The following is a 72,089-nucleotide window of genomic DNA, read 5'->3' on the forward strand; positions in this document are numbered from 1 at the left end:
AAAGTATTACCCGAGTAATTTATTTTAATTTCTTCATACAACTCAATTTTTTACTATCCTTATAACATCTTATGATGCTAACATAATTTTTAATTTTGATGTTGTTCTCGTACATGAGTATATGTGTGAATATGTGTATGCATGTATAACACAAAATATATAATAAACATATACTTTCTATTAAATTTTTTTTTAAAACTTAAATAAAATATTAAGGATCTTATTTTCTATTAAAAATAAAATATTTGTATAAAAATCTAAAAGAAAAACTAATTATAAAATAATTAATTTTCTTTTTAAAAGTCTAATTAAAATAAAATGTAAAAATAAACTTATTTTTCTTATAATTAACTAACTTTACTTTTTAATAATTTTGTCCTAAAAAATATAAACCAAAATTAACTCCAAAAAACTAAATAATATTTTAATAATTCTAGTTTATTATTTTAATGATTTTTGTTTTATGTTTTAATTTAATAAAAAATATAAAAGAAATATTTTATAGTTGTAAGATTAAAAATAAACATGAAAATTTTCCATAACTATTTGATCGAAATTTTATTTTTCTAAATCCTAGACAAAATGTAAAAAAAGATTATGTAATATTAATTTCCTTTTATTAAATCCAAAAAAATGTATAAGAATATTTGATAGTTTTTTTGTCTTTTTTAAAAATCCTAAACAAAACAAATTTGTATCATATTTTTAATTCCTGACCTAAAGAGAATTGTAAAACTTTATTTTATAATATTTTTCAAATATTATTTGATGATGAACATAATATTAAAAATTCTTTAATTAACAAAAAAATATAAAATTAGTACTAATACGAATTTGAAAATTATATATTAATAACTAAAAATAATTATTTCATGGTAATTTTTACTTTCCTGAAATTCTAAAGAGAAGATAATCGTAATAGGTTATATGACAGTGATTTTCCTTTTCTAAAATCTTCAACGAAATTGTAAAAGAGTATTTAATATTATTTTTATTTTATTTTATTGTAAATAAAAAAGAGATTTAAAAAATAGAATGTTTTCCTTTTTTAAAAAATCCTAGCAAAATTAAATTTTAAAGACTTAATTAATAAAACATTAAATTAGTACATAAAAACATGTATAATGTTGTCATTGACTCGATTGGTGTATTTGACTTTCATTTCTTTTTACTTTTCATTCAATTTTTTTTATTTCAGGTTGTGTTCAGTTTAAACGTTTAGGTATAGTATTTTCTCTAATCCTATGTAAAAAATATAAAATATAAGAAATATAAATATTATTCTAATTATATCATTAGAATAAGTAAATATAAAATATAAGAAAAATAAAAAATAGGTAAATATAAAATATAAGAATTAGACAAACTAAATTAAACATATATCATGAAAATGTATATTAAAAAATAATAAGTAAATATAAAATAAAAAAAATAGAAATATTACATTAAACATCTATAGTAATATTACAATTTGATATAAAAGAAAAAACAATTAGAATAAGTAAATATACAATTTAAGGTTTTTTGCAGAATTGACCTACAACTTAAAGTTAAACACAAAACTAACCTCCATTTTTTTTGGAAATTGGTTTTGCCCTATTCACCCCACAAGTTCATATAATTCACAAAAATGCCATCAACTTTTTTTTTTTTTTACGAAATGACATTTTTACTCTCTCACCCTCATCATCTTCAAGTAATTACAAGATTGCAATTGTCATCAATATCCTAACCACCATGAACAACCAATCTGAAGCTCTTAATGCTCCCAAAATCGAGTTACCCTTCTTCTTTTTTCATTCTTATGAACTAAACACAACATATCTCTCACTTTCTATCCACATTGAGCTAAAAAAACCCAAGATTTTGGTTTTACATTTTTTATGGTTCATAAAGTCATAGAAGCTAACGATTATGGGTGGATCACTTTCGTTTGAGATTCTGTGTGCTTGGAGAAACCTTATGTGTGCTAAGGAAGTTATCTCACCAATTTAAGGTATGAAATCGAATTTTTTTCCAGATCTGTTCGTCAGACGACTTACATGGAAAGTCGTCTGGCAGTAGACGACTTACCTGGAAGTCGTCTGGTCAACGCAGAGGTTATTTTTGCAATTGACTTTGAAATATATTTTTTGAGACGACTTAAAGTTAAGTCGTCTGATTTTGTTTGGTTACAAATAAATCTCCAAAGAACCTAGACGACTTACATTTCAGTGGTCATATGTTAGTTTTGCATTTGACTGGATTATTTCAGAAGTTTGACTTTCCCGGACGACTTACATTTCAGTCGTCTGGTGAAAATTGAAATATCAATATTTTATTAACGACTTACAATTAAGTCGCTATAGGTTAGTTTTGCAATTGAAAAAAAAACTTCAATATTTAGTTATACCCAAATGATTTTATTCCGAGATTCTGGTCAAACCTTGTAAATCCTGGACGACTTACAAGTAAGTCGTCTGACGGACGACTGAATTGTAAGTCGTCTATATATAATTAACTATTGAAGTTTTTTTTTTCAATTGCAAAACTAACCTATGACGACTTAATTGTAAGTCGTATAGTTTTAAAAAAATATTGATATTTTAATTTTCACGAGACGACTGAAATGTAAGTCGTCCAAGAAAATCAAACTTCTGAAATAATCCAGTCAAATGCAAAACTAACCTATGACGACTGAAATGTAAGTCGTCTAGCTTTTGTGGAGTTTTTTTTTAACCAAACAAAAGTAGACGACTTATTTTTCAGTCGTCTCAAATAACAGATTTCAAAGTCAATTGCAAAAATAACCTCTGCGTTGACCAGACGACTTATATTTTAGTCATTTGGAATACTTAAATTGAAGTCGTCCGCGTCGACCTAAATGGACGACTCTCTGGAAGTCTACTAGATGACCTCCGTAGATGTCGTCTGTGTCATTGTTTAATAAACTTGCATTTTCTCTAAAACTATAAAGACTTTTTAACATTTTCTTGTTAATTCATGTTTATTAATGAATATTTGGGCTACTGAATGAAATTTATAACTTAATTGGTGATATTTATGAGGTTACCAACATTCACGTAATTAAAGTTTCTAACTGAATAACTTGTTAGTTTTTAAGTCTTCTACGTTAGTTTTTAAATAACTTGTATTTTTAAGAGTGATAAGTAACTTCAAGATATATAAAACTCATATTTACAAAATATGTTCTCTTCTTTAGTTTTACTAAATTTGACTAAGTTTTTCAATGCAAACTTATAAGAAATATGATATGCTTTGACTAGTTACTATTGTTTGTTTCCATCTCTTAAGTATTATTGTTATAGACAATAATGATGATTAATGTTATGTGTTGGAAGAAGGGTTAAAATGCTTCTTAAAATGTTGTATCAATATAAATCTACCAACATTCTTGTTTATTAAGATAAGAAAAAGGCATTGGAGTTTATTATTGCATATGAGAGATCCAAAGATAAGAAAAAAGCTACTGAAGTCTATTATTTCATTGATGTGTAAATGTGTAAACACATTGTTAGCACATATATTATATTTTGGGAAACATTATTACTGATTTTACAAAAAAAATCACAACTAAAAGAGTAGACATGCAATTCACAAAACAGACCACAAACAAAACTATTATAGATCATTCCTCTACAAAGACAAGCTTGGACTCCAATTGATATGGAAGAAGACTTTGTCAGAAGACTTCCAGGAAATCTATACGACTTTTAGGAAGTCCAGACGACTTCCAGACGACTTTCAGGAAGTCTAGACGACTTTCAGGAAGTTTAGACGACTTTCAGGAAGTTTAGACGACTTTCAGGAAGTCCAGACGACTTTCAGGAAGTCCAGACGACTGAAGTGGAAGTAGTCTGGAAGACTTCCTGGAGAAGTCGTCTAGTGCATTATATTTTAGACGACTAACAGGTAAGTCATCCCATAAGTCTTCCAGATCTGAAAAACCTGCATATCAAATCCTGATCTGAAAAAACCTGCATATCCAAAAACGTTCAAATGGCTTAAAAACAGAAAAAATGAGTGGAAGATTAGATAAATCTACCTTTATAGAACACACAAAATATATATTTAAAATTAATAGATCTACCTTTAAATGAGTGGAAGATGAGTAGCATCTGATTAAAAACCTGCAAAAAAGATAGATTAGTAAGAAAGACATGAGACAAAACTGAAAAATTCATATAAAGTTTGGTGTTTTTAAGTCAAAGAGATTAGAGTGGGTTTGGAGAGTTTTAGTTTGGGAAAAAGTAAGAACTTTATACAACAAGAAGTTACCAAATGAAGAAAAATCAGACATAAAAACTTACCTAAACCCTCAGATCTATTATGAAAGGGAGACTTCGTCAGAAGACTTCCATGAAGTCCATACGACTTCATGGAAGTCATCTGGACTTCAAATCCGGATCTGAAAAACCTGCATATCCAAAAACATTGAAATGGCTTAAAAATAGAGAAAATGAGTGGAAGATTAGATAAATCTACCTTTATAGAACATACAAAAATACATATATAAAATTAATAGATATACCTTTAAATTAGTGGAAGATGAGTACCATCTGATTAAAAACCTGCAAAAGAGATAGATTAGTAAGAAATACATGAGACAAAACTGAAAAATTCATATAAAGTTTGGTGTTTTCAAGTCAAAAAGATTAGAGAGAGGTTGAAGAGTTTTAGAATGATGAACATTAAATTTTTGTTGCAGCCATTTGAGAGGAGGAGAGAGAATGTGTAAATTTTTCTTTATATAGGGAGAAAAAAAAATCTAATTAGGTTAAATATTTTTGATTCAGACGACTTCCTAGACGACTTACTTGTAAGTCGTCCAAAAGAGTTTAATATTTTTAGCGGGAAATTAAAATAGTTTTAGCGGAAAACTAAAATAGAAGACTTTCCAGACGCCTTACAAGTAAGTCGTCTGGTTTCAATTATTTAAGCGGGAAAATAATTTTTTTTTAAATTTTAGGCGGGAATATTTGGACGACTTACATGTAAGTCGTCTGTTTTAATTTCTTCACCAGACGACTGAAATGTAAGTCGTCTAAACCCTAAACATAACCCCTAAACTTAATTAACTAACTAAACACTTCATAAAATCAAATTAAATTTCAAAAGTGTTTACTATACACAAAAATAAACACGTATAGGTAAAAAATTAATTTTTTCAAAAAAACATTCAAGCTTTCCAAAATCTAACCCTAAGAATACATACAATACTACAACATTTGTTGCCAAACCCTAGACCAAAGAATACCATGATTCACTACCTACACTCATCTATGTTGAAAACAATTCAATTTTGTTATATTTTAATTTATATCACTTAAAACTTTTTATAATTACATGATTTTAATTTTTCGCTTATCAAAATATTTTTTAAAAAATTTATAAATTATTTTTAAGATCAGCTACACCAGAAAACTTACTTTGAAGTTGCCCAGACGACTTCCAACATCTCAGACGACTTACTAGGGCTATATTCGTAAAAATAATTTCTGTTTTTTTGTTTGTTCACAAGGGGCTGGACTGTAATTTCACAAGACTTTTAGGTTAAATTTACATTTGACTCAAGTTTGGGTATAGGTTTGGGATTAAAGTCAAGTTGTGGATTAGTTTTGGCAAATTTCCCTAAAATTTAAGAGAAAAATAAATAAGGACTTTTTGCAAAATTGACCTACAACTTAAAGTCAAACACAAAACTAACCTCCCTTTTTTTTGAAAATTAGTTTTGCCCTATTCACCCCACAAGTTCATATAATTTACGAAAATGCCATCAATTTTTTTTTTTTTTCGAAAATGACATCTTTACTCTCTCACCCTCATCATCTTCAAGTAATTACAAGATTGCCATTGTCATCAATACCACAACCACCATAAACAGCCAATTTGAAGCTCTTAATGCTCCCAAAATCGATTTACCCTTCTTCTTTTTCCATTCTTGTGAACTAAACACAACATATCTCTCACTTTCTCTCCACAATGAGCTAAAAAAACTCAAGATTTTGATTCTAAAAATTTTATGGTTCATAGAGTCATAGAAGCTAACGATTCTGGGTGGGTGACTTTCGTTTGTGATTCTGTGTGCTTGGAGAAGCCTTATGTATGCTAAGGAACTTATCTCACCAATTTAAGGTATGACATCGAGTTTTTTTCCAGATCTGTTTGTTAGACGACTTACTTGGGAAGTTGTCTGGCTGTAGACGACTTACCTGGAAGTCGTCTGGCTGTAGACGACTTACCTGGAAGTCGTCTGGTCAACGCAGAAGTTATTTTTGCAATTGACTTTGAAATCTGTAACCTAAGACGACTGAAAGTTAAGTCGTCTACTATTGTTTGGTTTCAAAAAAATTTCCAAAGAACCTAGACGACTTACATTTCAGTCGTCATAGGTTATTTTGCATTTGACTGGATAATTTCAGAAGTTTGACTTCCCCAGACGACTTACATTTCAGTAGTCTGTCGAAAATTAAAATAATAATATTTTTTAAAAGTAAACGACTTACAATTAAGTAGTCATAGGTTAGTTTTGCTATTGAAAAAAAAAACTTCAAGATGTAATTATACACAGACGACTTATAATTCAGTCGTCCACCTGACGACTTACTTGTAAGTCGTCCACCAGACGACTTACTTGTAAGTCGTCCAGGATATTTTTCCGAGATTCTGGTCAAACCTCGTAAATCATGGACGACTTACATTTCAGTCGTCTCGTGGACGACTGAATTATAAGTCGTCTGTATATAATTAAATGGTGAAGTTTTTTTTTTCAATTGCAAAACTAACCTATGACGACTTAACTGTAAGTCGTCTACTTTTAAAAAAATATTATTATTTTAATTTTTACTAGACGACTGAAATGTAAGTCGTCCAGAAAAGTCAAACTTCTGAAATAATCCAGTCAAATGCAAAACTAACCTATGACGACTGAAATGTAAGTCGTCTAGCTTTTTTGGAGTTTTTTAACCAAAAAATAGTAGACGATTTATTTTTCAGTCGTCCGAAATAACAGATTTCAAATTCAATTGCAAAAATAACCTCTGCGTTGACCAGACGACGTATAGTTTAGTCGTCTGGACAACTTAGATTGAAGTCGTCCGCGTCTTCTCTGCTAGTTTTTAAGTCTTCTACGTTCGTTTTTGAATAACTTGTATTTTTAAGAGTTATAAGTGATATTACGTGTATACGCACACCAAATAACCTAATGTGCACACTACCACAATCGAATGGTATGTCGATGTAGCACTTTAGGATCGAATCCACAAAGACCAACTATTACACTTTATCTTTATGGGATCAATATCAAGCTAAAACAATATGGGGGTTTTAAAGTTGAGGAATCGTAACAAGCAAGTAATAGATTGAATTAAAGTTTTCAGATGATTAAAAATGCTAGCCTAGGGTGGTTTGATCGGGTGTTAAACAAGTGTGAGCCAAACAATTATTCAAGTTTAATTAAGAGCAAGTCTAGAACTCGGATCACTCAAGTAGAACAGCCCATTGTCGTGGAACTGCCCCCTATGCTGATCGATCTTGATACCTAAACTCTCGTTTGGATCAAGATGCGACAGCAAGCAATAGAGATCAAGTCCGATAGGTTCACCAAACACCCTAATATCTACTTTCGCTGATTAGGGATGCTAAGCTCATTCATAACAGATCTAGCAACCTATTACACGGTTAATGAACAGGTTAAACCTAGGATCTAACATTAAGCGGCCAGATTAATGCAAGCATTAAGAACAGTTATGAATGAAGACAGTCAATGGTTTCACTTATCTATGTTTAACTCACGGATCTAACACCCGAACACCCTAGACTAAGCAAGTTGACTACTCAGCCATGAACATAGAAAACACAGAGATCAATTCTGAATAAGACTTCATGTAAATAAAAGAGATAGAAAGAGGGTTCAGGATAATCTTCTCTATGGTGAGAGAGATGGAGCCTTCTCCCTTTACAATCCAAAAGCACAAAAGTCTCCAATGGTTTTTCTTCTGTCTAGAATAGCGTAGAATGATAAAGAGAAACAGAAAATATGATATATCAAAGCCACAGGCGGCTGGGAGAGAAAATAGGGATAATTAGGGCAAATCCCGTAATGATTGTAGTTTCCTAAAAAATCTCTGCCGCTGGAACACTCACTCGGAACAGTTACTCGGGTTGCTCCGCTATCCGGAACAGTCATCAAGACTGTTCTGCGTGAAAACCACCAAATTGCATTGTTTTCTGCCTCTTTTGTTCCAGCTGATCCATCTCCCATCCAATGCAACTCCAGACCTGTAATGACTCCAAAAGGACTAGGAAGACTCGATAAAGACTTGAAAACCAATTTAAAAGCATATATACAAGATGTATAAAACACCATATATCAATTCCCCCAGACTTAGATCCTTGTTTGTCCTCAAACAATGTCAAGTATCAAGAACAGGGAGAAAAGTTTGAAAGTGTGGGAACTCTCCTATTTTCAGCAACCATACTTTAACCACGAATCTCTGAACCATACAAGCAGTAAAACTAGGACAACACACCCTTACCGGAACCCCACTGACTGCTGTTCAAAAATCGGCTCCATACTCTTCATCTCAAACCTGAAAAAGCAACACTATCGAGACAGAACTCCCTACATTCATTTAAGAGTAGCGTGAGCTTCTCATCACAGGCATCATTCAGGGTAGACGGTTTAGGTGTGGAACAGGCTATTTAATGGTGGAGTTAAGAGTGTTTAGGGGCTACCATTTCATTGAAGAGGATGCAGGATATCACACAAAATGGCAAGAGAGGATAGATCCATTGATGTCCACAGCCTCTACTCGTTTTTGCTCTATCTGGTGCGACTGTTCTGATGACGGAACAGGCAACTGATTGTTCTGCTTTCCACTTTCCTCTACACACTCTTCAATACTTGGTACCAACTTCTTGCTCGACCTTTCTAGTGGCTCCATGTTTCTTTTCTTTCTTCCCCTTCTCCATCACATTAATCTTGTTTTTTTTTTCTTATTCTTTTTTTTTAAGACTGATATGGTGATGTGACGAAGAAGGAGGTAATACATGATCGTTCTGAGTGCCACTGGTGGTTCTGATTTCACGACCTTTCTGGTTCTCCACCCCTGCTCTTGCGCAGTTCATTGGTTATGTAGCGGTTGCTCCCTTAATCTGCTTGTTCTCCCTTCTGACATAATTTTTGCAGCAGTAACGAGTAGGAGGCTGCGTTGATCATTTCCTCTCCAACCTTTTTGCACATATCTGCACATATGACACTGAAAAACAAATGCATGAAGGTGGAATAAAGGCTAAGGTGCAGGGTGGGAACTAGCTAAAGATGAGCTAGCCACTCAGGATCAGAAAGATGGATAAAAAGGATAAAAAGTCCTGAGTGTGTTCTCGTTTCCCTGATCTAATGCCCATAACAAGAAGAATTTCAGTTAAGATTAGGTTCAAGTAAGGTGGAGTTAAGTCTACCCAGTGTAACCTGATCGGCTGAGAACTTCTGGAGAATCAAGTGAGATATGTCAGGTTGTTCCAGGTCCACATGTGTGTCTTTCACCACTGCTAAGGTCACTGAATAAGATAACTAACGCACGAGGTGGTTAGTGATCAACACGGAATAAGGTCCTAATTCCCACAAATTTTTGACTGACTCAATAAAAACTGACTCAAATTGACCCAAAAGAAAAACAAAAGAAAGAAACGAGTTAGTAAACGATGAAAACCCTCCCTCAGACTTACTTCACAACGTCCCTGGTGTGAAAATAAATCAGAGAGAAGGTGAAATCAAGAATAAACAATTTTTTTTTGTTCGAGATACTTACCTGGCGCGGAGCAGCCTGACAGAGCAAGACGCGATTGCTCCAACAAAGGATGCTCTGGAATGAGAGCAGCCAGCTGCTTGCTCCAGTCAAGGGTCTCGGATTTTCTGATTTATGACCTGAGACTCAACAAACTAAAAACAAAAATAAGTGAAAAAGAAAATCCCAATGTTAATGACACTCACCAGTGGGTTGCCTCCCACCAAGCGCTTGGTTTAAGTCTCTAGCTTGACTTGGTGACTGGGATCAGTCGGATTGAGCAGGAGGGCCTGTTCCAAAACAAGCTCCACAATCAGACATGTTCAGCTTCAGAACTCTGCTCAGCAACCCTTTCACAGCAGCGTCTCCTTTCTCCTTCAGCTCATGTGTGAGAATGGCTCTGACTTTAGAGAACGGTTTGGAGGTACCCTTGCACTTTACCTCATACTCAATGGAGTTCTCATCACACTTGAGAGGTATCAAAGTCATTGTAGGATCTCCCTTGACCCTTTTCTTCTGGACTTTTTGTTTCACCCTTGAATTCCCTCTGAATTTAGTAGGATCAGTGCTAGGATCTTCATCAGAAAACAGCCTGCTCTCACCCTTATCACCATGCTCTTTCTCTGGAACAACCTTCAGCTTTTCTACATCAAACACTGAGATGCAAGAGGCGTGTGATGAGGAAGATCTGGTGGGTACAGCCTTGTAGAAAACTTTCTTGTTGATGTTGGAGAAGCAGACTCTCTTGTTGGGCATATCGATGGTTGCTCCAACAGTAGCCATGAATGTCCTTCCAAATATCAAAGGCATCTCATGATCCTTGTTCATCTCAACAACTTGAAACTCAGCAGGAACAACGCATTCCCCTACTTGAACATTAAGGCTGCGGATGGTTCCATATGGGACTGCTCTGGAAGAGTTTGCAAAAGTCAGGGCCAGCTGAGAACGCTCAACATTAGCAATACCCAAATCGTCTACAATAGCCTTTGAGATGAGATTCACACAAGAACCAGAGTCACAAAGAGCGTCCTTGAAGGTTGTTCCTGCGATGGAACATGGGAAAACAAACTTTCCAGGATCATCAACCTTAGGCAATACCTTCAGTGCTGGTGTAGACAGTGCTTTGGTATAGAGGACCTTGATCTCCTCTTGAGTCTCTCTACAAATGTTTAAAGAACTGGAGCAATGGACGAATCTGCAGAGCATCTTCGAATGCAAGTTCTTTAGGAAGCCTTCTCACCATCTTGCTAAAACCTATCAGCTGCTCTTCACTAATGGGATCCATCAGATGTCTAGGTGGAATTGGATAGGGAACTTTGGGAACATAGACTCGAGATGGTGGAGTCTCAGCAGGTTCGCTAGGAGCAATCACTCCAGAGCTAGCAGACTGCTCTGTGTTCTCTTCTGCGACTAGAATAGTCTCAGCAAACGGCTGCTCTACCGGATTACAGTGCTCAGTCCTAAGATTTTTATCAGTTCTTCCAGGGAGCGTCTCTTGTTGCCTCTTGACACTCTCAGCTGTTTGAGCAAGCTGAACATCGATCTTTCTTATATGGATCGCAAGATTGTCATACTTGTTATTCAACTCAGTGAACATGTTGCCCATCCTGGTATCCATTTCTATGGTTACCTGATTCAACGCCTTGGCCTGAACCTGCTGACCCTGCAACAATTGTTGCATCATCATACCCAGACCCTTCAGCTCATCTGGTTGACTGTTCCCGTTAGCTGGAACAGCTTGCTGATTGCTCTGCGATTGTCGCTTGTTCTGGTTCTGAATATGCCCAGCCGTAGCTTGCTCCATGCTGAAGACGTGCCCTTGGTTGTTTTTCAGTAGCTGATCAACCTTGGGAGTCAGCTCATCTATTTTCTGGGCGTCAGAACTGTTCCCTTTCATGGAGCAATCACTCTCCTCTTTCTTATTAGCTGAGCTAGCAGCCATGTTCTCAATCAGCTTAAATGCTCCAGCAGTGGTTTGAGTCATGAAATCTCCATTGCTCGCATAGTTTAGAGCACCTTGGTATTTCCAGTCCATTCCATCATAGAAAATGTCCAGGAGATAATCATCATCAAATCCATGGTGAGGACATTCTCTGCGATAGTCATTAAAGCGCTCCCATGCGTCGCAGAAAGGCTCATCAGTGAGCTGTTTGAAGGAAGTGATCTTGTTCCTCAATGCAGCTGTTCTCGCCTTAGAGTAGAAATAACTGAGGAACGCTGATCGGACCTGTTCCCATGAAGTGAGAGAGCCGGTAGGGAGAGAGTTCAACCATCGTGCAGCTTTTCCATCAAGAGAGAATGGGAATAACATGCACCTGATGTAATCTGGTGGAACACCATTAGCGCGAGTGAAACTACAGACTTTTTCGAAGCTCTCAATATGCTCCATTGGAATTTCTGTAGAGAGACCAGAGAACATTTTTCTCTGTACTAGACCGATCAAAGCAGGCTTGATCTCGAAGTCCTGCCTGGTACAGGGTGGAGGAACAATGGCAGAGCGCGTAGTAGGGATGTTGCAAGGAAGGTTTCTCTGCCCGATTGGAACAGTCTGCACCTGTTGTTCCTGCCGCGCAAGAGCAGCCTGTTCAGCAGCATCCTGCTGAGCTTGGATGGTCTGCTGCATTTGTTGCATCTGCTGCTGCATGAGTGCCATAGCCGCAGCGAGATCATCCTGATTGGCGTGATCATCCATAGTGGTGTCAGTTTGCCTTGGATGTTGACGATTTGTTCTTTCTAACCTTGCTAGCTCCTGGTTGGTAAATGTAACTAACTCTCCTTGTGCGTTTCTCCGAGTATGTCTACTGGTCATGCACCTGGAAAATTAGCTGCAACAAAAAGGATAAAGCAAGTTAGAGGTCTTAGACTAAATAAATAACCGAAAAATAAAGGTAAAAAGATGGTCCCCGGCAACGGCGCCAATTTGATATTACGTGTATACGCACACCAAATAACCTAATGTGCACACTACCACAATCGAATGGTATGTCGATGTAGCACTTTAGGATCGAATCCACAGAGACCAACTATTACACTTTATCTTTATGGGATCAATATCAAGCTAAAACAATATGGGGGTTTTAAAGTTGAGGAATCGTAACAAACAAGTAATAGATTGAATTAAAGTTTTCAGATGATTAAAAATGCTAGCCTAGGGTAGTTTGATCGGGTGTTAAACAAGTGTGAGCCAAACAATTATTCAAGTTTAATTAAGAGCAAGTCTAGAACTCGGATCACTCAAGTAGAACAGCCCATTGTCGTGGAACTGCCCCATATGCTGATCGATCTTGATACCTAAACTCTCGTTTGGATCAAGATGCGACAGCAAGCAATAGAGATCAAGTCCGATAGGTTCACCAAACACCCTAATATCTACTTTCGCTGATTAGGGATGCTAGGCTCATTCATAACAGATCTAGCAACCTATTACACGGTTAATGAACAGGTTAAACCTAGGATCTAACATTAAGCGGCCAGATTAATGCAAGCATTAAGAACAGTTATGAATGAAGACAATCAATGGTTTCACTTATCTATGTTTAACTCACGGATCTAACACCCGAACACCCTAGACTAAGCAAATTGACTACTCAGCCATGAACAGAGAAAACATAGAGATCAATTCTGAATAAGACTTCATGTAAATAAAAGAGATAGAAAGAGGGTTCAGGATAATCTTCTCTATGGTGAGAGAGATGGAGCATTCTCCCTTTACAATCCAAAAGCACAAAAGTCTCCAATGGTTTTTCTTCTGTCTAGAATAGCGTAGAATGATAAAGAGAAACAGAAAATATGATATATCAAAGCCACAGGCGGCTGGGAGAGAAAATAGGGATAATTAGGGCAAATCCCGTAATGATTGTAGTTTCCTAAAAAATCTCTGCCGCTGGAACACTCACTCGGAACAGTCACTCGGGTTGCTCCGCTATCCGGAACAGTCATCAAGACTGTTCTGCGTGAAAATCACCAAATTGCATTGTTTCCTGCCTCTTTTGTTCCAGCTGATCCATCTCCCATCCAATGCAACTCCAGACCTGTAATGACTCCAAAAGGACTAGGAAGACTCGATAAAGACTTGAAAACCAATTTAAAAGCATATATACAAGATGTATAAAACACCATATATCAATAAGTAACTTCAAGATATGTAAAACTCATATTTAAAAAATATGTTCTCTCCCTTAGTTTTACTAAATTTGACTAAGTTTTTCAACGCAAACTTATAAAAAATATGATATGCTTTGACTAGTTACTATTGTTTGTTTCCATCTCTTAAGTATTATTGTTATAGACAATAATGATGACTATTGTTATGAGTTGGAAGAAGGGTTAAATGCTTCTTAAAATGTTGTATCAATATGAAGCTACCAACATTCTTGTTTATTAAGATGAAAAAAAGGACATTGGAGTTTATTATTGCATATGAGAGATCCAAAGATAAGAAAAAGGCTACTGAAGTCTATTATTTCATTGATTTGTAAATGTGTAAGCACATTGTTAGCACATTTAATACATCTTGGAAAACATTATTACTGATTTTACAAAAAATTCACAACTAAAAGAGTATACATGCAATTCACAAAACATACCACAAACAAAACTATTATAGATCATTCATCTACAAAGACAAGCTTGGATTCCACTTTGAGTAGACAAGACCAAACGACTTTTAAGAAGTCCAGACGACTTCCAGACGACTTCCAGGAAGTTCAGACGACTTTGTCAGAAGACTTTTAGGAAGTTCAGATGACTTCCAGACGACTTTACAGGAAGTCCAGACGACTTTTAGGAAGTCCAGACGACTTCCAGACAACTTCCAAACGACTAACAGATAAGTCGTCCCAGAAGTCTTCCAGATCTGAAAAACCTGCATATTAAATCCAGATATGAAAAACCTGCATATTCAAAAACGTTCAAATGGCTTAAAAACAGGAAAAAAAAATGAGTGGAAGATTAGATAAATCTACCTTTACAGAACACACAAAAATACATATCTAAAAATAATAGATCTACCTTTAAATTAGTGGAAGATGAGTACCATCTAATTAAAAACCTGCAAAAAAATAGATTAGTAAGAAAGACATGAGACAAAATTAAAAAATTCATATAAAGTTTGGTGTTTTCAAGTCAAAGAGATTAGAGTGGGTTTGGAGAGTTTTGGTTTGGGAAAAAAGTAAGAACTTTATACAACAAGAAGTTACCAAATGAAGAAAAATCAGACATAAGAACTTACCAAAACGCTCAGAAAAATCCAGACGACTTCCTAGAAGTCCAGTCGACTTCCTAGAAGTCCAGACGACTTTGTCAGAAGACTTCCAAGAAGTCCAGACGACTTCCAGACGACTAATAGGTAAGTCGTCCCAGAAGTCTTCCAGATCTGAAAAACCTGCATATCAAATCCAGATCTGAAAAACCTGCATATCCAAAAACGTTCAAATGACTTAAAAATAGAGAAAATGGGTGGAAGATTAGATAAATCTACATTTATAGAACACACAAAAATTCATATCTAAAATTAATAGATCTACCTCTAAATTAGTGGAAGATGAGTACCATTTGATTAAAAACCTGCAAAAGAGATAGATTAGTAAGAAATACATGAGACAAAACTGAAAAATTCATATAAAGTTTGGTGTTTTCAAGTCAAAGAGATTAGAGAGAGGTTGGAGAATTTTAGAATGATGAACATTACATTTTTGTTGCAGCCATTTGAGAGGAGGAGAGAGAATGTGTAAATTTTTCTTTATATAGGGAGACAAAAATCCAATTAGGTTAAATATTTTTTTGACTCAATAGACTTCCTGGACGACTTACATTTCAGTCGTCTGGTGAAGAAATTTAAGCAGACGACTTACATGTAAGTCGTCCAGAAGAGTTTAATATTTTTAGCGGGAAATTAAATATTTTTAGCGGGAAACTAAAATAGAAGACTTTCCAGACGACTTACAAGTAAGTCGTCTGGTTTAAATCATTTAAGCGGAAAAATAATTTTTTAAAAAAATTTTAGGCGGGAATATTTGGACGACTTACATGTAAGTCGTCTGTTTTAATTTCTTCACCAGACGACTGAAATGTAAGTCGTCCGAGTAAAATGATCCGGTTAGGTTAAAACGTACATTGGTAAAATATAAGGTTTGATACGATGTGGACGACTGAAATATACGTCGTCCGGGTAATTTATTCAACAGACGACTGAAATATAAGTCGTCCACACCCTAAACATAACCCTAAACTTAATTATCTAATTAAACACTTTATAAAACCAAATCAAACTTGAAAAGTGTTTACTATACACAAAAATAAACAAATATAGGTGAAAACTAATTTTTGAAAAAAACATTTTAGTTTTCCAAAATCTAACCCTAACAATACATACAATACTACAACATATGTTTGCCAAACTCCTAAACCAAAGTATTTCATGATTCTCTACTTCCACTCATCTATTTTCAAAACAAATCAATTTTATCATATCTTAATTTATATCAGTTAAAACTGTTTATAATTACTTGATTATTATTTTTTACGCATCAAAATATTTTTTTTACAAGATTTATAAATTATTTTTAAAATAAACTGGTACCAGACGACTTACACTTCAGTCGTCCAGACGACATCCAACATCTCAGACGACTCAGACGATTTACTGGGGCTATATTCGTAAAAATGGCTTCTGTTTTTTTGTTTGGTCACAAGGGGCTGAGCTGTATTTTCACTAGGCTTTTAGGTTAATTTTACATTTGATTCAAATTTGGGTATAGGTTTGGGATAAAAAAATCAAGTTGTGGGGTAGTTTTGGCAAAAACCCCAATAAATAATAAGTAAATATGCAATTTAAGAAAAAATAAATAATAAGTATATATACAATTTAAGAAAAATAAATAATAAGTAAATATGCAATATAAGAAATGGAAATACTGCATTAAACATCTATATGAAGAATATATAGTTTTATGTTTTTATTATTTTCAAATATTTTTATAAGTAGATATACAATATAAGAAAAACAAGCATACAATATAAGAAATAGAAACATTACAATAAGCATCTATCATAATATTATCACTAGATTTTGAGCCGAGCTTTAAAAGCACGGGATAGTATGCATTATCGTATTCTAATAAAAATTTGTCAAATTCTTTGTTAAGAATGATAAAATGGTAGATCCACCTTATTTAGATCTGTTTCATTTTTGGCGAACACATTTATTTCTTGACCGTTTGAACGTATTTACTTTTAAGTTCTTAATAGTTTTATCCATTTAGATTCATGTAATTGTATTGATCATCTATTTAAACCGGTTTGAGTTAATTTTGAGTGACCAAAATCATTTAGTTTTTAGAAAAATAGATTTGTATTGTATTTTTCTTAAGAAATGTTTAATTCATTTCTAAGAAATTGAAAAAAGTATTTAGATTTTTATTTTGAAAAATAGAAAATTAAATCAATGTAATTCATGTATAAAAAATTTAGTATCTACAGTTGTCATGCTTAGCAGGTTCAAAATAATGTAAATTTAGTTAAAAAACAATAAAATAAAGTTAGTAAGAAATTGATACACGTAGAAAATTTACATCGTGAAAGTGAACCAGCCTCCACATAGATCAAACGAAATCATAATTATTCACAATAACTTCTAACCAAGATTTGAGAATATTAAATAAATTTAAAATTAGATATGATTGTATATATATATATATATATATATGATATTTATAAAATCGTTTTGTTAAGTATTAAATGATTGAAAGATTGCAATCTTTTCAATTAGCTAAATATTAGGTAATTTAATGTAATACCTACGATTTATAAGAAAACTCATATTTATCATCTTTTTTGTAAATTCATTTATTAAAATTAATTATATTTATGAGTAAAAAAGAAATGAAAGTAGATGTGTTTAAAGGTTATTTCAATTTTAATTCATATAGGTACTTCAATTTTAATAATATAGATAGGAAAACACGTTAAGCTATTTTAATATTTAGGTTTTTAGTATTTTTAGGGAATACCTTGGAGCGTATAAGGATTTTCAAAATTAAAATATTGTTAATATTTTGACTTTTTAAAATGATGAGACAAATTTGGTTACCATAATTTGGAAAATCGTTTTAAATATATTTATATTTTCCAAAACCTATTAAAATAATAATGATTGTTGATATGCCATATATATAGTTTTCCATATATATATAAAATCTGTTACATTTCTTGCCAATTTTAGTTCAAAATTCTAAAAATAAAGAGTAGTATTGTCTTGTAAATATGATAAAAACTCAAGGGCATAATCCAAAATTTTAAAATAGGATCCTGCATTAATAGTATAGATTTGATCAGTGTCAGAGGCACGCTCCAGTTTCCAAACTCCCTCCAGAAAACCTCAAATCCATAAGCTCATCGTGGCTCTTCAGAAAGTGGAGCATGGATATAGTGGAGAAATTCCCTATGTCGCCGGGGCAGAAGGTCTTCCTTCTGGTAGTTACTGACTTCTTCTCAAAATAGGTCGAAGCAGAAGCACTCAGCCGGATAACAGACATTCAGATCCGCAAATTCCTATTGACAAACGTAATCGCTCGATTCGGGTCCCCCAAGAGATCGTCACCGAGAACGGCAATTCACAAGCCACAACTTCAATGAGTTCTTCAAGGACTGAGGCATAAAGCTTACCTTCGCCACACTTTGAGACCTCCAGTCTAACGGACAAGCCGAATCCATGATCAAGACCATGGTCAATATTCTTAAAAAGCGACTGGAAGGTTCTCACGGGAAATGGGCAGAAGAACTGCACGGAGTCCTCTCGGCTTACCGGACCACTCTGAAGACAGCAACGCATGAAACTCCTTACTCGCTAGTCTACGGCTGTGAGGCCATAATACCCACATAGATGCATGTGAGAACAACGGTCTCAAGGTCTACCTCTCAAGAAGATAATGATGAACTGATGATGTTGAGCCTCGACCTACTCCCCGAAAAGAGAGAGGCCGCTCGACTAAGAAACTGGTCGCTACGTAGCGACCGAGCTCTCCCCGAAGCTCGGTGCTACGTAGTGACCGAGCACGTTCACGGCTCGGTCGCTATGTTGCGACCGAGCGCTCACCGAAGCTCGGTCGCTACGTAGCGACCGAGCTCTCCCCGAATCTCAGTCGCTACGTACCGACCGTGCTTTCTTAAAAAATCGATACGACACGAATCCATGCATTCTCGTCTACTCTTTAATGCTATCTCCCGAAGACCATAGCCAACCCATTTCATGTTTCTCATCATTTGAAGTCATCAATCGAACTTTATGATAAAAACCGCGGAAAGTTCATTTTTATCGAAAGAAGCCGTAATAAACGTTTCGAGTCAAACAACGGCCGAAAGAGACCTAAGACGTGACTCGAAACCCACTTACGAGTTCTTAACCAAAAGCCCATAAACCGTTGGACGGTTTATGCTTGGTTCGCAAGGAAAGATAAATGTCAAGTTTCCGCGGATAAATACAAAGTTTTCGAAGATAATTACAAAAATCAGGAAAAACGGAATATCTCTATTTTTAAGCTATGACGGCTTAAGGACAGAAGAGGAAAAAAGCGTAAACCGACCTAGGAGTGATTATATAAGGAGTCCTAGGCGAGAGTCACAGAGACGAGTTTCTAAACTCAGAATTCTCTGCATTTAGAAATTTTAGGCTTTATTCTCGACAAGTTCGGTTTCTATGACTGGCACTCAATTACTAGACAAACTCGTCCAGCCAGTTCGATTTCTTGTCCAGCTCTATCAATTGAACTACCTTCGGCTTGATCCTCGAAAGGGGTACGTAGGCAGCCTTTAACAAGGTTCAGTCCGAAATCAACTAGGTTTGAGCTTTTAGGCCGCTAGAACTAAATAACTCGCTGACAGCCTTTGCGGTCAAAGCTTTTATGTTCTCTTGTAATGATCGCAATGCTCTTACGCGGACTCGAAATAAGATTTACTATTTTCTCTAAGCTCGTTTGTTATCTTTTCATGATTTCCGCATATATTTGGTCACTTGTCGTTGGCTCTCGCAGAGATCCGGGACCTCTGGGAAATTAGGGTTTTCCTAGTTTCCTAATTTAATCGTAAATCTACAGTGCGAATTTCGGTTCCCACAGTTTGGCGCTAGAAGGAGGGGGGGGGTACGGATTACTCTAACTCATAGCCGCAAAACGCTTGATCAAGATAATGTCTGGAAATACGAAAGACAAAATCGCAGTTCGCAACAACGCTGGTAAGAAAACTCCAGCAGCCACTGCGCCTATGGTCAACGCTTACGCAAACGCCACAGTTCTTGAGAAAATCAAAAACATTGCCGCGACTTTTCGCCACAGGAAGTGCAATGAAACGAGCTCGCGATTTCTCTTTCTAAGCACAAAGGAAAACAATAAATCTTATCAAACCTCGTAAGTTTGGCCCATTACCGAACAAAAGAAATTTCAATGCGTAAGGATCTTACTAAAATACGTTTTCCGAAAACTTTTCGGAAGGGTAAAACTTGTTCTCCCAAAAAACCGCAGAAAACCCCTAGTTAAATCGTGGAAACAGGAAGCACAGTAAATTGACCGAGCGTGCACAAGGGTCGGTCGCTACGTAGCGACCGAGCACGCACACAGCTCGGTCGCTACGTAGCAACCGAGCACGCACACAGCTCGGTCCCTACGTATCGACTGAGCATGCACCCAGCTCGGTCGCTACGTAGCGACCGAGCACGCACACAGCTCGGTCGCTACGGCTCGGTCGCTACGTAGCGACCGAGCTCAAGCCAACTCTCCACTCGCTACGTTCCGACCTGTAAGGCCTCAGAAAGGTCCTCATTTGCGTTCGCTTTTGAATCCTCATCGAAACGCTTTTCGTTTCGTCTGAATCGGAGTTTCCGTTGAGATTTTACGACGAAAACAAGTAGGACTCTTCTTGGCTTGCTTCTACTCGCTATGTAGCGACCTGTCAGACCTCCACTCGCTACATAGCGACCTGTCAGGCCTCAGAAAGGTCCTCCTTTGCGTTCTATTTTGAATCCTCATTGAAACGCTTTTCGTTTCGTCTCAATCAGAGTTTCCGTTGAGATTTTACGACGAAAATAAGTAGGACTCTTCTTGGTTTACTTCTACTCGCTACATAGCGACCTGTCAGACCTCCCGCTCGCTACATTGCGACCTGTCAGGCCTAAGAAAGCTCCTCCTTTGTGTTCTCTTTTGAATCCCCATCGAAACGCTTTTCGTTTCGTCTCAATCGGAGTTTCCTTTGAGATTTTACGACGAAAACAAGTAAGACTCATTTAAACTCCTTTGCTTGCTCCTACTCGCCCTTACCTCCATCTTTGTGTTCTCCTTCAAATCTCGATCGAAACGTCTCTTGTTTCGTCTCGATTGGAGTTACCATTGAAACTTTGCGATAAAAAAAAACCCGCAAAGACTTGTTTTCTTGCATGGATTCAGAATAATCGTATAAAATGGCAACGGTTAACTTAACACCTTAGCTGCCTCAATTATATGATTACGTTGAACCTTTTTATAAAAATTGACGTTGTATCTAAGGAGAAGAAAACAGTCAAGTTCGGAAGATAAATGTCAAGTTTCAGAGGATAAACACCAATATAAAAAAAGGCGAACATACACGAGAAGAAGAAGGGGAAATGAGCAAGCAAAATTGAGAAGAGACAAAACTGCATCTTCGAGAGAACTAAGGTATTTCCGACTTGAAATTTTTGAAATCAGACTTGGAATTTTCGTAGGAAATTACTAAGAAATAAAAACGCCTTTGAGACTGCCATAGACTTTAGGGAACGTAAAACCTAGGTGGATAGTCTAGCGAACTAAGTCTTAGGTGATTTTTCCTGTCTCGATATATTGTCCCATAACTGTTCATCCAGATCTTGCAAACCGATCTAAACTCTCCAAAAATCGAGAAACAATCGACAAGCATATCAAGCTCGCTTCCTAAGGAGAGAAAAAACTAGAGACATGAACGTCGTCTTAAAACTGATTCATTTCTGGCAATTTTCTCGGAACCGACATATTCCAAGTCGTCAACGTGGAAACAACCAAATCACAGTCCAAGCGTGGTTTTCAAACCGACCCGGACTGTCGATCATTCTATTCCTCGAGAAAAAGGGACGGAGTAGGTGCGTATATTATACTCGTATACTCCCATACTTCAAAAACATATTCAAACAATGCGATGTCTCATCAAGATCATCCTAAAAGCAAACAACAATCTGAGATTCGTCTAAACGCTAGGAACTGGTCCAAACCATCTTGGAAAATTTCTCAAAGACTATACAGCATCTATCGTCGCAATCATTCGTTTAGAAAACCTCTGCCAAACTTTAGAATGAAAGTCGATGGTTTGCTGAAGTCATAAAGATCTTTTCCGATTTGATAAAATGAGTTTCGTATAAGAGTCATTATACGAGAAATCTTCAGGCATCAAAGCATCGCTCTCATTTTCCGTTGAACCAACCAACTCACGGAAAACCATCAAAAACATTTGCGACAACGCAAAATCAAGAATAAAAGTAACAGAAAATACGACAAAGAGAACACGTCCTCCCCGCTCGTCGACTAAGTCTATCGCTGTTTTAACTGATTCATTTCGCTCAAGAAACCTGCAAAAACGTTTCGCAACTAGATCTCGGTGAATTAACCTTTGGTAAAACTCCATGAGTGACTCGAAGAAACTTTCACCGAAGAATAAAAACAAAAGCGGAAACGTTTCTCAAAAATCTGCGGAAACATCGTTATTTTGACATCTCCATACGTCGTGTCAATTTCCTAAATTCGTAAAAACCGGTCACCCGTTACTTCCCGCCTCCACAGCCGGCGGTGCGCACTCGATGGCAGCGCGACTGAGACCCTCAATTTCCGAAGTCAGATCTAGAGAAAGATCTGAAGAATCCATCAATTCACGAGGCTCGACTCCAACTCTATTCTTTGATCGAACCCTATCGCCTATCGAGGAGGAACCAAGGGCAGAATCCGATCTGCCTCTCATTTCTAAAGATTCGAAATAAGGATAAGGAAAAGGAAAGAAAATATTACCTGGAAGAAATGAAGATCTGAGCTTGAGTCTCTAAAGATCTTTAGGAAGGAGAGACGAAGAAAAGTGGAGAGTCTCTCTAGAAGCCCAATGTCGTAAACCCTAGGTGAGATCTCCACGCACCATAAAAGAATGTCACGGGGGGGGGGAACAAATTTAACATGCCATCTCCTCTCATGTTGCATACTGGGACCTGAAAGCTCCACCAGGTCCTATTCATGAGTCCGGAACTCCAGTACGGATGAGAATGTAACATGCCCATCAAATGCTCAGGCCTCCTCTTCGGAAATATTGGCGATGTTAAATTTGTAAAGAGGTAGCACAGATATCAATCTAACTTTTAGGTCACTTTTATCATGTTAGTATTTTATATTAATAATTTTTATTTTGACAAATATGAATTCTTAGAAGATTTATGTCATTCTAAGACATCATCTTCTCTTTTAATTGATTTTTAAAAACAATTCTTAAATATTTTATATTTAATGGCAGTTTATTATATCTTAATATTTAATTAAAATAATATATATTAATTTTTCAGATAATTAGCCTTGATATTAATTTGATTTCTTGTAGGAACTTTTTGTTAGTTATTTTATACTGATTTTAACTTACCTTTTTGAGAATTAATTTTAACTTTATTGTGAATAATAAATTTTTGAAAGTCTTACATTTATAACATATGTTTATGTTAGTTAAACTTTGATGTTTAGTTTCCAAAAATTAGTATAAATATCAAAATTTAAATGTATTTAGTTTATTCTTATGTTGATTTTCATTTTGTTTTGAAAGATATGGAAGCTCTAATGTTATAAAATACAATTACAATGTTGACTAAACATATCTAATTGGTTATTTATAACTCTATGTTGATAACTTTGAATGATAATTGCTTTTAATTTTTATTTGTATAGAATCAGGTCACTGAGTTTTAAGATTTTTTTTGGGGATAATTTATTTGGATTATGTGTGTGAGATGTTTCAAAGTCTAGAAAAATATTGTTTGCATAAATATGTAAAGATTTTAGAGAGGGATAGCCATAAAACCAAAAGAGGAAATATTTATCTAATCGAAGAACATGTAATGAACTAAAATTGAAGAACATGTAATGAACTAAAACATGTACCAAATCATCAATCCATCAGTTGTTTACTCCCAACTCAGAGAAAGTGAACAGAAACCGTCATGTTTTGATCATAATCATATAAAAGTTGTTTTACTGATTTTAGCATTAGGACAAACAATATGAAGAACATATGTATAAGCCTAAAGGTTTTTTTTTTGCCTGTGATAATAATCGAACATTGTCGTACTAATTAGGGGAGGCGTTCAAATTAAGTTGAATTTCTGTACATGGATTTGAAAATCATAGACCAAAATGATATACTAAAACAAAATAAAAGATAACATCTCATTTGTTACAAAAAAAAGAAGTAAAAAAGATAACATCTCAATTTACAATTTGGCGCCTCTGCAAACCCTTGATTTGAGCTCTTACAATCTCTTCAGTTCTTCGCCTAGTTCTCCTCAATAGAAGCACAAGAAATGTGAGATTTAATTCCACAATATTTTTGAGAACTGGCGTAGGTTTAGGAGAGCTGGCATAACCGCGTTAAGCCAAGATTTCCAAGTATCATCCTCCCCGGTAATGAGAGACTGAAGTATCTACATTAACAATTATTCAACTGAAAAGGAAGTTATATTTTTTTTAACATATAAATGATAACACACACATATTCCTGGAACCGCAAATCCGCATGAGATGCAAAAAAACCCCGAGGGTTTATCCCTTCTTCTGCGCCAGACCTGGATGAAAAAAATCCAAACAAAACTCAGGTCTGTTGTCTACTTATCAGCAGTATGTAAGTAGTATGTATGTGTAAGACTTTCAGAATTTCTCAACAACAAAAAAAAAGAGAAGGGAGCCAAAAAAAAAAGACATAGCTTCATCTTATATATGAAACTTAAAACCCAAAACTCAAACGGTAAGAAGCGTCAGGTAGAAGAAAATCTTAATAGTTTAAATCGATACATACTCTAGTAAAAGATATCGAACCTTGTTATAATATGGAAGTTCCAAGTGATCGGTAACAGTTTCTGGACTCTCAGCACAGGCCAATTATCTCCATTCCAGTATACAGGAAACAATGCCTCCTCACCAAGTCCACCAACAGTATTATGGTTCCTCGGTCAGAAACATAAGCTAGATATAAGGAATCTAAAGGTTCAACATGTTATCATTTAAATGAAAATTCTACAATTCCTTGGTCAGAAACATAAGCTGGATATAAGGACTCTTAACGGTTCAACATGGTACCTCATATAGCGGATGCTTAACAGGTACACCAACTATCTCCTCTTCAACTTCATATAGAGTATAAGACACATAATTTCTAAAGGAGTTTCAGTTACCTGCTTATTCGATTTATTTTTAGGAACAACTTGTGGTATAGGGCCTTGGCTGCAATCTGCATATTCTTTCCACCAGTGACGAAAACTCGTATTCTCTCTGTAGCACAAACTTCCCAGGAAACATCAGCTCATAATTTAAATATACCGGCACACATTTACACTTGTATAAAAATGACAGTAACTGAAACCGTCTCTTGTAAACAAACTATATGAATCATATAAATCCTAAATTTATGGACATATATTAATTCGAGTTTGATGCATTGGATCCATGCAATGAGATAAGGTTCTATGGACTCGGGTATGTTGCAGTGTTATAGAAAACTCTAAGACAGAAACAATTATTATTTTTATATCTATTTGAAATAGGAAAGCTAACAGCAGATAATTATCCAAGCTAATATAGGAGGAATCCTAACAGATGATCAAGTAAATCTACTATTTTTCTACCATGATCGCTTATGTCTACCTGGGGAGAACTGTTAGCTTCAGGGTGTTGGTGGCCTTCCATGGCTTTCGTAAGAAAAAAGCATCATCTGAGTTTCCATACATAACTTGCAACGAATCCAGGGGCTTACATCAACAGGTTCACAAAGTTATAAGTTAGTTTTGCAAGTAAAAGTTTTAACTAAGCCTTAATCTGCCTAGCAACTGCAGTTTCTGCTCTAGCTTTGATCTCCACGTTGACAATTCTTCTCGGAGTCACAATTTGATGATTTAGGTGATAGGTGGTCTTTTCCATACCGCATTCATGGTCGCTCGTGTCTTCTTCTCAACCTCAAGAGAATCCATGTTTCAAAACCAACTCCAAGAATCTCATTATTCGTCTAAAATAGTCAACTACACAACAGAGGGATATTCAGTTTTCACTTTCCTTTACTAACTTCTTCTGAAAGAGTCCGCCTTGCTCTCCATGGCTCAGTCTGATTTAGGTTTAGCCTTAGATATCTCGCAGTTAAGCACGGTTGTCGCCGCTAAGTGAAAATAAGAAGAAGAGATGAGAAATGAATCAACCAAGAGAGAACTAAGAAGATTTATAACCTCGGGAGTGGAGGGCCTTGCTTCAGTCTAAGCAGCCTTGGTGAGAATGAGGATGAAGAGAATGACCACATTCCCAGAGAGCACCTCTAGACCACACAGTAGATCCGCCCCTCTCCTCCTCATACTAAGAAGTGTTTGGCTAAAAAAAGTTTTAAATCACTTCTAATTATATGATTTCTTATAATATATTTCACCTTAAGTACCTCAAGCCACCTTCTTTTAATTTTTGTGAAACACATGTCTCAGTTGAATAAAAGACAATCTAACTTACGAAAACAAAAAGAAGAATTGGGTAAGTTGAATATACATATATGATCACAAAACAATGCATATGAGAATATGTAATGAAATTGAAGTTTAATCAGCCTTGGCAAAGAGGAAGAAATCCATTACCATGTCATTCTACCAGTCAGAGTAGGGAACACCTAATTAGACAATTCTCTGCTAAACTGACAGGGTAAGTTCAACATCACCTAGCAAATAATTTCACTCATTGTATGCACATCAGAACAAAAAAATAGAAGATAGATAACAAAACAATTTGAAGAATTACAAAGCCTAGCACAAACCTCCAAGATACTTGTTGTTCTCAATAGAGAGCTTCAGTGCATCACAAGCACTAACAAAGCACAAAATAGAAAGTTAGAGAATAATATCAAAAGAGAAGGATATTACAAATAAAGAAAAAAACGAGAATCATCTCATAAGCAGGATTTTGATTCTCTGGTACGGTCTCTGTACTTTTTCTTCTGATTTTCTCCTCCCTTCAAAAAAATAAAGCAGTAAGATGTGAAGCCATAGATTGATGAAGAAAGACAGGGAAGAAGTTTACTGACTTCCTATTCCTAAGAGAAGGAACGATCTTCTCCCTGTAATGAGATTTCTAGGTAGTCATTAGATTTGATGACCACATGTTCATTGAAATCCTAAATCCGCCATAGCTAGGGAATATCTCAAACCATAAACGTCGTACTGCAGTTGAATGGTTGATTAATGGCGAGTTTTTTAAATTTTGATGTAGGAGCCGAGCAGCCACCTTTCTCTTTCATTGTCTGAGACTTTTTTTATTGCTAAAATAAAGAGAATTGTGAGTAGAACTGAAGAGTAGATAGAGAGACTGCAATTGGGTGATACCATCTCCAATGTATTCCTCTGTTTCTTCCTATTATTCTCTATAATAGATAAATTCTATAATACATGTGAGTTTTTCTCCGATGTATTTATTTGTTTCTTCCTCTATAAAAGAATATTTCTAAAAGATTCTTTATTTTATAAATAACACATTTAACTTGTAAATGTTCCAAATTAACCCATTTATTATAACTTTTGAATTTCTTTCATAAAATTGCAATATTATTTAAATTAAACATTTTATTACAAATGAAATTAGAAAATAATAATAAAACAAAATAGAGATTATCTAAACATCATCATTACTATATTTTTTCCATAAATGGTCAATTAATGCATTCCGAAGTGAGAAATGAACTTCTTTATCCTTGATTTTTCTGAATCAACTTAGAAACTCTTGGAAACAGTTATCTTTGTCATCTGGTATTTGGACTTCTGATGGTGGAGCTTTTCTTCCAATACACTAGAAGAAGGAAATAAACATTTATTAGAGAACCTAAAGAAGTCAAGTGAACAAAGACAACATCAGTTGGAAATTCAAAGACAATCTGACATGAAGTGCATGTCCAGTGGCTCGCCATTGATGATGGTGAAGAACGGAAACGTAAATATGATGACATGGTGGCTCTGTCTCTTCTCCACGTCTACACCTCTTGTTTCCATTACATACCGTAGACAGATCACCACGATGACTTCTAAAGGCATGACTGCTCCTCCGGTAATGGTGTATATGATCTTCTGTGGCTTGGTACAGCTTGGACGGTGGCGACGTGGATCTCTGGTGACTCACAGATCACGGCCGTGCAATATGTGGCTGGTCGAGATGGAATTCGACGGCTCAGATTACACTTTCTCATCTCGTCTTAGTCATGTTCCCAATAACATGAATCACAACAACGATGGCTTCTCCGGTGATGGAAGACACTTCGATTTGATGAGTAGAGGTGGCTGGTGATGGAGAAGAAATTGGCTTAAAGAAGGTTGAATCTCCAGTGACGGCGCATAGCTTTTTTTTTTTTTTTTTTTTCTTCAAACGGCTATTCTATTACTCAAGCTTGAGGTGGTCTGAGGAACCAGACCGGAACAGAACAACCAATGTAATACAACTCCCTATGGAAGGATCTCGCTATCTTAGCTAATGAATAAGACAATACATTTTCTTGACGAGGTACAAAAACAATCGAGAAATCCGTGAATCTTGCTTTCAGCTTCATAAACTCCTCCAGCTCGGTAGAGAAGCTCGGCCATGCTCCCGGCTCTTTGGTCATCGCGATTAATTCCTTGCAGTCAGTCCCAAATGATTGGCATGTCGATACCTGTAGCATACACTCCATTGCCCACGATAGTGCTTCCAGTTCAGAATGCAATGGAGAAATTCGCCGTCGTTGATTTCTTGCTCCCAATAGTTGCAACGCTCCACTTGAACTTACCCATGTCCACCCATAACCACTAAAGAGTGTGTCATGTGTCCATGACCCATCTATCATGCATCGCTCGGAGGTTGGGATCTCTACCGTGATTTGTTCTCCCACGATTTCGTCTGGTCTTTGGTTTGCGTCAAACCAAGCTTGGCATTCAGATTCAGCATGTCTGACAGTTTCCAAAGGGTCCCTTTCGATGCCTCTAAAGAGTTTGTCATTCCTCGCTTTCCAAATATACCATATGATCCAAGGATACGGGTCCCTGTCCAGTTCCGGTTCTGCAATATCATTCTTCCTCCAGAATAGGTAATCAATATTCGAAAACTGACTTCCACTTGGGAATAGATTCGGCGACGTTGGAGTCAATGCATGCGCCCAAGTCTGGACTGCAGGAGGGCACTCAAAAATGGCATGATTTACAGTTTCGTCATCTGCACCACAACGAGGGCAGTAGTTGTCACATCGCATATGACGATGGTTCAGGTTACTCGTTACTGCTAGTTGGCCCGATATCACCTGCCAAACAAGATGTTTCATTTTTGTCGGAGCTTTAATCTTCCAAGCGTAGGCCTGAAGCTTTGTAATACTAGGCTCCTGTGTCTCCGGTGACTGATCCTTAAGTATATTTTTTGCCACCCAGTAACCTGATTTGACAGTGTACATCCCATGCTTTGTATAGCTCCAGCAATATCCATCCCGTCGATAGTCCTGGCTTATGGCCAGTGACTGAATCAATGAGATGTCCTCTTGATGTACATAATTCTGTAGCATTTCAGTATTCCATCTCTTTGGATTTCCGATCATCAAACTTCTTACTGGCATCATCGGGTGAAGCACTGGTGCAATTGGTCTAGCTGGTCTCGCTGGTATCGTTGGGATCCACAGATCTTCCCATATCCTGATTTCATTTCCAGAGTGCACCTTTTGTCTAATTCCCAGTGTTATCAATGGCTTTGCAGCCATTATACTCCTCCACCCATACGAGGGGTTGTTAGCTTCATTTAGTCGCAATGGCGAGCTATATCTAAAGTATCGTCCTCTCAAGACTCGTGCCAGTAGAGAGTCCGGAAATTGCACTAATCTCCACAATTGCTTGCCAAGTAAAGCGAGGTTAAATTCATGGATCATCCTGAAACCTATTCCTCCTTCCTCCCTTGATTTCGGCGCATAGCTTTAGGTTTTTAGGAAGGTACATATTAACTTATATATGCATACACGATTTATAATAAACCACTAAAGACAAACTTTTGGGTTGGTTTGGTTTAATTATAATTCTATTTAAACAAACCAAAATCGGTTAGCATAACCGGGTCGTTACAATCTTCTCCCGAGCTCTCTCGTATTTATCTCCTATCATTCTGTAACGACCTGAATTTCGGTTCTGGAATTTGTTAGCCTGCTAAGGCCCAAGCATTCCCGCAGGCCCATTGTTTTGGCTATAAATACCCAGCTCCAACCTTGTTTTCTCCACTTGCATGTAAAACAAAAATCAGAAATTTTATAAAGAGAGAAAGTTCATGAAAGAGGAGTGTGATCTCTTGCAAAGCTGAGCCATCGCCGGAGCTCATTACGACCACCGCACGCCGAGACATTAACAAGCTCTTCATCACCGTTCACTGCAGCTGAGAATCGCCGGAAACCGCCATACTTGAGCTTTGTTTTCGTCCGTTCAGTACACCGGTTATATCTTCCAAACCGTTGAGAATTTCGCGCATACAAACCCATAATCGTGCTCCTCTCGTCGAGACGAAGCCGTAGACACCGACCACGCCGCAATCAGAGCCCAGACGAAGCCGCTAGAGTCTCCGGGAGATTCGCCTCCGCACGCGCTGCCATGAATCATTCTCACCCCATCGCCGCCGGACCACCGCCTCGCCGTTGCCGGATCGCCGCCGTTGTCCGCCGACGTCCGCCGTCACCGCCGGTAAGCCACCGCCGTCACCACCGGTGACTGTCGCCGGTGACACGGTCAACCCAGCCGAGTCAACTCGGTTGACTCAGTTAACCGTTGGTTTGACTGGTTTGACAGGCTTAAATTGATTTCGGTTCGGTTAGGGTAAACCAGTCGGTTAAGTCAAATTGATTTAGGTTAAGGGTTGACAGGATTTGACCTTTGACCAGCGAGTTGAATTTTTTTCAGACTTTGACCAGCCACGTTTCAAACCGTTCGAAAGGCGTTCTGACTCTATTTTTCGCCATGGTTTCAGATTTGGAGTCTACTTGAGCATTATGAGTTCAGAGATTCCACTTCTCTTCATCGCTAGGGTGAGGGCTATGTGGGAACCGAAATTCGCACTGTAGATTTACGTTTAAATTAGGAAACTAGGAAAACCCTAATTTCCCAGAGGTCCCGGATGTGGGAACCGAAATTCGCACTGTCGATTTCCGTTTAAATAAGGAAATTAGGAAAACCCTAATTTCCCAGAGGACCCGGATCTCTGCGAGAGCCAACGACAAGTAACCAAACAAATGCGGAAAATATGAGAAAACATGATAAAACGAATTTACAAAGAAAGTAGATCTTATTTCGAATTCGCGTAAGAGCGTTGCAATCATTACAAGAGAATACAAAGGCTTTGGCCGCAGGGGCCGTCAGCGAGTTACCTAGTTCTAGCAACATAAAACCCTAATCCTAGTTGAGTCGCAGCTCGATAACAAAGGACGAAATAGATAAAGAAAAGGTTTTTGATTGATTTCGGACTGAACCTTGTTAAAGGCTGCCTACGTACCCCTTTCGAGGATCAAGCCGAACGTAGTTCAATTGATAGAGCTGGACAAGAGATCAAACTGCCTGGGCGAGTTCGTCTAGTAATTGAGTGCCAGTCATAGAAACCGAACTTGTCGAGAATAAGCCTAAAGTTTCTAAGTGCTGAGAATTCCGAATCTAAAAAGTTCCCCCCCCCTTGCTCGTCGCCTAGGACTCCTTATATACTAGCTCCAAGGTCGGTTTACGCTTTTACTCTTCTGCCCTTAAGCCGTCATAGCATAAAAATGGAGATATTCCATTTTTTCCGATCTTCACAATTATCTTCAAAACTTCCGTATTTATCCGCGGAAACTTGACATTTATCCTTCCTTGTGGACCAAGCGTAAACCAGGCTGTGGTTTATGGGCTTTTGGTTAGGAAAATCATAGGATGGGCCTCGAGTCGTGTTTTAGGTCCCTTTGGGCCGTCTTCCGACTCGACACGTTTACTACGAGTTTTCCGCGGTTTCTAATCCGCGAAGTTTGATCGATGAATTAGAATGGCGGGAAACATGGACTGAGCTTGCTACGGTCTTCGGGAGATAGCATTCGAAGGTTTTGACGAGAATGCAAGAACTGGTGTCGTATTGACGTTCGGAAAGGTTCAATCGCTACACAGCGACCAAACTTTGGCTCGAGCCCGGTCGCTTCGTAGCGATCGAGCGGGACGAGCGCTCGGTCGCTACGTAGCGACCGAGCGGGACGATCGCTCGGTCGCTACGTAGCGACCGAGCTTTGGCTCGAGCTCGGTCGCTACGTAGCGACCGAGCGGGACGATCGCCTCGGTCGCTACGTAGCGACCGAGCTTGGCTGAGCTCGGTCGCTACGTAGCGACCGAGCGGGACGATCGCTCGGTCGCTACGTAGCGACCGAGCGGGACGATCGCTCGGTCGCTACGTAGCGACCGAGCTTTGGCTTGAGCTCGGTCGCTACGTAGCGACCGAGCTGGACGATCGCTCGGTCGCTACGTAGCGACCGAGCGGGACGATCGCTCGGTCGCTACGTAGCGACCGAGCTTGGCTGAGCTCGGTCGCTACGTAGCGACCGAGCGGGACGATCGCTCGGTCGCTACGTAGCGACCGAGCTTTGGCTCGGGCTCGGTCGCTACGTAGCGACCGAGCGGGACGATCGCTCGGTCGCTACGTAGCGACCGAGCTTTGGCTTGAGCTCGGTCGCTACGTAGCGACCGAGCGGGACGATCGCTCGGTCGCTACGTAGCGACCGAGCTGTGTGCATGCTTAGTCGCCGCGTATCGATCGAGCTTGGCTTGTCCGCGGTCTGATTTCCATACTCGAGCTTGTCCGCAGCCGATTTGGATACATGTCCGTTGCCTTCGGACAATCGGTATTTAGTGGTTCGATTGAGATTTGGACGATATTTTACTGCAAGGCTGTTCGTAAAGATATCTTTACGAAGATTACTTTTCGTAAAAACGGTTATGCTGATTTTTACGGACTTTCAGACATTGATTTCGTCGTGACCGATTTTGACCCCAACAGTTAGCCCCCCAGCTCGTTAGAACCATGAGCTTCTAGCGTGAGGTTCTGGCGAGTGGCTTTAGGCAAGTTAGGTGAGTTAGGCGGAATTAATGGTCGAAAAGGTCTGTGGTAAGTGATCTTCTCGCTCTCCTAAAAGTAGAAAACGCGATAAGATTGGGGCTGCGCCTTATGACGGCTGCCTACGTACCCTTGTTGAAGGATCAAGCCTTTCGTAGTTCATCTTGGAGTTAAGGTTCTTATGACTAGTTTTCCAGTAGGACCTTTATGGTCTAGTTTTTATGTAGCGGTTATAAGGCGTGTTGCTGCCGATGGCGTTTTGTATGGGTGTAGAGGGAAGACTACGAGTTGTCGTCTCGTAATCTAACTCTGTGTGAATTGCCATATCCATAATCTGTTTCGAGAGTTTTCCGCAGTGTGTAAACTTGCGGGATTTTCTGAAGACGTTCGAATATTGGCAAAGAGACAAATTTTGGGATCTCGTATCAGGGTGTTTGATACTATGCCTAGAGATGTTAGAGACCAGTGCGCTGGGTTTAGGGCAAGACCTAGGTTTACTCCTGGTTTTAGAGGGTGCGATGACTAATTCGACTTACGTATCCCGTTTCAGTTTCATCCTGATTCCATACCGATTTAAAATCCGCGATAGGTTTTCGGCTTATACGACTTGTATGGTTGGAATCGAGCATCTCTCCGGAGACCGGAAGTGCTGGACCAAAATTTCGGATTTCTTTTATAGCGCTATTATCCTTGTGTCGGATGTAAGAGAGTCATCTTCTACGAGATGGCTAAGTCTGTTTAGGACGTTAAGAGTTTGTTGTGATCAGCAACAAACTTAATGGTAAAAATTACTATTTTGAGTCTTCGCGAAGAATATGTTTTGAGAAGATGTTAGTGCGTATGACTGTCTGGTCTTCCATGAAGGTGTTTTTATCGAGGAAGGAAATTTCGTCGAAGAACTAATCTTCAGGCGTCCGCGACGTCTCGCGATGCTGAAGATTTGTTATTCTTTCGTATGCCACGTTTCGTGCTTGAAATGTTCGCGGGCTTTGAAGATATTTCGCGATGTTGCAAGGGTTTAGTAGCCCTGTGTTTGAGAAACATTCTGGTTTGACTATGAATGTTCGCAGCCAAAAATTGTTGTTCCTGCTCGGATGCTAATAGTTTTATTTGCGATCGAGGAATTATGACTGAGGTGTCGTGTAAATTTGTCCATGGGAACAAGCGTTTTCCTTCATGGTGCTTTGTGAAGAGTTGGCCTTCCGAGATGTATTTCGTGCATTTTTTAGGATGTTTCGTATAGCTCTAGAAGCTTTGTTACGAATTTTCCCTTACATGCCGCGTATTATGGTTAAAACGTTGCGGGCTTAAAGTGAATTGTGGAGCGTATTGAACTTGGTCAATTTTCGAAAAGTTTAGATTTTCCGTTAACCGTTTGGTTGTTAGGACTTAGTTTCATTACGAAGAATTTATCATATGATTTCCGACTGTGGGCTATACGATAATTTATCATATCATATAACCGATTTTACGAAGGTCGTAAATCAGTGATATGTATACATATGTCAAAGTAGCATTGTTTCTGCGGGTTCTACGAGAAACGTTCCCGCTGTGATTTTGATCTTAGGTGAAAGTTGCTTGGAGTTACCCATGGAGTATTACCGAAGTTTATTTCAATACGATCTAGTCGCGGAACGTTTTTCATAGGTTTTTCGAGAGGATTCTCATGACACATTCGTTTCTTGAACGAATTGGTCAACCAGAAGTGGATCCAGCTAACCATCGGGAGGAAAGTGCTCCTTTTAATGTGCACGATGCTACATATATTCTCGAGTTTTCTTCGTCGCAAATGTTTTCGATGTTTTTCCGTGACTTACTTGGTACAACGGAAACTGAAAGAAATGCTTTGGTGATTGAAGATTTCTCGTAGAAAATTTTAAAACGAAACTGGCTTTCTGAAGCCGGAAAAGGCTTCAATACTTTGGCTAATCGTCGAGTTTCAGTTTGATATTGGTACAAGATTTCTGTACGCATGATTGCGACAAGAAATGATGTGTAGTTTTTGAGATTATGTTCATGATCGTCTGGATATGTTGCTAGCGTTTAGACGAATATTAAGATTGTCGTTTGCCTATTCTTGACGATTTGCAGAAGTTTTTTGAAGTTTGGGAGTATACGAGTATAGTATACGTACCTACTCCCCCCCTTTTTTTTTTTTTACGAAAGAAAACGGTTGAACCGATACTTTGAAGGGTTGTGCACGTTTCCTCTTCTGATGTTTGGAATGATCGATAATTCGGGACGATTTATAGACGATGCTTGGACTCTGATTTGGTTGTTTTCCACGTTGACGACTTGGGATATGTCGGTCCCGAGAAAATTGCCAGAAACGAATCGGTTTTAAGACGACGTTCATGTCTCTAACTTTTTCTCTCTTTAGGAAGCGAGCTTGATATGCGTGGCGATCGTTTCTCGACTTTTGGAGAGTTAGACCGGTTTGCAAGATCTGGATGAACAATTATGGAACAATATATCGAGACAGGAAAAATCGCTTAAAACTTAGTTCGCTAGACTATCCGCCTAGGTTTTACATTCCCTAAAGTTCTATGGCAGCCTCAAAGTAATTTCCTACGAAAATTCCAAGTCTGATTTCAAAAATTTCAAGTCGGAAATACCTTAGTTCTCTCGAAGATGCAGTTTTGTCCCTTCTCAGTTTTGCGTGCTCATTTCCGTTTCCTATTCTCGTGCATGTTCGCCATTTCCGATATTGGTGTTTATCCTTTGAAACTTGACATTTATCTTCCGAACTTGACTGTTATCTTCTCCTTAGATAAGACGTCGATTTTTGTAAAAAGGTTCAGCGTAATCGTATAGTTAAGGCGGCTAAGATGTTAAGTTAACCGTTGCCGTTTTATACGATTAATCTGAATCCATGCGAGAAAATAGGTCTTTGCGGTTTTTTTTTTTTATATCATAAAGTCTCAATGGTAACTTCAATCGAGGCGAAACAAGCGACGTTTCGATCGAGATTCGAAAGTGAACGCAAAGATGGAGGTAGGGTGAGCAGAAACAAGCCAATGAGTTTAAGATGAGTTTTACTTGTTTTTGTCGTAAAATCTCAACGGAAACTCCGATTGAGACGAAACGAAAAGCGTTTCGATGAGAATTCAAAGGAGAACGCAAAGGAGGACTCCTTTGAGGCCTGAAAGGTCGCTATAACGAGTGAGGATCTCATCTCGGTCGCTATAGCGAGTGGAAGGGAGCCGAGATGAGTCCAACTTGTTTTTGTCGTAAATTCTCGACGGAAACTCCGATCGAGACGAAACGAAAAGCATTTCGAAGAGGATTCAAAGGAGAACGCAAAGGAAGAACCCTTTGAGGACTTACAGGTCGCTACGTAGCGACTGACAGTCTGACAGGTCGCTACGTAGCGAGTGGAAGCAAGCCGAGAAGCGTTCTACTTGTTTTCGTCGTAAAATCTCAACGGAAACTCCGATTGAGACGAAACGAAAAGCGTTTCGACGAGGATTCAAAAGAGAACGCAAAGGAAGAACCCTTTGAGAACTTACAGGTCGCTACGTAGCGACTGACAGTCTGACAGGTCGCTACGTAGCGAGTGGAAGCAAGCCGAGAAGCGTTCTACTTGTTTTCGTCGTAAAATCTCAACGGAAACTCCGATTGAGACGAAACGAAAAGCGTTTCGACGAGGATTCAAAAGAGAACCCAAAGGAGGACCTTTCTGAGGCCTTACAGGTCGCTACGTAGCGACTGACAGTCTGACAGGTCGCTACGTAGCGAGTGGAAGCAAGCCGAGACGAGTCCCACTTGTTTTCGTCGTAAAATCTCAACGGAAACTCCGATTGAGACGAAACGAAAAGCGTTTCGACGAGGATTCAAAAGAGAACCCAAAGGAGGACCTTTCTGAGGCCTTACAGGTCGCTACGTAGCGACTGACAGTCTGACAGGTCGCTACGTAGCGAGTGGAAGCAAGCCGAGACGAGTCCCACTTGTTTTCGTCGTAAAATCTCAACGGAAACTCCGATTGAGACGAAACGAAAAGCATTTCGACGAGGATTCAAAAGAGAACCCAAAGGAGGACCTGACTGAGGCCTTACAGGTCGCTACGTAGCGACTGACAGTCTGACAGGTCGCTACGTAGCGAGTGGAAGCAAGCCGAGACGAGTCCCACTTGTTTTCGTCGTAAAATCTCAACGGAAACTCCGATTGAGACGAAACGAAAAGCGTTTCGACGAGGATTCAAAAGAGAACCCAAAGGAGGACCTGTCTGAGGCCTTACAGGTCGCTACGTAGCGACTGACAGTCTGACAGGTCGCTACGTAGCGAGTGGAGAGTTGGCTTGAGCTCGGTCACTACGTAGCGACCGAGCAGTGTGTGTGCTCGGTCGCTACGTAGCGACCGAGCAGTGTGCGTGCTCGGTCGCTACGTAGCGACCGAGCAGCGTGTGCGTGCTCGGTCGCTACGTAGCGACCGAGCAGCGTGTGTGCTCGGTCGCTACGTAGCGACCGAGCAGTGTGCGTGCTCGGTCGCTACGTAGCGACCGAGCAGCGTGTTCGTGCTCGGTCGCTACGTAGCGACCGAGCAGCGTGCGTGTTCGGTCGCTACGTAGCGACCGAGCAGCGTGTGTGCTCGGTCGCTACGTAGCGACCGAGCAGCGTGTGTGCTCGGTCGCTACGTAGCGACCGAGCAGCGTGTGTGCTCGGTCGCTACGTAGCGACCGAGCAGCGTGTTCGTGCTCGGTCGCTAAGTAGCGACCGAGCAGCGTGCGTGTTCGGTCGCTACGTAGCGACCAAGCAGCGTGTGTGCTCGGTCGCTACGTAGCGACCGAGCAGCATGTGTGCTCGGTCGCTACGTAGCGACCGAGCAGCGTGCGTGCTCGGTCGCTACGTAGCGACCGAGCAGCGTGTGTGCTTGGTCGCTATGTAGCGACCGAGCAGCGTGTGTGCTCGGTCGCTACGTAGCGACCGAGCAGCGTGTGCGTGCTCGGTCGCTACGTAGCGACCGAGCAGTGTGCGTGCTCGGTCGCTACGTAGCGACCGAGCTGTGTAATCGTTTTGTTGTGTTTCCTTTTTCCGCGATTAACGTAGGGGTTTTTCAGCGGTTTTTTTGGGAGAACAAGTTTTATCCTTCCGAAATGTTTTCGGAAAACGTGTTTTGGTAAAACCCTCACGCATCGAGATTTGTTGACGGGGTTTTGATAAGATTTATCGTTTCCCTTCTTGTTTACATGGAGAAATCGCGAGCTTGTTTTAGTGCTCTTCCTGTGGCGGAAGGTCGCGACTAAGTTTTCGATTTTGTTGAAAACTACGGCGTTTGCGTAAGCGTTGGCCATAGGAGCAGTCAGTGCTGCGAGTTTGTTTTTCATATATCCAAACATCGTTTCGATCAAGCGTTTTGTGGCCATGAGTAAGAGTAATCCGTAACCCCCCCTCCTTCTAGCGCCAAACTGTGGGAACCGAAATTCGCACTGTCGATTTCCGTTTAAATAAGGAAATTAGGAAAACCCTAATTTCCCAGAGGACCCGGATCTCTGCGAGAGCCAACGACAAGTAACCAAACAAATGCGGAAAATATGAGAAAACATGATAAAACGAATTTACAAAGAAAGTAGATCTTATTTCGAATTCGCGTAAGAGCGTTGCGATCATTACAAGAGAATACAAAGGCTTTGGCCGCAGGGGCCGTCAGCGAGTTACCTAGTTCTAGCAACATAAAACCCTAATCCTAGTTGAGTCGCAGCTCGATAACAAAGGACGAAATAGATAAAGAAAAGGTTTTTGATTGATTTCGGACTGAACCTTGTTAAAGGCTGCCTACGTACCCCTTTCGAGGATCAAGCCGAACGTAGTTCAATTGATAGAGCTGGACAAGAGATCGAACTGCCTGGGCGAGTTCGTCTAGTAATTGAGTGCCAGTCATAGAAACCGAACTTGTCGAGAATAAGCCTAAAGTTTCTAAGTGCTGAGAATTCCGAATCTAAAAAGTTCCCCCCCCTTGCTCGTCGCCGAGGACTCCTTATATACTAGCTCCAAGGTCGGTTTACGCTTTTACTCTTCTGCCCTTAAGCCGTCATAGCATAAAAATGGAGATATTCCATTTTTTCCGATCTTCACAATTATCTTCAAAACTTCCGTATTTATCCGCGGAAACTTGACATTTATCCTTCCTTGTGGACCAAGCGTAAACCAGGCTGTGGTTTATGGGCTTTTGGTTAGGAAAATCATAGGATGGGCCTCGAGTCGTGTTTTAGGTCCCTTTGGGCCGTCTTCCGACTCGACACGTTTACTACGAGTTTTCCGCGGTTTCTAATCCGCGAAGTTTGATCGATGAATTAGAATGGCGGGAAACATGGACTGAGCTTGCTACGGTCTTCGGGAGATAGCATTCGAAGGTTTTGACGAGAATGCAAGAACTGGTGTCGTATTGACGTTCGGAAAGGTTCAATCGCTACACAGCGACCAAACTTTGGCTCGAGCCCGGTCGCTTCGTAGCGATCGAGCGGGACGAGCGCTCGGTCGCTACGTAGCGACCGAGCGGGACGATCGCTCGGTCGCTACGTCGCGACCGAGCTTTGGCTCGAGCTCGGTCGCTACGTAGCGACCGAGCGGGACGATCGCTCGGTCGCTACGTAGCGACCGAGCTTTGGCTCGAGCTCGGTCGCTACGTAGCGACCGAGCGGGACGATCGCCTCGGTCGCTACGTAGCGACCGAGCTTGGCTGAGCTCGGTCGCTACGTAGCGACCGAGAGGGACGATCGCTCGGTCGCTACGTAGCGACCGAGCGGGACGATCGCTCGGTCGCTACGTAGCGACCGAGCTTTGGCTTGAGCTCGGTCGCTACGTAGCGACCGAGCTGGACGATCGCTCGGTCGCTACGTAGCGACCGAGCGGGACGATCGCTCGGTCGCTACGTAGCGACCGAGCTTGGCTGAGCTCGGTCGCTACGTAGCGACCGAGCGGGACGATCGCTCGGTCGCTACGTAGCGACCGAGCTTTGGCTCGGGCTCGGTCGCTACGTAGCGACCGAGCGGGACGATCGCTCGGTCGCTACGTAGCGACCGAGCTTTGGCTTGAGCTCGGTCGCTACGTAGCGACCGAGCGGGACGATCGCTCGGTCGCTACGTAGCGACCGAGCTGTGTGCATGCTTAGTCGCCGCGTATCGATCGAGCTTGGCTTGTCCGCGGTCTGATTTCCATACTCGAGCTTGTCCGCAGCCGATTTGGATACATGTCCGTTGCCTTCGGACAATCGGTATTTAGTGGTTCGATTGAGATTTGGACGATATTTTACTGCAAGGCTGTTCGTAAAGATATCTTTACGAAGATTACTTTTCGTAAAAACGGTTATGCTGATTTTTACGGACTTTTAGACATTGATTCCGTCGTGACCGATTTTGACCCCAACACCGGATCTCTGCGAGAGCCAACGACAAGTGACCAAATATATGCGAAAATCATGAAAAGATAACAAACGAGTTTAGAGAAAACAGTAGATCTTATTTCGAGTCCGCGTAAGAGCGTTGCGATCATTACAAGAGATCATAAAAGCTTTGGCCGCAAAGGCTGTCAGCGAGTTACTTAGTTCTAGCGGCCTAAAACCTCAAACCTAGTTGAGTCGCAGCTCGATAACAAAAGACGAAAAAGATACATAAAAGGTTTTTGATGAATTTTGGACTGAACCTTGTTAAAGGCTGCCTACGTACCCGTTTCGAGGATCAAGCCAAACGTAGTTCAATTGATAGAGCTGGACAAGAGATCGAACTGCCTGGGCGAGTTTGTCTAGTAATTGAGTGCCAGTCATAGAAACCTAACTTGTCGAGAATAAAACCTAAAGTTTCTAAGTGCAGAGAATTCTAAGTCTAAAAGAGTTCCCCCCCCTCCATGCCTCTCGCCTTGGACTCCTTATAAACTCCTCCAAGGTCGGTTTAAGATTTTCCCCTTCTGCCCTTAAGCCGTCTTAAGGGAAAATTGGAGATATTCCATTTTTTCCGATCTTCAAGTTTATCTTCGGAAATTTGACATTTATCCGCGGAAACTTGACATTTATCTTGCCTTACGAACCAAACATAAACCGTCATAGGGTTTACAGGCTTTTGGTTAAAAAGTCGTAAGTGAGCTTCGAGCAGCATTTTAGGTCTCTTTGGACAGTCTTTCGAGTCGAAACGTTTATTACGGTTTCTTCGATAAAAACAAACTTTCCGCGGTTTTTATCGTAAAATTTTACTGATGACTCTGATCGATAAGGAACAAGGAATGGTTAAGCCGTGGCTTACGGGAGATATCATTTGAAGAGAGTGCATGGATTTGCGTCGTATCGACGTTTGGTAGAGTCCGGTCGCTATGTAGCGACCGAGCCGTGTAGATGCTCAGTCGTTACGTATCAACCGAGCTTGGTGCAGCGACCGAGCTTGGTGCAGCGACCGAGCTTGGCGTAGCGACCGAGCTTGGCGTAGCGACTGAGCTTGGCCTAGAGACCGAGCTTGGCGTAGCGACCGAGCTTGGTGTAGCGACCGAGCTTGGCATAGCGACCGAGCTTGGCGTTGCGACCGAGCTTTGGCGTAGCGACCGAGCTTTGGCGTAGCGACCGAGCTTTGGCGTAGCGACCGAGCTTGGCGTAGCGACCGAGCTTGGCGTAGCGACCAAGCTTGGTGTAGCGACCGAGCTTGGCGTAGAGACCGAGCTTGGCGTAGCGACCGAGCTCCGCGTAGCGACAGAGCTCAGCGTAGCGACCAAGCATTGGCGTAGCGACCGAGCATTGGCGTAGCGACCGAGCTTTGGCGTAGCGACCGAGCCTTGGCGTAGCGACCGAGCTTTGGCGTAGCGACCGAGCTTTGGCGTAGCGACCGAGCTTTGCATAGCGACCGAGCTTGGCGTAGCGACCGAGTATTGGCGTAGCGACCGAGCTTTGGCGTAGCTACCGAGCTTTGGTGTAGCGACCGAGCTTTGGCGTAGCGACCCAGCTTGGCATAGCAACCGAGCTTTGGCGTAGCGACCGAGCTTTGCGTAGCGACCGAGCTTTGCGTAGCGACCGAGCTTGGCATAGCGACCGAGCTTGGCGTAGCGACCGAGATTGGCGTAGCGACCGAGCTTGGCATAGCGACCGAGCTTGGCTTGAGCTCGGTCACTACGTAACGACCGAGCTTGGCAAGAGCTCAATCGCTACGTAGCGATCGAGCCTTGTTCTTGCTCGGTCGCTATGTAACGACCAAGCTTAGCTTGTGCGTGGTCTGATGGCCATACTTGATACGGTCCGTGGCCAGTTTGGATACTTGTTCATTGCTTTCGGACAATCGGTGTTTAGTTTTTATGAATCAACCGAGATTGGAACAAGATTTTACCGCAATGCTCTTCGTAAAAATTCTTTTTACGAAGATTACTTTTCGTAAAAAAAAATGTTCATGCTGATTTTTATGGATATTCGGACGTTAACTTCGTCGTGACCGTTTTTTACCCCAACAGTTAGCCCCCCAGCCTGTTAGAATCGTGGATCGTTGATGAAATTCTAGCGTGCGGTTAGACGAGTTAGGCAAGATAGGCATGTTGGACGAAGTTCGTATCCGAAGATTCGTAGACAAACATTGACGAATAAACACTTATGCATATAAAAAAAAAGTTTTTTTTTACTGGGGCTGCGTCTTATGCAGGCTGCCTACGTACCCTTGTCGAAGGGATCAAGCCTTTCGTAGTTCGTTTTTGAGTGAAGATGCTTACGATCTGTTTTCCAATGAGACCGTTACGGTTTAGTTATGTGTCATGTAGAGATTATCAGGCATGTTGCTGCTGATGGCATTTTATATGGGTGTATAAGGAAGACTACGAGTTGTCATCTCGTAATCTAACTCTGTGTGAACTGCTATATCCGTGATCTGTTTCGAGAGTTTTTTGCAGTGTGTAACCTTGCGGGATTTCTGAAGACGCTCGAATATTGGCAAAGAGACAAATTTTGGGATCTCGTATCAAAGTGTTTGATACTATGCCTAGAGATGTTAGAGACCATTGTGCTGGGTTTAGGCAAGACCTAGGTTTACTCCTGGTTTTAGAGGGTGCGATGACTAATTCGACTTACGTATCCCATTTCAGTTTCATCCTGATTCCATACCGATTTAAAGTCCGCGATAGGTTCTCGGCTTATATGACTTATATGGTTGGAACCGAACATCTCTCCCAAGGATAATTTTTAAGCCTCCTGGAAGTGCTGACCAAAAATTTTGGGTTTCTTTTATAGCGCTATTATCCTTGTGTCGGATGTACGAGAGTCATCTCTACGAGATGGCTAAGTCTGTTTAGGATGTTTAGAATTTGTTGTGATCAGCAACAAACTTAATGGTAAAAATTACAATTTTGAGTCTTCGCGAAGAATACGTTTTGAGAAGATGTTAGTGCGTATGACTGTCTGGTCTTCCATGAAGGTGTTTTTATCGAGGAAGAAAATTTCGTCGAAGAATTAATCTTCAGGCGTCTGCGACGTCTCGTGATGCTGAAGATTTGTTATTCTTTCGTTTGCCGCGTTTCGTGCTTGAAATGTTCGCGGACTTGAAGATATTTCGCGATGTTGCAAGGGTTTAGTCTTAGCCCGGCGTTTGAGAAACATTCTGGTTTGACTACGGATGTTCGCAGCCAAAATTGTTGTTCTTGTTTGGATGCTAATAAATTGATTTGCGATCGAGGAATTATGACTGAGGTGTCGCATAAATTTGTCCATGGGAAGAAGCGTTTTCCTTCATAATGCTTTGTGAAGTGTTGGCCTTCCGAGATCTATTTCGTGCATTTTTCAGGATGTTTCGTATAGCTCTAGAAGCTTTGTTACGAATTTTTCCATACATGCCGCGTGTTATGGGTAAAATGTTGCGGGCTTAAAGTGAATTGTGGAGTGTATTGAACTTGGTTAATTTTCGAATAGTTTTGATTTTCCGTTAACCGTTTGGTTGTTAGAACTGAGTTTCGTTACGAAGAATTTATCATATGACTTCCGACTGTGGGCAATACGACGTTTTTAGACAAATCGTAGATTGTCGTTTAGCCGCTAAGTGATGGAGCGATGGTTTCTCAAATAGTTTGGCTTGGCGTGAGAGATGTGCTGTGATTTCGATCTTAGGTGAAAGTTACTTGGAGTTACTCATGGAGTGTTACCGAAGTTTATTTCAATATGATCTAGTCGCAGAACGTTTTTCATAGGTTTTTTTTAGAGGATTCTCATGACACATTCGTTTCTTGAACGAATTGGTCAACCAGAGGTGGATCTAGCTAACCATCGGGAGGAAAGTGCTCCTTTTAATGTGCATGTTGCTACATCTATTTTCGAGTTTTCTTCATCGCAAATGTTTTCGAAGTTTGGGAGTATACGAGTATAGTATACGTACCTACTCCCCTTTTTGTTTACGAAAGAAAACGGTTGAACCGATACTTTGAAGAGTTGTGTACGTTTCTTCGTCAGAGGTTTGGAATGATCGATAATACGGGAAGTTTTAAAGATGACAATGGACTCTGATATGAGTTTCTCCCTTCTCTCCTCTCAGAGAAACAATGAAATGAAATCGTAAAGAAGTCTGTAAAGCGTAGCCGTCAACAATGGCTTAGAAATAACATAAATAGGGTTTTTGGTCGTCCAAGGGGATTCTGGTAATTTGTGGTTACTTCTGGTCATAAAATATAGAAGGCCCACGATCTGGGATCTCCATCGATCGACGTGCAGAGTGCTGCATCGATCGACGCAGATTCCTCTTCTCGGCAGCTTCCTCTCGCGAGGCAGACTGACCACTCTTCAGTAAAACGGGCATAACCTCTGCTACAGAATGATGATTGACCTGAGACTGGTGGCATTGGAAAGCTAACTCAAAGCGCTATCGTATGTCAAAATATGGGCTCAATCTAACGGTCGGAAGGACTCCATCTATAGTTAAACATCTGACGCGTCTGTGCAACTCTGCACCTCCAAAGGCTCCAAAAGACTCCAAAATCACCATATTTCTCCTAAACGTCCCTGAACCTGTAAATACTCTAAATAGACTCCAAAACATAATAATTGTATCTTAAAACACTTTAAAACAGTTATAGACCATAATTAAAAATGGGTAAAATATATGGTCTATCAACTTCCCCAGACTTATCCTTTTGCTTGTCCTCAAGCAAAACCAACAGGCAGTCTCTCTGAAAGAGGTTTTGAAAACAGCAGGGACTCACATGATTTAAAACTTAGAATCATCACCTCTACAATATCGCAATCCACATCTAAGAAGTCCTAATCACAAAAGCACATTATACAATATCCTAGCTTAGCAACCAAATTCACCTAGCCAACATCTTAGCAAATCATGTCTGACATTCCCCTGTACCAACCTCATTTCTTAACATAAATAAATGTGTATGCTTTACCTTGGGAGTATCGATCACAAGACACATGGACTCTTACCCCAACAGGTATCTGAGTAAACAAGTAGTCTTGTTCTGGTTTCTTTTACTCTATATCTCCCTTCTCTGAATCCTTTTTATCTCAATTCCAATGAACAAAGATGCTGATGCAGTCCATCTTATTCACCTTCTTTTCGATTTTTATTATTATTATTATTGTTATTTTTTTATTTTCTTTTTCTTGACAAAGTGTAGGCGAATAGTAGGGTCATCGGTAATGTACCTACCCCTCACTTTCAACAATGTGTGATCATTCTCTTAGAGTAGAATAATGAGGTCATCGGTAATGTACCTACCCCTCTAAACCGCAAGAAATCATCTCAATCTTTTATTTTATTTTATTAGGATGCCAAAGGGAGGAGATAAGGAAACCAAAATCACTCAGACTTTTACCTTTCAAACCTGAAGGAGGAATCTGATCCAGTGTATACCAAGCTCCAAGACAAGCAGTTAAGTCAAATTAGGTTGGAGGTCAGCTTCGGTTCCTTCAAACAATCTCAGCAAGTGTGAACATAGTTGACTAGTTGATCCACTTTAGTATCTTTAGTACTATCTGCAATCAGTAAATCTAGAATGGTGCTAAAGAATGGTTAGATAACATGCATGAATCTAATAAGTTCATTATCCCCTTCTTGACTCAATAAAAACAGTTTTGAAAACATTTTATAAAACTAAATAGATAAACAAATATCAGTAAACATCCCCCCCAAACTTAAATTGCACTGCCCCTAGTGTATATATATCTAGTCGGAGTTATGGTTAGAACATAAATAATAAGTAGACAATTTAACAAGTAAGAACGATAACCTGCTCGACATCAGTATCGATCGACACAATGAATAGACAATCGATCGATGTTGATGAAGTGATGTCGATTGATAGTGGCATGGTCTCATCGGTCGATGGCTAGTGCAATCATTCGACACAATGAAGAGACAATCGATTGTTGGATATGAAGCGCTGTCTATCGATATCGAGCCGGTGTCATCGGTCGATGTGCTGAGCAATCGTCTACTCGGATCTGTTTTTTTTTTTAACTAACTAAAACACAATATTAGTAGAACCTCCCCCAGACTTAAACAACACTATCACTAGCGCTATCCAGTCTAAGATTGGTGGGAAAATAAATCATAAGGACAAATTTAACAAGGAAAAATGGTATACCTGCTTGGATGTGAGTGTCGAGCAACACAGTTAAGTGGCGATCGATACTCTTGATGCTCTGTCGATCGATGCTACGTAGCCATCATCGATTCTACTGCAATCTCGTATTCCTCGGATCTTGTCCTTTTACTTAACATAAACAAAACATTTAATACAATTAATAAATAAATAATAAAACCAATAATCAATAAAAATAATAATAATAATTTTTTTTTGATGAACAGTGCTTTGCTACAGTGTCGCTCGATGTTGCTGCTATTGTGTCGTCGTTACTATTCATCTTTTTTTTTTTTAACCTGAAATCTTTAGAAAACAAAGAATCAGTAATAAATGAAAGATAAACCATATTTAAAATTACCTAACAGTGGGTTGCCTCCCACTCACCGCTTATTTTTAGTCATTAGCTTGACTTCTGGAGATCCGACTAAGTCCGCATAAGAATGAGAACTTGCTCCAAACCAAGTCTCAGTGTCTACTCTTTGAAGCTTTATCATTCTTGTGTGAAAGCCTCCTCCATAGACTTTTCTCCTTTGTCTATCATCTCAACAATAAGGAGTGCTTTAAGCTTTGCATATGGATGTGAGAAGCATCTGCTGCGCACTCTTGATTTTCTGATACTATCTGAAAAGTAAGGAGTCAATGGTAATTGAGAACCTCCTTTGGTTCGTTTCCGCTTCTTCCAATTTCTCCCCTTCTTTCCCACAGACTTGTGTAATCTCACTCTGGATTTCCTGGCATCATCTGAGAAGTGAGGAATCAATGATATCTGAGAACCTTCATTGATTCTCTTTTTCTTCTTCCAGTTCCTCCATTTCTTTCCCCCAGACTTGTCTGAATGCGTGGTGGTATCTCCATAAAAAATATTTCCACACAATTCATACTCATTCTGCTCTGATTCGCGTCTGGTGTCGATCGATGGTATCTGATCGGTATCGATCGATGATGAAGTGTTAGTGTCGATCAATTTTGTTCTGTTGATGTTGCTCGATGGTACTTCTGCTGGGCAGTTATCTACTTCATCTCTAAATCGCAGCCCTCTCTGATAAGCTTCTACATGATGTTGATCATTCAATACCTCAATGTAAGAACTCAGATACACACCTTTATCTGGTGGGATAGGAGATTCAACTTCAAACACTGCACATGGAACCATAATCTTCACAGGATCATGTATCCTCTTCACTCTTTTGCAAATCCCAACAGCTTCTTCTGCGCATATAGGTGGTCTTATATGTTCGAGAATATCAATGTGTGATGTCTTAGACATGTGCATTATCTCCTCAATCGTTCCTGGTTCAATTGGGTATCCAGATAGTTCATCCAAACATGGGTGTCGATCGATACAATCTGGCGGGCGTCGATCGATACAGTCGGGTGTATGTTGATCGATGTTAGACGGCGACTGTAGATCGATGTCGTAGGGTGGGTGTCGATCGATCTCATCAGGTTTATGTCGGTCGATGTCGTCAGCCTTTAAGGAATTTTCCAGACCTTTTCCCAAAGTGTGGTGATCATCAAACTTCTGCTTCGGGTTCTCGTCTAAATCCCCAAGCCATTCCTCCAGCTCCAAGAAGTCTTCCATAGTTACTTCTTCACTCGAATCCAAATCTCCAAGCTGTTGCCCATCCTCTAACTCTAAGAATTCTTCTATTTCCAAGAAATCTTCCATGGTGATTTCTTTTTCTACTTTTTGGCAGGATAACAACTTGATACATCGATGCTCTTCAGTGTCGAGTCTGCAATGTCCTGCGGAAAACTCGATTTTTCAGGTATTTCGAGTGGTATCTATCGACAAGAGGAGTTTGTGTTGATCGATGTTTGAAGGCTGTGGTCGATCGATGTTGAAGTAGGAGTGTCGATCGGTTCTGAGCTCATGTCACTAATATCGACTTTTTCCATTCTGCTCAGCTCTCCAGACACATGTTGTTCATCATCTTCCACCATATATTCTTTCATAGATCTCATCTCAATCTCTAGACTTGCTGCAGCATCATAGAGAAACTTGTTGACGAAAGCGTTTGCAATGTCATTCCAAGCATTGAGAGATCTTGGTGGTAGCTTCTTCAACCAATGAGCTGCATCCCCAGCAAGAGAGTATGGGAATAATTTGCAAAAGTAGTAGTTTTCAGAGACTCCATTGCATTTAATGGTCGAGGCTAGATCTAAAAATGTCTCCAGGTGGCTAGTGGGATCTTCATGAGGAAAACCATGGAAAGAATGCTGACCCACAAGAGAGATATATGCAGGGTGCAGCTCAAGAACAGTATTCTGAAGTGCTGAACTACGTAATGCAGAATTCTTAGCATAGGCGTCCTCAGGACTGTTATAGTCTCTAATTGCCTTCGGTCGTCCAGTCCTTAACATACACAGTGGTAGCATCAGGGATTGTAGAAGGTATCAATTGATGAAAAATATATGTATCGATCGTTTCTGAAGTGCGGCTATCGATCAATTCTGAGTTACTACTGTCGATCGATGCTGAAGTCAGATATTTTGTATCAGCTTCTTCTACTTTGCTCTGATCTCCTAATACATGATATTCATCATCCTCAACTGTATCATGGTTGACCATCTTTTCTCTGTTCAGGTCGTCCTTCTGCTTACTCTCATCTGCATGGTGAACCTGAATGTTTGGCTGCTTGACACGAGTTGTCGGTGTTCCAATATCTCCATTCTCCTCGCTGTAGATGAAGTCAATAATTTGACTCATACTAATCATTATTCCTTTCTCCCGATCTTTAATCATCTTGTCAAGCCTTTTACTTCGTGTTGCTACAGCCTCGCTGAAAAATTTTCCTATGAAGGCTTCTTTGATGTCTTCCCAGCAGGTTAGAGATCTTGGTTGCAGCTTACTGAACCAGCTAAAAGCATCTCTAGATAAACAATCGGAGAAGATCTTGCAGATAATGTGGTCTGCAGATATTTCATCGTGCTTGTTTGCTGAGGCTAACTCCTCAAGTCTCTTGATAAGATCTTTGGGATCATCATGAGGAAGACCGTAAAACAGATCCTCACTTCCCCAATCATACCATTGACTTGTCAGATTAAAGGTATTCATCTCAGCCACATCAATTACATCAGGGATTACACTACCCTTTTCATTAATTAATTGTCCTGTGCGGCTGCAAGGGCGACCTTCTTCGTCTCGCCAAATACCTTTCTTGTCGATCTTAAGTATGAGCGCTTTGACCTTCTCTGTCTCTCCGTAACTGATGTTCGTCATTGGAGGAACAGTGCCGTGATGAATAGTGTTTCGATGAACAGTGTTCGGATGAACAGTATCGCGATGAACAGTGTTCGGATGAACAGTGTCGAGATGAACAGTGTTCGGATGTTGGAGATTATAATTCCTATAGGTACCTATTTGTTGCATGCTTGATATGTTAGAGCTCAACCGCTTAACTCAGTGATCAGCTGTCGCATGTTTCACTGGTTAACAAGGTAGATCTCGTGTCTCAACGGTTAGTATGTTGACAACGTAAGAGTGTCGATCGATGGTCCTATTGGGACATCGACCGATACACCTTTGCCTACGTCGACCGATAGTCAGTTGAGGACATCGATCGACGGGTTCTAGCCAGGCCTATGCGCGAGTATGATATGCCCTATTAAGATACTAAATTTGCGGTTAGCCCTCTCTAGCAATCCTAATATGATAGATAGATGTCACGATGGGATAACAAGGGTGCTTGAGTATGCAATCCTATGATCAAGTTCTAGTTAATTACTCTAAAACAAGCAATGAATACAAATCTATCATGAATATCACAACAAGGCAGATCTATAGTTTGGAGCTAATCCCACAAACCTATCTAAACCCTAAACCTAACAGGTGGATCTATTCAGACATGAAGTTAGTCACATAAATCATAGATGAAATAGATGTAAAACTGAAATAGAAATGATTAAGAAAACCAATGGAGTTCCAGGAGGACTCTGATAGGAGTTCCTCCCATCTCTCCTCTCAGAGAAACAATAGAAATGAAAGCGTAAAGAAGTCTGTAAAGCGTAGCCGTCAACAATGGCTTAGAAATAACATAAATAGGGTTTCTGGTCGTCCAAGGGCATTCTGGTAATTTGTGGTTACTTCTGGTCATTAAATATAGAAGGCCCACGATCTGGGATCTCCATCGATCGACGTCCAGAGTGCTGCATCGATCGACGCGGATTCCTCTTCTCGGCAGCTTTCTCTCGCGAGGCAGACTGACCACTCTTCAGTAAAACGGGCATAACCTCTGCTATAGAATGCTGATTGACCTGAGACCGGTGGAATTAGAAAGCTAACTCAAAGCTCTATCTGGTGTCAAAATATGGGCTCAATCTAACGGTCGGAAGGTCTCCATCCATAGCTAAACATCTGACGCGTTTGTGCAACTCTGCACCTCCAAAGGCTCCAAAAGACTCCAAAATCAACATATTTCTCCTAAACGTCCCTGAACCTGTAAATACTCTAAATAGACTCCAAAACATAATAATTGTATCTTTAAACACTTTAAAACAGTTATAGACCATGATTAAAAATGGGTAAAATATATGGTCTATCACGTTTCAATGAGGATTCAAACGAGAACGCAAGGGAGGACCTTTCTGAGGCCTTACAGGTCGCTATGTAGCGAGTGGAGAGTTGGCTCGTAGCGACCGAGCTGTGTGCGTGCTCGGTCACTACGTAGCGACCGTCCTGTGTTCTTGCTCGGTCACTACGTAGCGACCGAGCTGTGTGAGTGCTCGGTCGCTACGTAGCGACCGAGCTGTGTGCGTGCTCGGTCGCTACGTAGCGACCGAGCTGTGTGCGTGCTCGGTCGCTACGTAGCAACCGAGCTTGGCTAGAGCTTGATCGCTACGTAGCGACCGAGCTGTTTAATCGATTTGCTGCGCTTCCTTTTTTGCAACCAAGCTTGGCTAGAGTTCGATCACATCGTTTCGATCAAGCGTTTTGTGGCCATGAGTATGAGTAATTCGTAACCTCCCTTCCTTCTAGCGCCAAACTGTGGGAACCGAAATTCGCACTGTAGATTTACATTTAAATTAGGAAACTAGGAAAACCCTAATTTCCCAGAGATCCCAGATCTCTACAAGAGCCAACGACAAGTGACCAAATATATGCGGAAATCATGAAAAGATAACAAACGAGTTTTGAGAAAATAGTGGATCTTATTTCGAGTCCGCGTAAGAGCGTTGCGATCATTACAAGAGATCATAAAAGCTTTAGCCGCAAAGGCTGTCAGCGAGTTACTTAGTTCTAGCGGCCTAAAAGCTCAAATCTAGTTGAGTCGCAGCTCGATAACAAAAGACGAAAAAGATATATAAAAGGTTTTTGATTGATTTCGGAATGAACCTTGTTAAAGGCTGCCTACGTACCACTTTCGAGGATCAAGCGGAACGTAGTTCAATTGATAGAGGTGGACAAGAGATCGAACTGCCTGGGCGAGTTCGTCTAGTAATTGAGTGCCAGTCATAGAAACCTAACTTGTCGAGAATAAAGCCTAAAGTTTCTAAGTGCAGAGAATTCTAAGTCTAAAAGAGTTTCCCCCCCTCCATGCCTCTCGCCTAGGAGTCCTTATATACTCCTCCAAGTTCGGTTTAAGACTTTTCCCTTCTGCCCTTAAGCCGTCTTAAGTGAAAAATGGAGATATTCCATTTTTTTCGATCTTCAAGTTTATCTTCGGAAACATGACATTTATCCGCGGAAACTTGACATTTATCTTGCCTTACGAACCAAGCATAAACCGTCATAGGGTTTACGGGCTTTTGGTTAAAAACTCGTAAGTGGGCTTCGAGGCGCATTTTAGGTCTCTTTGGACAGTCTTTCGAGTCAAAACGTTTATTACAGTTTCTTCGATAAAAACAAATTTTCCGCGGTTTTTATCGTAAAGTTTTACTGATGACGCTGATCAATAAGTAACAAGAAATGGTTAACCCGTGGCCTACGAGAGATATCATTAGACGAGAATGCATGGATTTGCGTTGTATCGACGTTTGGGAGAGTCCGGTAGCTATGTAGCGGCCGAGCCGTGTAGATGCTCGGTCGCTACGTATCGACCGAGCTTGGCATAGCGACTGAGCTTGGCGTAGCAACCGAGGTTGGCGTAGCGACCGAGCTTGGCGAGCGAACGAGCTTGGCGTAGTGACCGAGCTTGGCGTAGCGAACGAGCTTGGCGTAGCGACCGAGCTTGGCGTAGCGACCGAGCTTGGCGTAGCGACAGAGCTTGGCGTAGCGACCGAGCTTGGCGTAGCGACAGAGCTTGGCGTAGCGACAGAGCTTGGCGTAGCGACCAAGCTTGGCGTAGCGACCAAGCTTTGGCGTAGCGACCGAGCTTTGGCGTAGCGACCGAGCTGGTGTAGCGACCGAGCTTGGCGTAGCGACCAAGCTTTGGTGTAGCAACCGAGCTTGGCGTAGCGACCGAGCTTTGGGTAGCGACCGAGCTTTGGCGTAGCGACCGAGCTTGGCATAGCAACCGAGCTTTGGTGTAGCGACCGAGCTTTGGCATAGCAACCGAGCTTGGCGTAGCAACCGAGCTTGGCGTAGTGACCGAGCTTTGGTGTAGCGACCGAGCTTTGGCGTAGCGACCGAGCTTGGCGTAGCGACCGTGCATTGGCGTAACGATCGAACTTGGCATAGCGACCGAGCTTTGGGGTAGCGACCAAGCTTGGTGTAGCGACCAAGCCTTGGTGTAGCGACCGAGCTTTGGCGTAGCGACCGAGCTTTGCGTAGCGACCGAGCTTGGCGTAGTGACCGAGCTTGGCGTAGTGACCGAGCTTTGGCGTAGCGACCGAGCTTTGGCGTAGCGACCGAGCTTGGCGTAGCGACCGAGCATTGGCGTAACGATCGAACTTGGCGTAGCGACCGAGCTTTGGGGTAGCGACCAAGCTTGGTGTAGCAACCAAGCCTTGGTGTAGCGACCGAGCTTTGGCGTAGCGACCGAGCTTTGCGTAGCGACTGAGCTTGTCGTAGCGACCGAGCTTGGCGTAGCGACCGAGCATGCCGTAGCGACCGAGCTTGGCGTAGCGACCGAGCTTGGCGTAGCGACCGAGCCTGGCATAGCGACCGAGCTTGGCGTAGCGACCGGCGTTGTGAAGCGACTGGCGTGGTGAAGCGACTGGCGTGGTGAAGCGACCGAGCGTGGCGTAGCGACCGAGCCTGGCGTAGCTACCGAGCTTGGCGTAGCGACCGAGCTTGGCGTAGCGACCAAGCTTGGCATAGCGACCGAGCTTGGCGTAGCGACCGAGCTTGGCATAGCAACCAAGCTTGGCTTGAGCTCGGTCGCTACATAACGACCGAGCTTGGCAAGAGCTCAATCGCTACGTAGCGATCGAGCCTTGTTCTTGCTCGGTCGCTATGTTACGACCAAGCTTGGCTTGTGCGTGGTCCGATGGCCATACTTGATACGGTCCGTGGCCAGTTTGGATACTTGTCCGTTGCTTTTGCACAATCGGTGTTTAGTTTTTATGAATCAACCGAGATTAAAACAAGATTTTACAGCAATGCTCTTTGTAAAGATTCTTTTTACGAAGATTACTTTTCGTAAAAAAAAAACGTTCATGCTGATTTTCATGGATATTCGGACATTAACTTCGTCGTGACCGTTTTTGACCCCAACAGGCTACTACGATTAAATCTCGAACTAGTTTAGTACTACCGTTATGGAAAGTATAGTTTCGAAACATGATCCGTCTCTGTGAATCGAGTTTGTTTGAGAGTTTTTTTTGTTCATTATTCTTATTGATTGTTAAACCTGAATTAGGATAATAGAGGATTCAACAGTTGATTGAAATGATTGATGTTAAGAACTGTTATATATATATATATATATATATATATATATATATATATATATATATATATATATATATGTATATATGTGAGTCCATGTGTTGAGATTGCAGGGTGCAGAGGTGTCTGCATTAGGCCAAGGGATTTGCGGGCTGCAAAGGTGTTTGCACTAGGCCGCGGGATTTGTTGGGCACAAAGACGTTTGTACTAAGCCGTATGTTTGAGAGATCGCGGAGTATGGAGATATTTGTACTAGGCCGCGTGTTTTGCGGGGTACACAGACGTTTGTACTAGGATTCTTGTTTGTGGAGATTGCGGGAGTACAGAGTGGACTACTGTACTTATGAAACTTGTAGAGTTATATATATTTATATCCTTATGAGAAAATACAGTATGCTATCATCGCATTGGTTGAAGTATGTCTAGTCCACTAGACATATATAGATTGTTCTGTGTGGTGTAATAGGCACCGTGATTGTCTCATGCTAGAGCTAGGCCTAGATAGTTGTAGTACTATAAACTGAGCCAGTGGTTTGCGGTTTAGCATCTCATACTGACATATGGTGTTTTTAGTGCCATTATATGTGTGCTTTGAGTTAATTCTCAGTCGTGCTTAATTGATATCATTCCAGGTTTGGAGCAGGTGAAAGAGCAAAGAAGAGAGATTCATGAAGTCAGATGTCATTTTGGAGATTCGATGCGGAACAGCCAGTTAGATCAACCCAAAGGTTTTTCTCGAAGAGAACAAGCGTCGGACTGTTCCCGATCATAAAGGACACTTCCCATTCTGGAAGTTTGCCCTAGATTCCATCCTCTTAGCTCTTTGCCACCGGCGCCTCCATATAAAAAGGCCTATGCTATTATTTCTTTTACTTACGCTAGTTTTAGAAGAGACCAAGAACTATTTTGGATTTAGCAACTTGTAAGGGAGAAGGCTTCATCTCTCATTCTCACGAGAAGATTATCCTGAACCGTTGTCTTTCTACTTTATTTTATATGCAGTATTATTTAGAAACCATGTCTGTGTCATCATGCTTTATGATTGAGTAGTCGGCTAAGCTTGCTTAGGGTTGTAGGGTGTTAGTCGCATGAGCTGAACACAAATAAGTGATCTTAACTGTTCTTCATTCATATTTTTCTTACTGCTTGCATTGAATTGATCACTTAATGTTTGATCTCTAGTTTAATCACCTAGCTAACCGCTTAGGAGATAAATTGACATATATTGAATGAGCTTCACAACTCTAATCAGCGAGAGTAGATATTAGGGTATTAAGTGAACTAATCGGACCTGATCTCTAAGGCTTGCTATCGCGTTTTGTTCCAAGTGAGAGCTTAGGACTCAGGACCGATCAGCAAAAGGAGCAAGTCCACGATAGTGGATTGTTCTAGCCGAGTGATCCGAGTTCTAGACTGCACCTCATTGCACTTGAATAGTTGTTCGGTTCCATTCTCTCTTCAGGGGAAAGCTTCTCGCTGGTTGCAATCTCTCCCAACCGGTTCTCTCACTTCATGGGAACAGGTTCGATCAGCATTCCTGAGCCACTTCTACACAAAGTCCAAAACCGCGGCTCTACGGCACAAAATCTCCAATTTTAAGCAGAAGTCTGATGAACCTTTTCATGAAGCTTGGGAAAGGTACAAGGAGTACCAGAGAGAGTGCCCACACCATGGGTGTGACGATGACTACATATTGGAGGTGTTCTACGATGGAGTGAGCTATGAGTTCCGAAACACCCTTGACTCTTTGAGTAATAGAGACTTCATGACTCAAACCACACCTGGTGCGTTCGAGCTGATTGAGAACATGGCTTCAAGTTCACTAAACAAGAACAAGGAGCATGACCGCTCGAAGAGTGTGAACAGCATAGATGATCTCGCTGCAAAGGTGGACCAACTGCTTAAGGGAAACCAAAGCCAAGTGTTCATAATGGAAGAAGCAACTCCTGAGAAGAGTGCCGGTGACCTGGCGTTTGAGGCTGAAATATCAAGAGACGATCAGCAAGAGGTGAGCTACTTGAATGGGCAAGGATATCAGCTCAAAAACTACCACCCAAACCCTAACGTGCGGAACAACCAACAGCTTTTCTAGCCTAAGCAAGACAAACCAGCTGATCCTGCACAGAGTAACCAAGGTCAGTATGCTGTGTATCAAAAGAAGTACCAACCCCCGACTTATGTTCTAAGCCAACCGCAGAACAACCCACCTCAGATGTAGAAACACCAGAACACTCAACCAGCTACCTCCGCTCCTGTCGTTGCTCTGCAAGATGAGACAAAGGCTATGTTGCAGCAGCTGATCCAAGGACAACATCTCCAGGGGAAGGTTCTAAACCACGTTACTACCGAGATCAATACCAGAATGAACCATATGTTCAGAGATTTAAGCACCAAGTACGACAATGTCGCGAGCCATATGAGACAGATGGACATTCAGATTGCTCAGACTGCTGAGAGCGTTACAAGGCAGCAAAGTACTCTACCTTGTAAAACTGACAAAAACCCTAAGGAGTGCAATGCGGTTTAACTGAGAAGCGGAAAGCAACTGCCTGAGCCAGAGAAGAAGAGGTTCACTACGGCTGAGAAAGGGAAGCAGAAATAGTCGGAACAACTACCAGCCGATACCCCGACAGTTGAGAAGAATACAGAACCAGCAGTTGGAACCAATTCGCCAGGACCAGAACAACCAGCTCAAGCTGTTCGCCCGATCCCAGAGACTGTTCCTCCTCGCGAATACACTCCTAAAGTCCCTTACCCTGTTCCAGCAAATGCTACTCGTAAGGAGAGAGGAGATGAAGTGCAGAAAGATGCTGGAGGACCAAACCGTCTGACTCCCCTTGATGGATGCTATCCAAATGATGCCCTCCATGCGCAGCTTTATGAAGGGATTGACTCAGGAAAAATATCAGAGGAGAGCGAATTCATGACAGTTTCGAAGGAGTACAGCGCAGTACTTCAGAACAGGCAGATAAAGAAGCGAGGAGACCCCGACAAGTTCGTCCGCTCTATCCAGATTGGGAAGACAGTTTTTGCATGCTCCTTGGTTGATCTTGGATCCAGCGTGAACCTCATGCCCTACTATGTAGAACGACGTCTAGGATACACGCATTTCAAACTAACTAAGATGTCATTGGTGTTTGCGGATAGATCAGTCAAATCCCCGGTTGGTTTTCTAGAGGATCTCCTAGTAAAAGTCGGAAACACCTCTGTTCCAGCAAACTTCGTAATTCTGGAGCTGAAATAAAAATCTAAAGATCCTCTCATCTTAGGAAGATCATTTCTATGTATTATTAGAGCCATCATTGATGTGCGACAAGGGAAGATTTATCTGAACCTTGGGGACATAGTCATGCAGTGCAAGATGGATGAGTTGCTAAAGAAGCCGATGTTAGATGGGTAGACCTTTGAGGTTGATGAAGGGATTGACCCGCTGCAACCTCGCGAAGGAATGATCGAGGAGATTCTTACATAAGATCCACTTGAGCTTGCACTAGTAAGAGCTGAGGCCGAGCAGAGTGTCGTAAACATTGATGCAGACGGGTATGCTAAAATGCTTGATTCCGCGAGGAGTATGGGAAGACTGGTGTCGAGTCTAAGTCTGGGGGAGGCAAGCAACAGGGACGAGAACACTCCAGCTGGAGCGACCCCTACACCGAACTTGCCTGTTCCGCCGAATCAACCTGATGATCCCTGGAGCGAGCTAAAAGCTCCCAAGGTTGAGCTAAAACCCCTTCCCAAGGGGCTCAGATACGCTTTCTTAAGTCCGAATTCCACCTATCATGTCATTGTGAACGCTGAACTCAATAATGTGGAAACTGCATTGCTTTTGTGTGAGCTTAGAAAGTATCGTAAGGCATTAAGATATTCACTAGCTGACATACCTGCCATTTTACCTGATTTATGCATGCATAGAATACACCTAGAAGATGAATCAATGACTTATGTCGAACAGCAGAGGAGGTTAAACCCAAATCTAAAAGATGTTGTTAAGAAAGAGATTATGAAACTTCTTGAAGCGGGTGTAATTTATGCCATATCTGATAATAAGTGGGTTAGCCCTGTTCATGTAGTACCTAAGAAGGGTGGGATCACTATTATCACAAATGAAAAGAATGAATTGATCCCTACTAGAACAGTGACAGGACATCGCATGTGCATTGATATCAGAAAATTAAATGCAGCAACTAGAAAGGATTACTTTCCACTTTCTTTTATTGATCAAATGCTTGAGAGATTGGCTAACCACCCATATTACTGTTTTTTAGATGGTTATTCAGGTTTCTTTCAGATCCCTATCCATCCACACGATCAGGAAAAGACGACGTTCACATGCCCTTACGGAACGTACGCGTACAGGAGAATGCCATTCGACCTGTGCAATGCGCTAGTAACATTTCAGCTCTGCCTGATGTCAATCTTTACTGACCTGATTGAAGACATTATGAAGGTTTCATGGACGATTTCAGCGTCTATGGAAGCTCCTTTAGTGTCTGTTTGTCAAACTTGTGCAGAGTACTAAAAAGGTGTGAGAAGAAACATCTGGTGCTAAATTGGGAGAAGTGACACTTCATGGTCAGAGATAGGATTGTTCTGGGGCATAAGATCTCCGAGAAAGGCATTGAGGTGGATAAGACAAAGATCGAGATGATGATGAGCTTGCAACCACCAACAACTGTGAAAGCTATCAAGAGTTTCTTGGGTCACGCGGGTTTTTACAGAAGGTTCATCCAGGATTTTTCAAAAATAGCGAGACCACTCACCAGACTGCTCTGCAAGGAGATCAAGTTTGATTTCGACAGTGAGTGCTTAGCTGCGTTCCATACCATCAAAGGAGCTCTAGTCAGAGTACCTGTTGTACAACCGCCAGACTGGGATCTCCCCATTGAAATCATGACTGATGCCAGCGACTTTGCAGTTGGAGCAGTCCTTGGGCAGCGCAAGGATAAGAAACTTCATGTGATCTATTACGCAAGCAAAACCATGGATGAAGCTCAATGCAGATACGCTACGACTGAGAAGGAACTTCTGGCTATTGTTTTTGCATTCGAGAAGTTCAGATCCTACCTGGTGGGATCTAAGGTGATTGTGCACACCGACCATGCTGGTTTTAAGTACCTGCTCACAAAGAAAGATGCAAAACCGAGGTTGTTGAGGTGGATTCTTCTTCTCCAAGAATTTGATCTTGAGATAAAAGACAAGAGGGGAGTCGCGAATGGGAGTGCAGACCATTTGTCCAGAATGAAGATTGAGGACGACATAACTCTTGATGAAGAACACACAGTGGAACACGTCAATGCGATTGGTCTGCGTTTCGCGGAACAACCTATGGGAATTACATCCGATTGTTCTCGCATGGCGGAACAACCTTTGTGCATGACATCCGATTGTTCTCGCGTAGCGGAACACCTAGTAGCCGCGATCCAAAAGCAGTACTCTCACCTCCCTTGGTTTGCGGATATTGCGAATTTCTTTGCTGCTGAAAAGCAACCACTTAAGTTCACTGGAAACAAGAAGAGGAAATTTTTAAGAGAGGCGAGACAGTATGTTTGGGATGAACCGTACTTGTACAAACATTGCAAGGATGGCTTATTCAGAAGGTGTGTTCCAGAGGCAGATATTCCAGGGATCCTACATCATTGCCATGGTTCTTCTTACGCAGGTCACTTCGCTACGTTCAAAACGGTTTCCAAAATCCTTCAAGCGGGTTTTTGGTGGCTAACTATGTTCAGAGATGCTCACGCCTACATAGCTCGATGCGATGCATGCCAGCGACTTGGGAACATCAGCAAGAGGAACGAGATGCCTCAGAATTAAATTTTAGAGGTTGAGGTGTTCGACTGTTGGGGAGTTGATTTCATGGGACCCTTCCCTCTGTCCTTCAAGAACGAGTACATCCTCGTCGCCGTTGACTATGTCTCTAAGTGGGTAGAAGCTATGGTGAGTCCCACTAACGATGCAAAAGTGGTGACTAAGATGTTCAGCTCCATCATCTTTCCGAGATTTGGGGTACCTAGAGTGGTCATTAGCGATGGCGGAACACACTTCATCAACAAGGCATTTCAGGGCCTGTTGAAGAAGAATGGATAGAAACACAAGGTGGCAACCGCTTATCATCCCCAGAAAACTATCAACACCTCGCGCAAGCACTGGTCACTTAAGCTGGACGATGCTCTATGGGTCTACAGAACAGCCTACAAAACGCCGCTAGGGACAACTCCCTATCACCTGGTCTACGGTAAGGCTTGTCACCTTCCTGTCGAACTCGAATATAAGGCTACATGGGCGGTCAAGTTACTGAATTTCGACATCAAGCCAGCAACTGATAGGCGCATGATCCAAGTTCACGAGCTGGAAGAGATAAGGCACCTCGCCTATGAGAGCTCCAAATTTATAAGGAGAAGACAAAGGCCTACCATGACAAGCGAATCATTGCCAGACGTTTCGAACCAAACGATAAGGTCTTGCTCTTAAATTTCAGGCTTAGGCTGTTTCCAGGCAAGCTGAAGTCCAGATGGTTCGGACCCTTCACCGTTAAGGAAGTTCGACCTTACAGAGCTGTTGTGTTACTGGACAGAAAGGGGGACGAGTTTGTAGTCAATGGTCAGCACATAAAGCATTACCTTGATGACTCCACTATCGCAGAGGGTGAAGAAATTCCCCTAAGTGATCTCCCATCAGCCTAATCGGCTGAGCCAAGTCAAACTAATGACTTTAACTAAGCGCTTGGTGGGAGGCAACCCACTGGTGACTGTATATATTGTTTTCTATAGTCTATTTTATTTCTTTTCAGATTTATTTTGTAGGTCAAAAACAAGAAAATCCGGACACTTCAGTCAGAACTACCAAAGGACTGTTCTTCTGGTGGAACAACCCATTGCATGTTCCAGGTAAGTGTTCTGGACCCAAAAAAAATAATATATATATATATATATATAAAATTAAGGAGAGTGATTAGGGTTTCGCATATTTAAGGCCCCACCCTTCAACTTTTCCATTTTCACTCCGCCGTACACTGCTCCCTCCCATGCGATTTTGAAGCAATCACCACATCATAAACTCTCAAACTTTTTAAGTGATTCTTGCTTCTAATCCTTTTTGCATTTTCTAGTTCTTTTTGCAGACCATTTGCTCCATTCATCACGGTAAGAGGCTCAGCAATCACCATTCAATCACGATTTTGGTTTGAAAAGCTCACCCTTCTAAACGATTTGAATAGTTCGGTTCTTGTTAGAAATAGCTTGGCTCGAACCCCCCTTTTGCTGTAGGGTTGATTTAGAAGTGGAACTTTTTGTCTCTTAGCCCTAGAGAATCGCGGTTTTGATAGGCATTGAACATTTGAATTTTGATTGTGCTAAGTAGAAATGTTCTGATTACGCGAGTGATTGTTCCGGTTTGTTGAAAGCGGGTTGCTTAGAAAGAAAAAGGAACAGTTCCTTCAAGGGACTTACTTTGATTCCTTTTCTTCTATGCAACCGAGAATGGAACTAATAAAGAACTTTTGGTTGCCTTGCAGATGCCTCCACGCACCAAGCAATCGGCCAATAGAATAAAGAGGACGAACAACACCCCCCCCCCCCCCCCCCCAAAGCGAGCACAACAACCTCTCTCCGCTTTTTACCCATGGCCGCGAGAACAAGAGAATGAGCCAATCAATCTTGATGATCCTATGCTTCTGGATTTCAATTGCGAAGGGTGGAACAAGGAGACAGCTAGTCAGTACAGTGCTCTCCTCAAGGTCGAGATACTGCCTACCCGTTTCTGCCACGCCGAGACTCTCGTTGAGCTTGGTATCAACGAGGATGTGTTCGAGACACTGCAAGCGATGGGGATCGCTCCCCTTTGTTACGCTATGCACGAGCTCTACCCTGATCTAGTCCGCCAAGTGCTCGCCACCGCCACAATCACTTATGAGGACTGCGCTGCTCCTTCCTACGCCAACTGTTCCTTATCATTCATGCTGATGGAGAATATTGCTCCCTGTCCCTCGACAAACTCAATGAAATCTATGAGATTGCGAATGAGCCGAGAGAGGTAGCAGTAGCAAAAAAGTTTGCCCCATCCAACACCTTTTGGGACTTCATTGCGAATGGGAACTTCACACCACGCAAGGCCTACCAGTCCCAGATCAGGAACCCGGCACTTAGAGTCATTGCAAAGATCATCTCAAAACTCCTGTTTGCCAAGGATCAGACTTCAAAGGTGACAAACGGAGAGCTGCAAACCCTGTATGCAGGCATTGAGGATGAGATCTGCGCCTCAGGGTCATGCATTCCCATTCAGAAAGTCAGGATGAACCCAGGCTTTCATTTCATCACCATGTTCTGTGAGAGGAAGTTGTGTCTGATGCACGGCACAAATAAGAAGGACAGAAGCGGTAGCTTGCTCACGCCACTCTTCAAACATTTCGGCATTGATCTCAGCAAATACAAGGTGAACATTGAGATACAGTACCTCGACATCAGGGACCTCATGGTGTGACACATCATGCAAGGTGAGGATACCTACAGCTTCTTCGATAAGGATGGTATCCAGCTGTTCACAAAACTGCCTCACCCCGAGATCACCAGGTTCAGCGTGTTCGACAACATACGCTTCCTCCCACCACCCGAGCTCCTTTGCACTGATCCACGTGCTGCAGCACCTGACGCGGACATGGAGGATGTTGAGGACATCACCCCGGAGGCTGACCCATCATACGAACTCGGAGAGCTGGCAGATGTGACCGATGATCAGGCTTACCGATGCTGGATGGTTGACTCGCAACGGAAGAACAACAGCATCATGCGGAGGATCCTCCACCTCGTCACTGGCGGCTGCATTGGCGGAAGTACCCAGCGACAGCCTCCAGCAGAGCAGACTCCACGATCGCACCGTCCAAGAAAGGCGCCTATGGGAACAGGCCCTTCAACCGAGGAGGTCAATCGCTCGCGCAACAGACGTTCGTTTGATCCGGCCGAGAGCGGCGAGTCCGACTGAGGTCACAAGGACTATTCTCTATCCATTGTTCTATCCATTTGAACTCTTTATTTTTATGTTTTATTTTCTATGCTTTGTGTTGTTATTTGGCTGACCTCGGCTTCGTTTCACACCAGGGATGGTGTAAATTAAGTCTGGGGGAAGCACTTGTTGTGTGCTGAAACTCTATTTATTTACTTCTGACTCAGTCCTTATGTCTTTTGCATGTTTTATTGAGTCAGTTTAGGATTGAGTCAGTTTAAACTCTTGTGGGAATTAGGACCTTCTGTTGTGATAATCTTTTTAGCCACCTCGTGCTCAAACATTCTTATCCAGTGACCTTAGCAGTGATGAAAGACCCACACTTGGACCTGGAACACCCCTGACTTATCTCATTTGATTCTCCAGAAGCTCTCAACCGATCAGGTTACACTGGGTAGACTCAACTCCACCTAACTTGAACTTAATCTTGACTGAAATTCTTCTTTTTATAGGCACTAGATCAGGGAAACGAGACTTACACTCAGGACTTCTTATTCCTTTTACCGATCTTGCTGATCCTGAGTGGCTAGCTCATCTTTAGCAAGTTCCCACCTTGCGCCTATGCCTTTATTTTCACCCTCATTGTAATAACCCTCACGACCAGATATAATTTTGGTCGAAATTTTTTTTTAAGATCAGTTTGAAGATTGATCAATCAGAATTTAAATAAAAATCGACACGGTGAATTAATCTCTCGACGGCCTGTCTTTTGGTCGAAAAACCATCTCTTGATGGTTCTGGCCGAGTGCTAATTATTATTGTCAATTTTTATTCATGCTAGGCGAGTTTATTCAGAGCAGGACGAGATTCGAATGATGAAAAATATTTAGTCGAAACAGTCCAAAAAATATCGATAAAACTCTTAAAATTATTTTTGAACAGTCACATGTCTTGCACCTTCTAGCCTACTTGCTTTCTCAGTAATTAGGTCACATGATATGCACCTACTTGCTTACTTGCTTGCTCATTAGAAGACACATGCTGGTCACAAGCTGTTTGCTTCAGCTGCTTGGAGCTTTCTTCTTGTAAGGGAAAGGTGAGCTGCTTGTGCTGAAGCTGGTTGCCACATGTTTCTCCAAACTACCACTTTGTGTAAAGAGAAAACCCTGAAATGAAGCAACCCCATATGGTATAAAACATCTTCTTCTCTCCTCTGGACGTCCTGTTACTGCAAGAAAAACCAGAGAAAATTCAGAGAGAAAGAGAGAAAGAAAAGAGAAAAATCTGTGAGAAAAATTAGTTGAAAAATTCAGAAAAACATCAGGGAAGAGAAGTGAGCTTGGACGACCCTTTCTAACCATCATGGGACTTTAATCAGTGTGTTCTGGTGTGGTTAAGAGCTGAAGGTTTGGTGTTCAAGAGTTTAAAATCACCCAAGTTCTTTAGCCTTGGATTTTATCGGTAAGAACATATGGGTTTGATGAGATCAGTTTTGCTTGAGCTTCAGTTCTTGTTAGGTAACCAAAACTATTTGGTCTGTTTCTGATCTTGAACCTATCATGGGTATCTTGTCCTGATCAGGTTAGACGTGTGTTCAGATTGAAGTTTATATCAACCAAGTTTATCTTAAAGCTTGAGGAAATCGGTAAGCCATAGCTACTAGTTCAGAGAAGTTTTGTTTGGAACAAGTGGAATGATTTGTTAAGCTTCCTGTCCAGATTAGTTTTTAAACATGTATGTGGATTGATCTTGGTTCAGTTATGTCCCTTAGATATTTTTTTAAAGGCTTAGCTGAACTGAATTATCCTTCAACCGAACTGAACTGCTTTGAACTAAGCTGAGTAGAGTTTCTGTTGGAATCAACCTGACTGATCTTGTATCCACACATTCTGAATCAGGAGTGAAATGGAGTGTTATTAGTTGAGTTCGAGTCTAGTCTTCCCTAGCCAATCTCATGGAATCAAAGGTGAGTCTAGATAGATGATTGATGAGTAGTGAATGAATATTTCTTGATTGAACGTACTGATTGTAGATGATTGATAGGCTTTGTCTCTCGATCAATATTGAATTGGTAAGGTGTTTACTTAGTGTAAACACTTATTAAATATTTATGAATGATCATAGAGGTTTATTCCAAACCTTAGTACTTGTTCTCAAGTACTAATACATATGTATAGTATTAAATATAATTAAATATGGAAGTATTAATCATGTGAAGTCTTATTATAAACCTGTCTTCCAAAATATTCCCGTATGAATGATGATTACCGTGAGTTGGTCCTGTGATATGGAACAAGGTCACGAAGACACGATGATGGGGTCGCACCCTGGAGGCCGTGTAACTGCATGCAGCGTTAGATGTTCAATTTTTGAATATCTGATGACGATGATGGTGATGCTAACTCGCTAGACTCGTTTAGCCTTTGTGGTTTCTCGGGTCTGGTAAATATATATATATATATATAAATATGATTATATGAATGATATGAGAGACGGGATTAGGAAGTGAGGTATATAATTATATTCACAATGATGGAAGGATAGTCCTTATATATAAATATCCAGATATGGAATATATTTCCACTGCATACAAATGAAGTTGATTGCTTGAGATATTATTAATATATGTTGGGGTCCGGGACTAGGCTCACTGAGTAAACTAGTTACTCATGACTCATTTGTGATGCAGGTAACCAATAGGCGGGAGACTTTACTCTAGGCCGGGAAGGAACAGCATTAGCCAGCGGTAGTTTTATTATCCTTGCAAAGTCATTTTGATATATCTTATGTATAAGATTTGTTGACCGAAAACCGCGAGGTTAATTTATAACAAATTTTGTAAGATGCTTTCAAATGATATATATAAAGATTGTTTTTAAAGTATGGGTTCCATATGATATTAGTTCTTGTCCGGACGAACTAACTATCAGATATTTCTTTTTCGGGTTGAAAAGCCTAGAGTGATATTCGATAGGAGCGTTGGTGTTCTTTGGTTGTTGGTCTAAGGTGATCGGAGGTATTCTGAGAACTTCGGATCGACCATCGAGGAACATCGACCGTGTTATTTCCGGTTATCAACGATCGGGGGTGTCACAAATGTGGTATCAGAGCATGGTTATACGATGCTAGAATGGGACTTGTTTCAAATGTTTTTCGAGTCAAAATGAGTCGCAAGGATAACTAGGATATGCTGGCTTGTTCCTTCATTTTAGGATAGATAGTCATGGGTAGTTACCTAACAGTGATATTTCATAGCAGAAGCACCGAGACAAGCTTGAACGGGTGGACCGTACTTACCGATGTTAGTATCATCATGCTCGAGTTTGCTACCCTCATGGTGGGGTTCACTACCGCCCTGTTAAGAGTCAGTAACGTCATGCCTTCCTGTCGTTCTTTTGAATTCTAGTGGGGGATGCCAATTCTTTAGAGAGAGATATGGGACATAATTGATACATCGAATATATCTCCGGACTCGTGTGTTATCGATGTCAAGGTGGGCGTTTTTTGTGGTCCGATTCAGAGCGATGCGACTGCACATGATCACCTAGATGCACTTATTCTTCCAGCTTCTCAAGTCTCCAGCTTATGCTGAGACGTACAAGAAACAGAGCCGTACAAGCCTGAATTGTTCAACATTTGTTTGGAGCTTAGCGTTGGAGGAAGAGATGGTTCAACTGTAGTACAAGACGATGGACACACATGCACCTTTCTGTTGGCAACAAGACATCTTAAAGCTTATGATGGAAAGAAGTAGTGGGACCATAAGATACTGAAGAAACACTAAACCGTTTGAGGTATACTTTGGCTTGAGGCAGATTTGGGATGAAACACCCAGAGTAAAACATTGACGTGGCCAATGTTCAGAGAATTACATGAAGGATTTGGTAGCAAGCTATTTGGAGATGAACGCGATGAGCTGTTGGTCGAGAGTCAAGAATTACTTCAGAGAGGTGAGATCGAGTTGGACAGATCTCAAGAGTTCATGAAGTAGAATTTTCTACACAAGATATGGGACCGATTGAAGATTCAGTTTACGGAGTTGGTACAGTGGGATGTTTCAGCCAAGAGGTTCAGGTTGAGTTAATCATAGACAACAATTTCAGCATCAAGATATGTGGTCGAGTGAATTTCATTCATCGATTATGGTTTGGAGAATAAGCCAAAGATCAGATGGAAAATATTTGGGAACTTAGCCAAGAATTTTGTAGTAGATAAAAGACCATGGAGTCTCAGAGCTTCGGGGAGATGTTAGAGTATGACGCGAATACTAAAGAAGTTATTGCTGAAGAAGTTCACCAAATTCTGCAGAGCGTTTAATTCCCAACCAGTGAAGATCGAAGATTATTTTAAATCAGTAGATTAAGTCGCTGGGATGATTTTGGGTGTACGTTTCATCAGATCAAGATCTAGGAGGCTGAGTTGTTATGGTGGTGACATGCCAGGACAGCATAGTCGGGATCGTCCAAGTGCAAAAAATTCTTATTATTTGCATCAATGCGCTTCAGTGATTCCCTTGTGAAGAGTAAGGATGATTATTTTACCCTTGCCCATAAAGTTACCCGGTTCCTTTACCTATACCTAGGATACCAGTAGTTGGACTTGTTCACGCTTCCTTACCATTAGTCTTGATCCAAGTGTTAGGCTATTTGGGTAGAGCCTACACTTTATGGTTGTCTGGACCGTCAAAACCCCTGAAAGGTTCAATCACAGGTTTGCTTCTTATCCCATTGTGTGTTGTGTGCATTTTTAAAATTTTATGAATGATTGAAATAAAAAAAAACTTATGTGAATTGTGATCAAGGTGTCGTTAGACACCTTGCCTATGGATGGAATTCTCCGCTCATATTGTTTTTGATTCGGGAACAACACATGGTTGTAGTTCCTGAGGGATGCCATAGTATTAGAGAGGATTCACTTTTGTGAATTCAAGTCTACCATTCTTATTTGGAAGTACGGGCTGCCAGTTAAAGTTATGGTATGTCTTCCCCATTCCATAGTACTTCCGTTAGAGCGGTATGTTTCTATCTAGAATGAGATTGGCTATCTAGTTACCGAGCTCAATTAGGATATTAAGGAAAGAAGTCTTTTGAAGAGGACCAGTTATTGTTGGCCTATAATGGTATACTACTAAGTGTTCGAGTATCACTCAAATCAGTCTGGCGTGTTGAAGAACCTTTGGGAAAAGGTGAAGAAGTGTACTCTAGTAACTTGATCGTTTAAAAAGTAGAAGATGAAAAGGAGCAGAGTAGAAGACAGTCTGATAATCAGGGAAGATGAAGATGTGTTTAAGGCATTGAAAGGATGGTCGACATCTAAAAAAGTAACATGTTCAGTATTCTTGTTGAACATAAATTCACTGCAATAGCCTAGGGATTTCACCAAGTGGTTCTTGTCGAGTTTTAGTAGTAGTTAGAAGATTATGAAGATCATTTCAGATAGATCAGAAGTGTAAAGAATATTGTAAGTGAAATCATTCTTGGAATGGGTGAGTGTGTTTATTTGAGAGTAGCACCCCTGGTCTGAATCATGTTGGCGTGATTGATCGTGCATGTTCTTGTTTGATTGTTGCACGGTTAATCAAGTTAACATTGACTAGACTTGAGATGTTACATTCACGTATGGCACATCACCTCACGTTCCAAATTTTATGTTGTTGTTATGGGGGAGAGCCAGATAGAAAAGGTTGAGAAGTAATAGTCTACAGATAGAAGATTGTTAGAAAAAGTATGCAGACCGTAGTTGACAAGAATTGTGCAGAGTAAAGAATTTGGTTATCTTGAAAGTGGCTGCTCAGAAAAGAAAGGATCGGTTGGGGGAATCAAGGGATCGACCGTGAGTTGTTTTGATATGGGCAGATTAAGATAAGGTCAGATCTAATATCCAGAACTCCTTTCAGAGACTGTTCAGTAAAGAGTGTACAGCTACGTTTTTAGAATTCAGGGACGAATTCTTTTGAGGGGGGAATAATGTAATAACCCTCACGACCAGATAGAATTTTGGTCGAGAAAATTCTTTAAGATCAGTTTGAAGATTGATCGATCAGAATTTAAATAAAAATCGACACGGTGAATTAATCTCTCGACGGGCTGTCTTTTGGTCGAAAACCCATCTCTTGATAGTTCTTGTGGGAACCGAAATTCGCACTGTCGATTTCTTTTTAAATAAGGAAACTAGGAAAACCCTAATTTCCCAGAGGTCCCGGATCTCTGCGAGAGCCAACGACAAGTGATCAAAAATATATGCGGAAATCATGAAAATATAACAAACGAATTTAGAGAAAACAGTAGATCTTATTTCGAGTCTGCGTAATAGCGTTGCGATCATTACAAGAGGTCATAAAAGCTTTGGCCGCAAAGGCTGTCAGCGAGTTACCTAGTTCTAGCGGCCTAAAAGCTCAAACCTAGTTCAGTCGTAGCTCGTTAACAAAAGACAAAAAAGATACAGAAAAGGTTTTCGATTGATTTCGGACTGAACCTTGTTAAAGGCTGCCTACGTACCCCTTTCGAGGATCAAGCCGAACGTAGTTCAATTGATAAAGCTGGACAAGAGATCGAACTGCCTGGGCGAGTTCGTCTAGTAATTGAGTGCCAGTCATAGAAACCGAACTTGTCGTGAATAAAGCCTAAAGTTTCTAAGTGCAGAGAATTCTGAGTCTTAAAAGTCGTCCTCATGCCTCTCGCCTAGGACTCCTTATATACTAGCTCCAAGGTCGGTTTACGCTTTTACTCTTCTGCCCTTAAGCCGTCATAGCATAAAATGGAGATATTCCATTTTTTCCGATCTTCGTATTTATCCTCAAAATTTCGTATTTATCCCTGGAAACTTGAATTTATCCTTCCTTGCGCGCCAAGCGTAAACCGTCATACGGTTTATGGGCTTTTGGTTAAGAAATCGTAAGTTGGGCCTCGAGTCGTGTCTTAGGTCCTTTTGGGCCGTCTTCCGACTCGAAACGTTTATTACGACTTCTTTCGATAAAGAACGAACTTTCCGCGGTTTTTACCGCAAAGTTTGATTGATGTCTTAGAATGGTCGGAAGACATGAACTGAGTTCGCTACGGTCTTCGGGAGATAGCATCGTAGGATAGACGAGAATGCATGATTTGGTGTCGTATTGATGTTTCGGAAGAGTTCGGTCGTTACGTAACGACCGAACAGAACGCACGCTCGGTCGCTACGTAGCGACCGAGCTTGGCTGAGCTCGTTCGCTACGTAGCGACCGAGGGAGACAGACGCTCGGTCGCTACGTAGCGACCGAGCTTGGCTCGAGCTCAGTCGCTACGTAGCGACCGAGCCGGACGGACGCTCGGTCGCTAAGTAGTGACCGAGCTTGGCTGAGCTCGGTCGCTACGTAGCGACCGAGCGGGACGGATGCTCGGTCTCTACGTAGCGACCAAGCTTGGCTCGAGCTCGGTCGCTACGTAGCGACCGAGCGGGACGGACGGTCGGTCGCTACGTAGCGACCGAGCTTGGCTCGAGCTCGGTCGCTACGTAGCGACCGAGCAGGACGGACGGTCGGTCGCTACGTAGCGACCGAGCTTGGCTCGAGCTCAGTCGCTACGTAGCGACCGAGCGGGACGGACGCTAAGTCGCTACGTAGCAACCGAGCTTGGTTCGAGCTCGGTCGCTATGTAGCGACCGAGCGGGACGGACGCTCGGTCGCTATGTAGCGATCGAGCTTGGCTCGAGCTCGGTCGCTACGTAGCGACCGAGTAGGACGGACGCTCGGTCGCTACGTAGCGACCGAGCTTGGCTCGAGCTCGGTCGCTACGTAGCGACCGAGTAGGACGGACGCTCGGTCGCTACGTAGCGACCGAGCGGGACGGACGCTCGGTCGCTACGTAGCGACCGAGCTGTGTGCATTCTTGGTCGCCGCGTATCGATCGAGCTTGGCTTGTCCGTGGTCCGATTACTGTACTCGAGCTTGTCCGCGGCCGAATTGGATACATGTATGTTTTCTTCGGACAATCGGTATTTAGTGGTTCGATTGAGATTTGAACAAGATTTTACCGCAAGGCTCTTTGTAAAGATATCTTTACGAAGATTACTTTTTCGTAAAAACATTCATGCTGATTTTTACGGACTTTCAGGAATTGATTCCGTCGTGACCGATTTTGACCCCAACAGTTCTGGTCGAGTGTTAATTATTATTGTCGATTTTTATTCATGCTAGGCGAGTTTATTCAGAGCAGGACGAGATTCAAATGATGAAAAATATTTAGTCGAAACAGTCCAAAAAATATCGATAAAACTCTTAAAATTATTTTTGAACAGTCACATGCCTTGCACCTTCTAGCCTACTTGCTTTCTCAGTGATTAGGTCACATGATATGCACCTACTTGCTTACTTGCTTGCTCATTAGAAGTCACATGCTGGTCACAAGCTGTTTGCTTCAGCTGCGTGCAGCTTTCTTCTTGTAAGGGAAAGGTGAGCTGCTTGTGCTGAAGCTGGTTGCCACATGTTTCTCCAAACTACCACTTTGTGTAAAGAGAAAACCCTGAGCTGAAGCAACCCCATATGGTATAAAACATCTTCTTCTCTCCTCTGGACGTCCTGTTACTGCAAGAAAAACCAGAGAAAATTCAGAGAGAAAGAGAGAAAGAAAAGAGAAAAATCTGTGAGAAAGATTTGTTGAAAAATTCAGAAAAAAATCAGGGAAGAGAAGTGAGATTGGACGACCCTTTCTCACCATCATGTGAATTTAATCAGTGTGTTCTGGTGTGGTTA

At 41.2% G+C, this 72,089-nt stretch overlaps 1 protein-coding gene, 1 long non-coding RNA gene, 1 other non-coding gene and 1 pseudogene across 5 annotated transcripts; 2 read left to right on the top strand and 2 right to left on the bottom strand.

The window, feature by feature from the left end:
* Nucleotides 1–11,860: 11,860 nt before the first annotated feature.
* LOC125576053 lies at nucleotides 11,861–11,967 on the top strand. Its single transcript, XR_007314587.1, has one exon. It is a non-coding gene; the product is annotated as a small nucleolar RNA R71 (small nucleolar RNA).
* Nucleotides 11,968–24,177: 12,210 nt separating this feature from the next.
* LOC125575763 lies at nucleotides 24,178–28,414 on the bottom strand. Of its 3 annotated transcripts, none has more exons than XR_007314350.1 (5): nucleotides 27,959–28,414; nucleotides 27,111–27,868; nucleotides 26,275–27,038; nucleotides 24,878–26,207; nucleotides 24,178–24,627 (listed from the first exon to the last, which is right to left on the bottom strand). It is a non-coding gene; the product is annotated as an uncharacterized LOC125575763 (long non-coding RNA). The 3 variants fall into 3 exon arrangements; XR_007314349.1 differs by having other exon boundaries at nucleotides 24,878–25,330; nucleotides 25,703–26,207; nucleotides 27,111–28,399; XR_007314348.1 differs by having other exon boundaries at nucleotides 27,111–28,399.
* A 27,589-nt stretch (nucleotides 28,415–56,003) lies between these two features.
* LOC125576054 lies at nucleotides 56,004–56,104 on the bottom strand (annotated as a pseudogene).
* A 607-nt stretch (nucleotides 56,105–56,711) lies between these two features.
* On the top strand, nucleotides 56,712–57,671 carry LOC106435814. Its single transcript, XM_013876739.1, has 2 exons — nucleotides 56,712–56,901; nucleotides 57,061–57,671. Exons 1-2 carry the CDS (start codon nucleotides 56,712–56,714, stop codon nucleotides 57,669–57,671), a joined length of 801 nt encoding a protein of 266 aa, XP_013732193.1.
* Nucleotides 57,672–72,089: the final 14,418 nt, after the last annotated feature.

This window comes from Brassica napus, chromosome A6, assembly GCF_020379485.1.
Source record: "Brassica napus cultivar Da-Ae chromosome A6, Da-Ae, whole genome shotgun sequence".
In the NCBI taxonomy this organism is placed as follows: domain Eukaryota; kingdom Viridiplantae; phylum Streptophyta; class Magnoliopsida; order Brassicales; family Brassicaceae; genus Brassica; species Brassica napus.

Excerpts from the sequence above, each read along its gene's own strand:
- LOC106435814 (XM_013876739.1), top strand. The coding sequence starts at position 56,712 with ATGTTGCAGCAGCTGATCCAAGGACAACATCTCCAGGGGAAGGTTCTA. Across the intron at positions 56,902-57,060 it reads GAGCGTTACAAGGCAGCAAA|TTGAGAAGAATACAGAACCA; the intron begins GTACTCTACCTT and ends ATACCCCGACAG.